The 72089-nt window shown below is 37.6% G+C and overlaps 4 protein-coding genes across 8 annotated transcripts; 3 read left to right on the top strand and 1 right to left on the bottom strand.

Annotated features, from left to right (window-relative positions):
- The first annotated feature begins 20488 nt into the window (after nt 1-20488).
- Nucleotides 20489-37378, top strand: aga (aspartylglucosaminidase). The gene is made up of 9 exons (XM_079839509.1): nt 20489-20692; nt 20781-20934; nt 29745-29857; nt 30342-30454; nt 34886-34997; nt 35316-35391; nt 35589-35696; nt 35823-35956; nt 36047-37378. Exons 1-9 carry the CDS (start codon nt 20560-20562, stop codon nt 36145-36147), a joined length of 1044 nt encoding a protein of 347 aa, XP_079695635.1. The 5' UTR covers nt 20489-20559; the 3' UTR covers nt 36148-37378.
- neil3 (nei-like DNA glycosylase 3) lies at nt 36360-45085 on the bottom strand. 2 transcript variants are annotated; one of them, XM_079839508.1, is made up of 10 exons: nt 44840-45048; nt 44636-44748; nt 43838-43969; nt 43322-43535; nt 43127-43201; nt 42854-43020; nt 39741-39910; nt 39259-39649; nt 36820-36979; nt 36360-36694 (listed from the first exon to the last, which is right to left on the bottom strand). In XM_079839508.1, the coding sequence occupies exons 1-10, from the start codon at nt 44942-44944 to the stop codon at nt 36512-36514; spliced, it is 1710 nt and encodes a 569-aa protein (XP_079695634.1). In that variant the 5' UTR covers nt 44945-45048; the 3' UTR covers nt 36360-36511. The 2 variants fall into 2 exon arrangements, with proteins under 2 accessions (XP_079695634.1, XP_079695633.1); XM_079839507.1 differs by having other exon boundaries at nt 36364-36694; nt 36820-36982; nt 44840-45085.
- A 926-nt stretch (nt 45086-46011) lies between these two features.
- On the top strand, nt 46012-55884 carry asb5a (ankyrin repeat and SOCS box containing 5a; the record flags this gene model as incomplete). 4 transcript variants are annotated; one of them, XM_079838628.1, is made up of 8 exons in its annotated part: nt 46684-47089; nt 47272-47353; nt 47568-47647; nt 47900-48007; nt 48296-48449; nt 48592-48726; nt 50905-51096; nt 51205-55884. In XM_079838628.1, the coding sequence occupies 7 exons, from the start codon at nt 47290-47292 to the stop codon at nt 51330-51332; spliced, it is 861 nt and encodes a 286-aa protein (XP_079694754.1). In that variant the 3' UTR covers nt 51333-55884. The 4 variants fall into 4 exon arrangements, with proteins under 4 accessions (XP_079694751.1, XP_079694752.1, XP_079694754.1 ...); XM_079838625.1 differs by lacking the exons at nt 46684-47089; nt 47272-47353 and adding an exon at nt 46012-46225; XM_079838626.1 differs by lacking the exons at nt 46684-47089; nt 47272-47353 and adding an exon at nt 46027-46225 and having other exon boundaries at nt 53318-55884.
- On the top strand, nt 55595-63633 carry spata4 (spermatogenesis associated 4; the record flags this gene model as incomplete). Its single annotated transcript, XM_079838629.1, has 6 exons — nt 55595-55695; nt 56011-56140; nt 56287-56405; nt 56737-56957; nt 57395-57541; nt 62654-63633. The coding sequence occupies 5 exons, from the start codon at nt 55595-55597 to the stop codon at nt 57505-57507; spliced, it is 684 nt and encodes a 227-aa protein (XP_079694755.1). The 3' UTR covers nt 57508-57541; nt 62654-63633.
- Between the last annotated feature and the right edge of the window lie 8456 nt (nt 63634-72089).

Genomic DNA, 72089 nt, shown 5'->3' with positions numbered 1-72089 from the left:
ATGTTTTTAGTACTACTAGCCTACCTTAAATATGGAGGCCTCACTCACTGAGCCTTCGGATTTCAACAAAAATATCTTAACTTGTGTTCCGAAGATGAACGGAGGTCTTACGGGTGTGGGACGGCATGAAGGTGAGTAATAAATGACATTATTTTCATTTTTTGGTGAACTAACCCTTTAAGTCTCTCATCCATTTCAACCATCTAGATAACATCAGCTCAGTGACATGAGCAAGCATCAAAAGATTTGGCAAAACACTATAAAAACATAATAGAAAACTAAATGGATGTTAGATCACTAGAACAATTCTCTCACACCATATTTATAAACATTTTAGCTAAAAAAATAATAGGACTATAACTGATGCTGTCACTGGGTTATTTACTCAAATAGATTTGAGTCATTTTGTCTCAACTTTAAACTTGAGAAGTTTTAAATGTTTACTTTTTTGTAAATGGTTTAACCAGAATTGTTTTCTAAATCAGTTTACCACAATGTTTGAATTGTCACAGTCAACGCAGTACATCTGACAAAATGTTAGGCCTACCTGTTGCTTTAAATGACCTTCAACCTAGTTAAACAAGCATTACTGGGACTTCCTTAGGCTATTAAATCGAAGCAGGCCATCAAACATTCTTTCATTCTCCACCTGAAAATAAGTGGCTATCAGAAACATGCTTTAGGGAAAATTGCATGAATAGTTTAATGCAGCTGTTCTATTGACATTCACAAATTTCTGAGCTGCAAAGACAGATACAACAATGAGAAAATAACACCAATCTTTCTTTACACTCTGGGGCTGTGACTGGGATATTTTAAAAATCACCAAGGCAGATGTTTCCTTTGATTTTGAGGGAATTGAAGGTCTCCATGCAAGACAACACAACAAAAGATATACAGCAATTGAACGTTTGGAATAATTTAGGAATATGACTGAATTGTTGTTGTGCTTTCAGACAGAAAAGGACGTCTTTCAGATCTTTAAATGCTTTGTGTAGATGTTTAAATTCAATCAACCCATCTCCAGCCTCTCTGCTAGGCCCTAAAAGTCTTTCTTTTTTCTTGCTTATGCAGCAGAGATGGATGCATGCTGGTAAACTAAATCATTCTGGTTGCTCAATTCTGGTAGCTCTTCGCCAGAGGCATTCATTCTGCATTAGAAGTAGTTGCCGGGAGGAATTAACCCAGATATACAGCTGAAAAGGGAGCTGCTACAGGGTTAGCTTCCTGTTCAAAACAGAAATCCCAGTCCTTGACTGGACAACTGACACAGACAAGACAGGGTGGCTATATATATGACACTGATGCAATAGCTTCAATCACTGACCTTTAGGTCCTCAAAGAGTCATGAATTGCCCCAGAAGGTTAGACGAACTTCACTGGATGAATTTAAAGCTGCTACAGGCAGACTGCAACAGTCTGCTCATACTGGACACCTGTGGGAAAATACAAGAGCACTGTTTCTCAGGAATATATTGTTGTTTTGTTTGTCTTTGCGCTATTATGTTTCTTAATGCTTCTTTTTATCCAGCACATTTTGGATTAAAAGTTTTCTTTCTCCTATTTTTTTCTGAAAGGTTTATAGCTTCTTAAAACGTCTGATGTTATCCACATCTCCCTGTGGTGAACACTGCTTCAGAATCATGGCATGATCTGAATAAGAATGAATACGAATTGTATCTCTCACATTTCAAATGAAACAGTTTGAGGATATAAAATAATGCATGTAAATTATACAGGATCATTTATTTAAAAAAAAAAAAACATATTTTGTCAGACCAAAGATTAATGTGATCCCCATGTAATACCCAAGTAACGTAATCTAATTTCAACTACTGTAGAGTCTCCTGTAAAATGTACAGGATTTAGTGGTGACAGCCATGGTGAATGTTGTATAAAGACACTGTATATTGATGTCAGAATGGCTTTAAATGCATGCTTTTTCCCTGTAAAGCATATTTAATCTCACATTATGCTAAATTTTAGTTGTTCAACATCCTGGAATTAGTCATGTTGACACATATTTGTGTCAGTTCAGGTTCAAGGCATTGCTTATAATGTTTTTGGCTTGAAAAATAATGATGTTGTGTGTTTGTTTTTAATATTCCAAAATATTCTGAATGTATCTTCCTATGATGAAATTGAATATGATTTCCATAACGTTTCTAAACAAATATAAAAGACGCCTTTGCAAAATGCAATAGTCAGCAATAGTCTCATTTTGTTGTTGTAAGACAGGAACAACATCACAAAATTATGTTTAAATTTAAAAATAAAATAAAATAAATCTTTATGACAGTGAGTCACAATCTGTTAAATCATTCATGACAGTAAGTTTTTCCTATTAGTTGACATTTGGTGAACTTAACCTTCCAAATTCCACTTTTAAGCATATATTTAATTGCTTACTGGCCTAAAAATAGACAAATACCTCCAATGCCTCAAGCTACCAGCATTTTTTTATAATTAACATTTTGTTGGCATACAGTATGATTGGCAATATTTTAAAAGTCCCATTTTAGATGCAAATAAATACACATTTTCCCTTGTGATGGCAGTTCAGTTCCCAAACCTTTGTTCATCAACCTTTGAGATCCTCTGATGACAGATCTGTCATTGCTGAATATTTATTCCTATGCCAAATATTGAAATTTGATTTTCCCCATTCATCAGGTGACTGCTGTGTTAGTTAGCGCCATCTCACCTGGAGTTTTACTCAGTGTGTGTTTTGACAAACACCCATCTTTTAAACCACTTCATGAAATTCAAACATATTTTCAAAGTCTGGCACGTTAATAAACACATTCTGCCATCTGTTTGACTTGTATAATAACCTGATTCCAATGCAGTTATCCAATGCACTTGCACTCTTGTGGCATTTTGGTCAGATTTCAGAGCCATCTTTGCCTCCATTAATGAATACTGTACATTTGTAATATTTTTGTTTTTACTCAAATACCTCTCATTAAGACCATAAGATGAAATCATATGTCCGAATTATTTCACCCTTTAAGACCAAAAAAAAAGTGAAAAACCAGTGTTGTTATTTATTTGATTTATTTGAATTAACTATTTCTGTTAATTTGAATAAAGCTAAACAAATATTATAAATTATAAATATTAGCCCGGTTTCACAGACAGGGTTTAGACTAAGCCAGGATTAGGTCTTGGTTCAATTATTATAGCATTTAAGTAGCTTTTATAAACATACCCTAGGAAAAAAAAAAAAAAACATTACTGGTGTGCATCTTGAGACAAAACAATGACATTGGCATATATTTTAAGATATGTCAGTGGAAGTTGCTTTGAGTTAAAGGGTTACTTCAGTGATTTAGCATTAAGCTTTGTATTTAAACTGAGTCATTTATGTAGTAGAAATGTGAAATTATTTTTGAATTTGGTGCCTTCTAGACTCAGAAAAGACAGAAAATTTATTTTTGTCTCATGTGGATGAAAGACAAAAACTCCCAGAATGCACTTGCTTCGCTGCCCTACGAGGGCACTCCGTACACCGTCGTTTTGATCTTCATAGTAACATAATAATTTTGTTCAGATAGAGAATAAGCACTACAATTAAAAACTGAACCTGTCTTTTCAATAAAGTGAGAGTGAGCCGAACGAAAGTCAGGGCACAGACACAGCAGTGTCAGATTTCATTCATCACGAAGAGCTGAGCTGAGGTAATGTTAAGCGCCAGTCTGACACGTTTTCTGATCGCATATGGAAGCTAAACTATCACAGGAATTCATTGAAAAGTTGAAACACTCACTTTGCTCCGTTATGAATGTCCGTGCGGCCGTCTGTGTCTTATTCTGTGCGTGAGATCTCTCCCCTATGGGCGGGTTGATAATATGCGGAACAGTTCCATCTAGTGTAGTCTTTAGCCTCTGGCCAAAAAAAATCCTCCCATGACGCAAAATGACGATATTTGCGTCATCGGAGGATTTTTTTTCCAGAAATAAAATGCATAATTCTCTCGTCTCAGGGGGATATGAGGGGGGAAAGTACCATAATTTGAATATACTACCGGGTTTCTACTGATACAAAGCCTAATGCTAAATCACTGAAGTTAGGCTACCCTTTAAAACAGCTTAAACATGCATTTTAATTTAGGACTAACTTAAGCCTTGTCTGTGAAACCAGGGGATTAAAGAACTAAAACTGAAATAAAATAAAGCTAAATAGAAAAAAATGACAAAAGCATACAACAAAATAAAAACGAAAACTGAAAACATAAAAATAAAAGCCAATTTAAAAAATGAATACTACATAAATAATACTAAAATAACACTGATAAGAACAAGATTAAAATAAATACAAATGGACTAACTAACTAGATAACACAGAAAATAGAAGAGCATAGGAGCATATAGATCTATCCTTTATTTCCATCAAGAGGTGCATTAATTTTTGGTCAAGATCAAGAGTCAAGAACTCTGTAAAGTCTCCTCCAGCACATCTCAAAGACTTTCAATGAATTAATGTGTGAAAATGATTCTTCAAGCTCCCCCAACCATTCTTTCACAATTTGAGCCTGATAAAACTTGACATTGTCATCCTGGAATATGGCCATAATGTGTCTTCCTACATGGTTGTTTAAGAAATGAAAAGTTACACAATCCATCAATTAGGGTTAGAAGAGATGTTGAAACATATAACATGCTAGAAATAGATAATCACTGCAATAATGATCCAATCATAGGCTTTTAAGCATTTGCCTATTTAAATACAAACCGATTTTTTTTTTCGACAGGCAGTGTATCGCATGCATCTTTAGCAGGGGCGCCGCTAAGGGGGGGAAGTTAGGACGATTCTAAGGGCCCACGCACTTTTAGGGCCCCCCGAGATTGGTTATATTAGTAGTAACAAATACTAATATAATAGAAATTATAAATGTATAATCTACCAAAGAGTTACAAATTAAACTAAATTATGGCTTATTTCTGCATTTCTGGCAAACTGCTCCACTCCTGAACCACTCACACTCACCGTTAAAACTATGTTCACTCAAATCCCTCTTGAAATGTATACTTTTAAACAAAACAATTCAAAATGAAAAGAAATAGTCTATCAATATGACGTGCATTTCTCTCTATAGGCACGTACACTGCTGAGATGGCGAGTCGTCAACTTCATCTCTGCAGCCAACACTGACACGAAAACACTAGTTTATTAATAAATAATTAAAACGTCTCCTTGCTATTTTTGACACATTCATAATTATTACTTTTGCCGGTTCTTTGTGGCAAGCTTTGTGTGTGCGCGCTTGAGTGCGGAATAGGCTAATATATTATGTAAACGCTCATTATGGTTTAGAATTCTCTCCAGTATATACTTTTATGTAATTAAATTAATAAAAGTGCTTAGTCGACTAATGGCTTAAATGAACAACTACTAGTCCAGTAGAAAAAACTTTAGTCGGGGACAGCCCTATACTTATTTCACACATTTTTGACACAGCATATCACAATTAAAGGGGTTGAGCGAGCTGAGCTTAATCAGTATTATTAAATTGCAGACAAAGTTTTTGGATAGCTAGGTTGACTTGTATGGTTGGCGCAGTAGGGGGCCCAACCTTATATTCTTTCATAGGACCCAAAACTGCTAGCAGCGCCCCTGGTCTTTAGGATGTAATGTAGATCAATGGCTGTGTCATTCTTTATGGCATAGTGGTCCAATAAGTGTGTTGAATGCATTCTGCTGATGTGGGATGCTTTCTGCATGTGCATGTTGCTAAGTGTTCTCCATTCAGAAGTGGTCTCCAGTGTGTCAAGGGACATTCTCCTCACAAAGCTACATTTTCTTTTGATTGAGTGTCCAAACTCCTAACATATTAGATGTTAACCGTGTTTATAATGCTCTAGGACATTGCTCATTTTCTTTATTATAAGACAGGTCTTTTTACTCGTTTGTTTGGTGCACTGGTAACCCCACAGACATTACATTATTACCATAAAGAAATTGATGTTTGGCTCTGTAATACATTCCTAGAGATTCTGCTTATGTCACTTTAAGTTAGTAGTACTAGATCTGTCTCTGCTTTCTGTGCATTTAATAACCCTTTCTATTGGCCTTTCAAAGCTGTCCTTCTCTAAGCTCCAGCACTCCTCTGTTGCATACAGACTCTTTTATAAGGCATTATTGTATGAGGGCAAATCCATGAATAAAATATGGTATAAAACTGTATATTCCTTCTATGAATAATGTAACAGCAAATTCAATATCTTTGCATTCTTTCCCTGGTTAGAGCAACACTTTGTCAAGACCTGTACTGTATGTACTACTGCTGTCATGTTTCGCATATAAGAGGGCAGGCCACATAAGTGTGCCCCTTTTCATCCTATTTTTGTGCTTGTTTCTGTGCTAAGGTTCCTGCAGGATTTACTACTATGCGTTATTTAACCAGGTGACTAAATCCCATGTGATGAACAATCTGGGACTCACTATCTGCAGAGTTTTTTAATAGCCAGTCTTTAGTTACTATTACAGCTTTGCTAGGTACTGTAGCTGGTAGAGTGCAAGTGGTTCCAGAAGAAAGTTTTCCATAATTTTTTCATAGTCTTTCTTAAAGTTATAAGCCACGAAGCAAACCAATCAGCTACAAGGTGAATCACAATATTAAAGACTTTGATTTGAACTATAAAAGTATTTGAAAATGAGACCCCCAAAAAAGGTACAACAAGACTTCACAGCTTTCACGAGGAAAGGACTACAACCCCATGAAGCACTGTGAATTATATAATATAAATAAAAATGATGAAAAAAAAATATATATATATATATATATATACACTCACCTGGATTATTAGGAACACCTGTTCAATTTCTCATTAATGCAATTATCTAATCAACCAATCACATGGCAGTTGCTTCAATGCATTTAGGGGTGTGGTCCTGGTCAAGACCATCTCCTGAACTCCAAACTGAATGTCAGAATGGGAAAGAAAGGTGATTTAAGCAATTTTGAGTGTGGCATGGTTGTTGGTGCAGACGGGCCGGTCTGAGTATTTCACAATCTGCTCAGTTACTGGGATTTTCACGCACAACCATTTCTAGGGTTTACAAAGAATGGTGTGAAAAGGGAAAAACATCCAGTATGCGGCAGTCCTGTGAGCAAAAATGCCTTGTTGATGCTAGAGGTCAGAGGAGAATGGGCCGACTGATTCAAGCTGATAGAAGAGCAACTTTGACTGAAATAACCACTCGTTACAACCGAGGTATGCAGCAAAGCATTTGTGAAGCCACAACATGCACAACCTTGAGGCGGATGGGCTACAACAGCAGAAGATCCCACCGGGTATCACTCATCTCCACTACAAATAGGAAAAAGAGGCTACAATTTGCACGAGCTCACCAAAATTGAACAGTTGAAGACTTGAAAAATGTTGCCTGGTCTGATGAGTCTCAATTTCTGTTGAGGCATTCAGATGGTAGAGTCAGAATTTGGCGTAAACAGAATGAGAACATGGATGCATCATGCCTTGTTACCACTGTGCAGGCTGGTGGTGGTGGTGTAATGGTGTGGGGGATGTTTTCTTGGCACACTTTAGGCCCCTTAGTGCCAATTGGGCATTGTTTAAATGCCACAGCCTACCGTAGCATTGTTTCTGACCATGTCCATCCCTTTATGACCACCATGTACCCATCCTCTGATGGCTACTTCCAGCAGGATAATGCACCATGTCACAAAGCTAGAATCATTTCAAATTGGTATCTTGAACATGACAATGAGTTCACTGTACAAAAATGGCCCCCACAGTCACCAGATCTCAACCCAATAGAGCATCTTTGGGATGTGGTGGAACGGGAACTTCATGCCCTGGATGTGCATCCCACAAATCTCCATCAACTGCAAGATGCTATCCTATCAATATGGGCCAACATTTCTAAAGAATGCTTTCAGCACCTTGTTGAATCAATGCCACGTAGAATTAAGGCAGTTCTGAAGGCGAAAGTGGGTCAAACACAGTATTAGTATGGTGTTCCCAATAATCCTTTAGGTGAGTATATATATATATATACATATATATATATATATATATATATATATATATATATATATATATATATATATATATATATATATATATATATATATATATATATATATATATACACACTCACCTAAAGGATTATTAGTTTAAGATATAAATAGGATTATTAAGGATTATATATATATATATATATATATGCATACACACGATGTAAGTTGTTGCATCTTGTTGCATGCATATTACTAGTATATTGGATGTTTATTAGTACTTATAAAGCACATATTAATGCCTTATTCTGCCTGACCATATTCTACATTCCTTAATCCTACCCAATACCTAAAATGAAATGCTACAAAAACTACCTTACTAACTATTAATAAGCAGTTTATTCAGCCAAAAGTCGTAGTTAATAGTGAGAATTGGACCCTAAGTGTGATCCAAACTTTTCAATTCAATTCAATTCAAATTTATTTGTATAGCGCTTTTCACAATACACATTGTTTCAAAGCAGCTTCACAGAAAGTGCATTTCATAAATGTACATTGAAAAATGTTAGAAAGAGAATGTTAAAGAAAAATGTTAGGATAAGTTAATCAATCATGTATTATTTTAGGCCATAACAACGCTGGCGTTGAGTCGTCTCTTCACAGGCGTCGAGTCGTCACTTCACAGGCGTCGAGTCGTCTCATCACAGGGGCATCTGAAGTCTCCATGAGAGGCTGGATACAAACTGGAGCTGACGAACTAGTTACCTCGGGACTAGTGTCCCGAGATAACAACAGAAAAGCAGATGGGAAATAATTAGCATAGCTGCTGTTCAGAATATTAATACTGCTGGTGCGATTTAACTGTAGTATAAAACGTATTTATAATGTGAATGCTTGGCTAAAGAGATGCGTCTTTAATCTAGTTTTAAACTGGGACAGCGAGTCTGAACCTCGAACAATATCAGGAAGACTATTCCAGAGTTTAGGAGCTAAATGTGAAAATGCCCTCCCTCCTTTAGTGGACTTAGATATCCTAGGAATGACCAGAAGCCTCGAGTTTAGTGATCTTAAAGAGCGCGATGGATTGTAGGGCGATAAAAGATCCGTTAAATACACTGGAGCTAAACCATTTAGGGCTTTATAGGTCAGTAGCAATACTTTGTAATTGATACGGAACTTAATAGGTAACTAGTGTAGAGATGATAAAATTGGTGTTATATGATCATATTTTCTTGACCTAGTAAGAACTCTAGCAGCTGCGTTTTGGACTAACTGTAGCTTGTTTATTGATGATGCAGGACAACCAGCTAATAAAGCATTACAGTAATCTAGTCTCGAGGTCATGAATGCATGAACTAACTTTTCTGCATCAGAAATAGATAGCATGTTACGTAGCTTAGCAATGTTTCTAAGGTGGAAAAATGCCGTTCTTGTAACATATGAAATATGATTTTCGAAAGACAAGTTGCGGTCTAATATAACACCCAGGTCTTTTACTGTAGTGGATAAAGCGACAGGACATCCTTCCAAGTTAAAGTTGTATTGTGAGAGGTTTTGTGGGCAGTTTTTTGGACCAAGATTCAAGATTCAAGAGTTTTATTTGTCACATACACAGTTATATACACAATATACAACTGGCAGTGAAATGTAAACAGGTCCGCTCCATGGACAGTGCAAATAACAGTTACAAGAAATTAAAATAGAAATAGAATAAAATTAGAATAAAAAGTATTAACATAAGTAGAATTATAAATAAATCAAGTAAAAGATAAAAATAGGAAATAAGATAAAATAAAAATATAAAAAATATGTGGATATGATAAGTGAGATAAACTGTAGACTTAAAAATAAGTGGTTAACATAAAATATATATATATGTATATATGACCAATAAGTAATACCTCCGTTTTATCTGAATTCAGTAGCAGAAAATTACACGTCATCCAGTGTTTAATATCATCAACACACGCTGTCAGTTTAGATAATTTAGCGTTTTCATCTGGTCGTGATGAAATATATAATTGAGTGTCATCAGCATAACAGTGGAAATTAATTCCATGTTTTCTTATAATATTACCAAGTGGCAGCATATATATAGAGAATAGCAGAGGGCCTAGCACGGATCCTTGCGGCACTCCATAGTCTACTGATGTTATCTTTGATTTTTCCCCATTTAGACAGACAAAATGGTAGCGGTCTGATAAATACGATCTAAACCAGTTTAATGCCTGTCCCTGAACACCAGTGTAATTTTGAAGTCGATCTAATAGTATTTTATGATCTATAGTATCGAACGCAGCACTAAGATCGAGTAGAACTAGTATTGAGATACAGCCTTGGTCAGAAGCTAGAAGTAAATTATTTGTGATTTTAACGAGCGCAGTTTCTGTGCTATGATGCGGCCTGAATCCTGATTGAAATTTTTCATAGATATCATTTTCTTGCAAGAAAGAGCACAATTGAGTGGACACAACTTTTTCTAGTATTTTAGACATGAATGGAAGATTTGAAATTGGTCTGTAATTTGCTAGGTTATTATGATCTAATTGTGGCTTCTTAATGAGAGGTTTTATGACTGCCAACTTGAATATTCTTGGAACATGACCTAAAGATAAAGACGAGTTAATAATATTGAGAAGAGGCTCTTCCACTACAGGTAACAACTCTTTCAGTAGTTTAGTGGGTATTGGATCTAATAAACATGTTGTTGGTTTAGATGCAATGATAAGTTTATTTAGCTCTTCCAGTCCTATGGTTGAAAAGCGGTGTAGTAGTTCTTGAGGGGCGATAATTGCGGTTGAATCATAAGACATCATTAATGATTGTACATTTACAATTTTGTTTCTGATGCTTTCTATTTTGTCAGCGAAGAAGTTCATAAAATCATTACTACTAAACTGTAACGTAATATTTTGTTCAGGCAATGCTTGTTTATTTGTTAGTCTAGCCACAGTGTTAAATAAAAACCTTGGATTATTTTGGTTATTTTCTATTAGTTTGTGGAGATGCTCAGCCCTGGCTGCTTTTAGGGCCTTTTTATAACGTGACGTACTATCTTTCCACGCGATTCTAAAGACCTCTAAATTAGTTTGTTTCCATTTACGCTCTAAGTTACGAGTTTCTCTCTTGATAACATGTGTAGCACTTTTGTACCATGGTGCTTTAGTTTTCTCTCTAACCTTTTTTAATCTAATTGGTGCTACAATTTCTAGTGTACAAGAGAAAATGGTGCTCATACTGCTAGTCATTTCCTCTAGTTCATCTGTTTGTTTGGGTTCACTTAGCAGCTGAGACAGATCAGGTAAGCTATTTGAGAATCTATCTATAGTGGTTGGAAGGATTGTTCTGCCTGGTCGATAACGTGGCGCAACATGACAGATTTCAGCAGTACGCAGTATGCAAGTTACCATGTAATGGTCAGTAACATCATCACTTTGCGGTATAATATCTATATCGGTTGGGTTGGTTCCATGTGATATAATTAAATCTAGTGTGTGATTAAGACGATGAGTGGGACCAGTGACGTTTTGCTTGACCCCAAAGGAATTTAATAGATTTGTAAACGCAGCCATTTGTGTTATCTACGTGTATGTTAAAATCTCCAACAATTAATGCTTTATCGACGTTGACCAATAGATCTGAGAGAAAGTCTGCAAACTCTTTTAGGAAATCAGCATAGGGCCCTGGAGGTCTATATACAGTAGCCAGGGCTAGAGATAATACGGATTTCTTTCTTACATCTAAGAGCGTAACATTTAGCACTAGTACTTCAAACGAATTAAACCTGTGACCTGTTTTCTGGGTAACATTTAGAATATCTCTATAGATTGTTGCAACACCCCCGCCACGACCAATCAGACGGGGCTCATGCTTATAACATCCTGGTGGAGTAGACTCATTAAGACCGAAATAATCATTTGGCTTAAGCCAGGTTTCAGTAAGGCAAAGTACATCGAAACTATTATCTGTGACCATTTCATTTACAATAACCGCCTTAGGTGTGAGCGATCTAATGTTTAGAAGACCTAGTTTTAGAAATTGTTTTTGTTCACTAATATTGCGATTTTCTGGTTTAATCACAATTAGATTTTTCCTAGATCCTACAGTAGATTTAATGTTTGACCTCACTAAACGAGGAATAGACACAGTTTCTATATAATGTTCTACATTGGTACTTATGTCAATTAAGTTAGGACAAAATTGGTTTTGTTCACTAATATTGCGATTTTCTGGTTTAATCACAATTAGATTTTTCCTAGATCCTACAGTAGATTTAATGTTTGACCTCACTAAACGAGGAATAGACACAGTTTCTATATAATGTTCTACATTGGTACTTATGTCAATTAAGTTAGGACAGCAAATACTGTGATTTGGACTTTGGGTCCCTAGCTCAGTATCCAGGGCACTTATCAGGGAGTCAGCCCATTGACTTGTGTCCTGATCAGTGCCCTTACTACTGAGCAAGGGAGCTGATTGAGACGCACCCTAGATGTCTCGTCCGCGTTGCTGGCCAATGGAGGTCGACGTCCGCACCTGGCGGCCATCTTGTCATAGTCAGCTCGCTCACTCGTAACATTGTGTTTTAATGGTGCATGGACTTTTTAAATAACCATAACTTGCAAAATTTTCTACCGATTTTCAAACTGTTTGGTTTGTTATAAACGTCAGAGATGTAGTTATGACATTGCATACTTATGAATAATTATTCATAATTTGTTCAAGCATCCATTATTAAAACGTTAATAACCATTTTTACAAATTTGTAAAAAACCATTTGTAAATCCGTCAAGATTTCAGCGAGATAATAGTATTTGTGTTCGTGCAGATCACTCACTTTACATCAGGTACCACAGAGCCCGCCAGAAAGCTTGCCTGTGACAAGATGGCCGTCGGTGATGACGTTAGAGACTCCGCCGTAAGACATCTAGCCTTTATTATGTATATCTATGGTTTAGGGTGCCATTTGGGAAAGGGCTTGAGATGGCCTTCGGCGACATTTGATGACATGGCAGCAGAGATATGCAGCCTTTGCAGGATGCAGCCGTAGATAAATCCGCCATGTTATGTAGTTTTCTAACACTTTGTACTCGTGTTTGTTGTTCTGAACCGGATATTAACCTTTATAGCACGGTATAGATATGTATACGTATATATATAATATGGTGTATGGATCCACACTTCAAAAATCTACTGGAAATAGTAGACCATCCGGGGACTTTTGACATACTCTTTTCAACACTATGCTTTGGGACATACTTATTCTAATCTCACATACTATTTAGGATGGATAGTATGGACATTGGGACGCAGGGTCAGTCGACCTTCGCAGCTTTTGAAGATGTGGCCTTTGAAGTCAGAGTCCTTCGAAATGTGTGTATGTGTGTGTGTGTGTGTGTGTGTGTGTGTGTGAATGGGTGTGTTTATTTCAGTCTTGATGTTTTAGAGTGTCACACCTTCACTGCTGTGAGCTTTTGCATGCATTATGACTGAATTATTGAATGGATTTCACATATTCTCAAAACTTTGCTTTGTGTACAGAGACAGTGGTTCATAGGTGTATGTGTGTGCATCTGTGTGTTTGTGTGTGCATCTGATCTGTGTGTGAGTGGGTGTGTCTATATCACACTCTTGATGTTTTAGAGTGTCATCCCTTTACTGCTGTGCACTTTTTTTCAGCATTGTGGCCGATTTGCAGATTGTACACAGAAAAATTCTCAGAATTTTTATGTTTTGTCGGTTTCCCATTAATTTCCTATGGTCGTCATTTTTGTTTGAAGACCACAAGTGTGACTATTTTTTTACGACCACTTAGCAGATACTTAGCACTTAGCAGTTCACATATCAAATGCCATTAAAGTCACCAAGTTTTGTATCATTCAATGAAGCTGTGATTTTTTTTTAATTCAAAAGTTACCGAAGATCAGAGGGTAAGAGAACGCAGTCAGATAAAGGCTTATTAAGAAAGGTTTCTGTCAAAAACATGTGTTGTATTAAAAGGATAGCTATGAAAAAAAAAGCCACTGTTGAGCTGGTGTCTCTGGAGTCTCAAGAACCTCTCCATGCAAGCTGGCAGTTGTGCGTAAAGTTGCAATTCAGCCACTTCTAACCTCTAATGTACAAATACACTAATTTTAAAAAAGTTTTATTCACGGATTAATGCTGTATTACAATGGATGGTCTAGATGGATGGATTTCTAGATGGTTGGTGAGTGGCCACTTTCAGAAAAAAATCGGCAGCTGGCAGCAGGAAGTACCTGCCAATGGAAGCCTGAAGACAGTTGCTGGCAGCCAGACAACCTGCCAAAGTAGGTGGCGGCTGCCGCTTCTCAATCTCCAATAACTAGCATCCAAAGAGTGACAGCAACCAATCAGATGATGACCGGGTGACAGCAGCGTGTAAACAGTGTTGATGTCAGCAGAGCTCAAATGAGTAAATTGATAGACATTATGATCGCAATAAACAAAACTAGATGTTCGATAATTCTGGGTATAGGTTTGTTAATAACTTTAATATCAGCGAACGCTACCTACTGTAGTTAATTGTTTAAAGAGCCACGTCTTGTGTACAGTATTTTACATTTATAATTAGCATCACACTCTAAAACCGGATAAGTTGAGTTTACTTAAAAAATTTGAGGAAAGTGGTTGCCCTAAAAAATGTATTGATAAAAAATTGATAAACTTGAGTTAAATTTATTTAAAGATATTAGTCGTTCTAATAACTATTTTAAGTTGAATAGACTAAATACTTTAATTTTAAGTAATACTGCTGTTTAATTACTTCACTTATCTTTTTAATTGCATTAAGTTGTTCTTACTTAAACCGTTTAAGTTTTGTCAACTTAATTCTATCTGGGATCTGAGGAAGTGTACTCCCAGAGTGCATTGTGGCATGAATAAATTAATTGCTTCGTTTGACTATTTTTGCCTTTATTTTACTATTTGTCTTTTGTCAGTATAACCCCAATAATGACAGCAAGTAAAATAGTAAAGGTCGTATTAATAATAAAAATAAAAAAAACTAATAAAAAAAATCCTTGTTATTGTTGTGTTTTGCATGCTGAATGTTGAAGTGTGTGTGTGACACACTCGAGGATGGTCAAATGATATAGTGACAAACATAGAGGGATTATATCAACTCAATTAAAAGGTTATGCCATAAATATTAGCAAAACAAATGTTAAAAGGTCATTATTTGACATGAAAAATAGTTATGTTCTATATCATTAATGGACAAATATTACATATATATATATATATATATATATATATACATATATACATATATATATATATACATATATACATATATTACTTCCCTTGTTTTGAAATCAATTTCTTGTTGCATTGCTGCATTAATAGGAAGTTAATTACTTTAATATGAATATGAAAGTTCCAAGTGTCCAACCAAAGGGAACACTAATCACAATTATGGTGAGAAGAAGTGGAGGAAATGAGTGATAAGTCTAGAAAAAATTGCCCCGCCTCAAAAACACTTTGCCCGTCCGCCCGTCCACCCGCTTGTTTTTTTGCTTTGGCAAAATGGTACTCAAACCAGTCAAGTAATGTTTACTTGAGTTTTCTAAGTAACAAAGGCATAGCATGCAAATAGTTCAGATTACTTACTTGTTTTAAGTAAGGTCAACAAATTATTGGACATTAAGTAAAGTTTACTAAAAAAGTCTTAGTAAGAACAACTGTTGGATTTTACAGTGCATCGGCCCCAGTATATTGTCTATCAAATTAATCAAAAATTAATTTATCAAAGCAGAAGAGTCGAGACTATAGTTAACTGTATAATGTGTATAATTGTGTGTATAATATGTACATTATTCATTGTATATATATTTGTATAATGTGTATTGTTTTCTGCAAAGTATGTCTAATTGTATTCTGCACTGCTCTCAGACTTTCACTCACCACGGCACGGTGTGCTGTTGCTGATGTGACAATACATTTGTGACTTGATTTGAAAACACCCATCCAGGTTTTTGCAGTGATTGGTGCCAGTTGCTGGAGGAGTGATTTTTATTTATTCTGTCTTGATAGTTCACTCTTACATTTTTGTAAAACATAGTTTACATTTTGTGAATAGCTAAGCATTTCTGAATGACATCATTCATCTATTTGTGGGATGTGTTTTATACTTATCTTCACACTGTAAGTTGTTGTTGTTTTTCTAACAACAACTACCAAATACAAAGGAACAACCTACATCAACAAAAACACAAAAATTATATTATTGTATTATAGTTTTTTTAATTACTACAGTGTAAAACTGAACTTGAAATGTATATATTATACACACACACACACACACACACACACACACACACACACACACACACACACACACACACACACACACACACACACACACACACACACACACACACACACACACACACACACACACACACACACACACACACACACACACACACACACACACACACACACATATATATATGTGTATATGTGTATATGTGTATATATACACATATACACATATACCATATATATTCCATTGGCCACCTGTCGCTTGTGGCCAATGGAAGCAAGACAGATATATATATATATATATATATATATATATATATATATATATATATATATATATATATATATATATATATATATATATATATATATATATATATATATATATATATATCTGTCTTGCTTCCATTGGCCACAAGCGACAGGTACCGCCTACATCTGGTTGTAAACGGCAGAACCCCTTTCTGATTTGGGCTGGGATATTGTGAAACGAGATGGAAGTCTCTGAGGGTGTCAAAATGACTTCTGCAAAATATGTGGATTTTATAACACCATTTTCTGCTATGGTATTAAAGGTCAAAGCATTTGTCATATGCACAGTAAGGAAACAAATTTCCCTGTACAATGAAATTCTTTCTTTGCTGTCCACAGTGAATGCCAAGACAAATGCAAATGTAACAAATAAAAATAAATAAAAACACAGACACCCACACAAACATAATAAATAAAAATACTGTAGAAGTAAGAATTAGATTGTGTAATATAAAATATTAAAAAATATTAAAATATTGTACATCTATACATGTAAATGTGCATTATTGACTATGTGCAAAACATTAATACAATAACTGGCTATCTGTTTAAGAGTCTGATAGCTGAGGGGTAGAAAGAGTTCCTCAATCTAGAAGTCCTGCATTTCACACTTCTATCTCTGCGATGATGGCCTGCAGAGAAGGCAGTGGAGTCCTGATGATCTTCTCAGCAGTCTTCACAATTCTCTGCAGACGTTTGCGGTCCCTCACAGTGTTTCCATACCACACGGTGATGCAGCTGGTCAAGATGCTCTCCACAACACAGCTGTAGAAGTTGTTGAGGATCTTAGTCGACATGCCAAACGTCCTCAGGAAGTCCAGCCGCTGTTGTCCCTTCTTAACCAGCTGGGTGGTATTGAGTGTCCAGGTGAGGTCCTCACTGATGTGGACCCCCAGATATTTAAAACTACTCACCCTTTCAACTTAAAGGAGCTGTATGTAGGACTGTGGCCAAAACTTGTACTGCAATCACTTTCAAATTACTGTTGAGCGGTGTATCCCCTCTCCCCCTCCCCTGACTCGAGGCTGCCAGATAGGCTGCAGGATCCAGCAGGAACGTAGGCTGCTACGAGCTTTCAATGGCAAGTGACAAGGTTTTTTTTCTTTCTGTTAATTATGTTTATGCTTCAAGAGCGATGTTTTGTGAAGTAATTATGAATCGCAAAAATGTACTAATGGCGATCAGCCAAATATAATCGTAAATATGAACGCTCGTATGTGACAGTACATTCCCACATGAAAAAATACTATAGTAAAATTACAGCAAAGCTAAATAACATTAGCAATTGTCATACAGGTCAACTTGTAGCATGTTTTGTCCACTATATATGCGAAGAACGAATGAGGAATAATTTTTACTGAGGTAACGTTAGGCTACTGTCTCAAATACATTTTCACATTGCCATAATAGGAGTGCTAATGTTGTTTTCCTCAGCGTCCCAGCATAATGACAGAGAAACGGGCTCTGATAATGCATTACTAATGTTAGCAATTACGACTCGCCGTTTTTATTTACCAAACAATTCCTTAACGTTACCTTTTCAATTCAATGACCCACCTCCTCCATCTGCGCTAACCTAACGTTACTTTGCACAAACATGCATAACTTTGTTCAACTGTCATGAATATTTGAAATGTCCATTTACATTAAGTACAAGTTAGCCAAACATAGATGAACCCTACCTGTCCGGGAGAAAATTAGCAACGTTGGCATCAGTCTTCAAACTATTCTCCGTTTTCAGCCGTCTCCCTCTTTCAAAGGCATCTCTTATACAAATCCTTGTTTTATTTCGGACACTGTCACAACGTTTTTCTGATTCATAACGAGGTCGTTTAGGTTTCGTAAAGTTAGACATTGTTTATCTAAAAAGTTTGTAGCTGCAGCTTTGGTAACTAGAGCAGAGCTGGCAACCCGAATGCAGAAACACTACGGACTTCGTGATTGGTAGACAGTTGGAGGGTGGCGCTTCAGGCCAAAACACAACATGTCAACATCAACATCAGTTGAGGGCTGCAACTTCACTTTTAAAATGACAATATCTTGGCCGGACAACCGTTGTCAGTGATATAAGTATTTGAAATTAACATGATTTCTTAATGTCTTGTGACATATCAGGGCCATTTTATGATGAATTGAAATACATTTCTTACATACAGTTCCTTTAAAGCTCTCGGATAAGCAGTGGCTGATGAGTTCTCCTCTTTTCCCTCATATCCACTATCATCTCCTTTGTCTTGTCCGTGTTGAGGAAGGTTGTTGTCCTCACACCATGTTACAAGACTGGCCACCTCCCTCCTGTAGGCTGCTTCATCCCCGCCAGTGATGCGTCCTATCACTACGGTGTCGTCAGCGAACTTTAGGATGGTGTTGTCCTTGTGGGAGGCGACACAGTCATGTGTGAACAGTGTGTAGAGGATGGGACTAAGAACACACCTCTGTGGGGTGCCAATGTTTGTTATGCTGAGGTCCTGCGGTCTGCCAGTCAGAAAGTCTAGGAGCCAGTCACAGAGTGTGGGATGTAGTCCAATTACAAACAGTTTGTGGGTGAGTTTATGAGGGATGCAAAGCAGAGCTATAATCGATAAATAGCATCCTAAAAGGATAGTGCCTTCTGGGGAAAAAAAGGATTTTCATTCAGGACAACACACCATCCCATGCTGCAAAAAGCACAACAGCAATAAAACTGTTTGAAAATGTATTTCTACACCAACTGTAAACGTTTCTTTTTGGAAGGTTTTTCATTTCAAAAGCATTTCTAAATTCAGTTCATAATTCCAACAAACGAAAATCCAAGCCAAAATAACGAAGTGGTCAAAAAACTGTAACGACCATGCAAATTCAAACATTTCTCCCTTCATCCCCTCGCACATACGCAGGGACAGGATACAACCCGACAGGTGAACAGTAATTAACTAAATGTTCATCATTACTCCCACACACAATAACTTTAATCGCTGCTTGGATAATTAGTCCATGGCCCCAAAAAGTTTCAGAAATTTTGGTTTAGATGAGGCTATCTGTGATGAATTGTACAATAAATCACAACAATCTCGTGCTATGGGCACTGCCATTGATACAGGCGGCGGAATATATTTCACGCTGTTTGCTTCTGATTTTCGAACATTGAAGTTTGATAAAGGCACATATGCTCGTACATACTTTTTCTATACATTCTCTAATGTGGATACAATTTGTACACATCAACGTCATTATTAGGAGAAAATATGTAATTTTAACGATAAAAATATGTAGTTTTAGCGACATCACATCGAGTTGATGTGAAAAAAATATGTGGCAGCAACAAAGTAGACCTGACAAACTATTTAACAAACCTGTGTGAGATTGATAGCAGTTATCTAAAAAGATATGGAGAAATAAAACAAACAAACACTTTCTTTGAAAAACTAAAATCTGAATGTTTAAATGTACTGAAATCCTGCTGATATGTTACTTGCATAATAATTTGGAACACTTTTGAAGGCAGCACATTTGTATTCTTCCCTGCCTTTGCTATCCCACAATCCTATGTGTTCCATTCTGTGACTGTTGAGCTAGAAAATAAAGATGGCGTCCGAAAGTTGCGTTTGCTGGTCAGTTTGTGTGTAAATGTACGGTTTTTTTACCAACATTTTCATTTTTCTAGTGAGAAATTACTAATGCAGTAATTAAATATTTTTTTAGTTCTCACCAAAGCTCTCTCTATTTTGCTGTAGATCATTAAACGGTTACACTGCCTAAGAAGTCTGTCCTAAATTATTTTTGTGAGGTGCCTTCATGCATATACGCTGCCTTAAAAGCCATTGTCTGATAAGGCTATAGGAGCTAACGAGTCAGCTGCCTTGGTTTTCGGACGCAGCCATTGTACACTGCGCGGTCCCTTTAAATATTCATTAACATAACTGTGTCACGTGACAAAACACGGATGTGAATTGTTGCATGACAGATCTCGTGATCAGGATGCTCTTTCTTATACAGTGAACGAAATGTATTATATGTCTATAGAGTATTTTAATATGGTCCAAATAGTATTCGCCATCATTTGTTTGGTTCCTCTAAATCAAGCTGCTCTCCCCTTAGTGATCAACACTTGGCATTTTAAGAATGCAGCTAGCGCAGGTGAGACATTAACCATGACTGCGCCATATATGAGCTCCGAGGAATGTGTCTAGACTTTAATCTTCTATGGTGGTTTCTCTCTCTGTAGCCTGGAGCACGCTTCAGAAGGGTGGCTCGGTTCTGGACGCGGTGGAGAGGGGCTGCGCGCAGTGTGAGTTCGAGCAGTGTGATGGCAGCGTAGGGTTCGGCGGGAGCCCGGATGAGCGCGGAGAGACCACCCTGGACGCGATGATCATGAATGGGTAGGGTAGGCATATACTTACTGTATGTCAGTAGGCTATGCTTAACTAGGCATTTACCCACAAAAATAAAAAATAATATTATACAACAAATAAAAATCATATAATAAAAAACTATTAAATTATAATAATTTTATGGATGTACCATGTCAAAAGTACAGTTGTACTGCCTTAAACCTAAAACAGACAAGCATGTAAAATGATAATTAAAAAATCATTTTCATCTCACTTTTTTATAATCTGGACTTGTTTTGTTTTTTTATTCAAATATCTAAAAACCAGTAGAACAATGTTTCATTGACTTGGGTACTTACATTATCCCAAGTGTTACAAAGAATGTTTAAATCCAGAGAAATAAGCAATTTTAACGAGGACACGGCTGTGCGTATGTGCGTTGCCTATCAATGACATCATACCTGCGTTACCTTCGATTCTGTTGTTCCACAATTTTTTTATTCAAAATACATAGATTGAGAAAGGGCACTGTGTATAGGGGGCCCTGAGGGCCTATAAGGATCTTCGCTAAGGGCCCCGGCCCTGGGACAAGATTTCTACTGGCGCCCCCACAACCCACCCCTCACCCCGGAATGCAAAAATGCAGTGACCAGTACAGGGAGCCCAGTTTACCTTGAGACACCATTCATTGTCAATTAGGGCTTGGTATTGACACAAATTTCACAATTCGATTCGATTTCGATTCACAAGCTTTCGATTCTTTTCGGTTCAATTCAATATGGATTATTTTGGATATGTATCAGGTATAATACATGGACAATTTTCTCAAGGAAAACAAATCTCTGAACTAATGTTGTAAACTATGGGAGTCAGTTGATACTACATTAGCCTACTAATATTGAAGGTAAAAATTAACAGATTTGTATACAAACACTTAAATGACACTAAGTTTTTTTTTAAATATAATAATAAAGTTATAATATTAACTTTACAATTACATTATCATAATTCTACTCCAATTAGTTTTTTTTAATATAAACATTTAAAGGGTGGCTGTCATAAAAACTTGCCAGATTTATTAAATATTGAGGAACATTGACAATGAATATCCTATGTAATGTGGTGCATATAATTAGCTAAATGCTCCTCTCTAGAGTTAATTTTTCTTGCTGACTAACGAGTTTATGGACACTGGATATGTTTTTTCTGAGGTAATGACTTTACGTGACATTGTTTACTTGTAAGCCGTTCTACTTGCATCTTTCTGCGGTTGAAACACTGATTGAGCGATTCTATGTGACATTATACAGATTTCGGTAAGTTGTCCTGTGTCCTTTAACACACTTTCAGAAGCTCATTCGTGTTTATTTCACGCTGTTACTGGTATTAAGGCGGAAGAGAAGATCCGTTCATCTGCTGGTTCCTTTGAGCTGAGCTGCGGCAGAGCGATCTCATGCCACAGTGCCAAAACGGTTTTATGGTTTTGAATTACGTAAAAAAGTAGACTAATCGATTCTTGGGATTTAAGAATCGATATTGTTTTGTAAAAGTGAGAATCGATTAAAATCGAGAAATCAATATTTTTTTCCCAGTCCTATTGTCAATAGTGTGGATTTTTTTTTAATACCCTAATCTGGTATCGAATGAATTTCAGGGGACACATACTTTTCAAAAATGCGGTAAATAACAGAATGATCAACATATGACTTCATTTTCTATTTCAACATCTTACGACAATGTTCACAGTTAATATAAGCAGGCGCATAGCATTTTTTGCAGACAAAAGTACGATTAAAGTCGGCGTGAAATGGAAGTTGAGATCGTCTTTTTCTCCTTATTGTGACGTATATCCGAGTGAAACGGCTTCTGAAATTAGAAAAAAAATTAGGGGGAGGGGTTTAATATGCAAATGACATTTCTGAGCATGACTTAAAGAGAATGACACATTTAATATTTAAAAAATTATTTTATTTACAACACGGAAACGCCTGGAACTCAAGGAAGTGTTGTGACGCATGACACAAAAAATAAAAGACTGACAGTAGGGGTGTAACGGTACACAAAACTGACGGTTCGGTACGTACCTCAGTTTTGAAATCACGGTTCGGTACAGCAGTTTTACAAAATTGCTTATTATTTATTTTTTATATTTAACAGTGGTTTACTGAAGAAGAAAAAAAGTGTCTGTCCTTGAATGAATTTAATTAATATCTAAAAGTTTATTGAAGATATTTCTGTAAACTATATAGGGAGCCCTTACTTGCACATTAATATTAAAGGTTAACAAAATAGAGCCCAAACTATTAGCCTAAATTCAGTTGCAATTTATTTTTAGGTATTATAATCAACACTCAAATAACACATTGTAGCCTATGCAAACATGTAAACTTCACATAAGACAGTTTTTGCATTAACTTCTAAATCTAATTATAAAATAGTTATTTTCTCCAATTCGTTGTTGAAATATAATAATTTATACACAGTGTCTGTCATTTTCATGACAGGTTTATTTAACATGCATGAAATAATCAAGACATCACAAACAGGTTAAGTAGAATATAATGAATATATAGGCTAATATAGAGCGTAGTGAAAGAGTTCATCTCTCTAGTGAATAAAATTCTGTGGACACTGAATGACTCCTGAGGTAAATGTGATGCTAACATTACATGACATTGTTTAGGTTTACAATACTGACGTCTTTCCGCTGTTGAAACACTGATTTAGCGATTACACCACATATATCCATGACAGTAAGTTGTAATGTATCCTCAACACACCTTCAGATGGTCATTCATGTTTATTCTTTAGTAAGAGATGATCGATCGCCTTCACAGATAATCGCGTTCACGCGCTATGCGCGTCGCACGGCCGCTTGAACTGTGATCAGTGACCAGTCACGCCACATAGAGCATCAAAACGGCATTTATCGTTTGAATTTCGTGATTAAATGGACTGAATACTTTATGTTCCTGTGGGAAATCTGATTGAAGTGTGTTCCGCGCTTAAAACAAGCCGACTGTGAACTAGGGTGACCACCCGTCCCGCTTTGCGTTGTACCGCACAGCATTTTCACCCCTTGTCCCGCACGTCGCATATTGAGAAAATGTCCCGCATTTTCATCAGTCTGTTGGTTTTTAATTATCATAAGAAGACATGCATGCGTTCTTTTGCCTTTTTAAGAAAGCATTTCATTTATTCTTTTTGCGGCATCGTTTTTCACCTAGACATTTTTAACAGCGCTTCGTCAGAAGTATCCCGCCTTTCACAAATACAACAACAGCCGTTTTTAAAATCCTATCCAATGGTTGAAAAGAAAGGAGTAAACACAGTCACTAGTTGGTTCTGACGGCTGTCAGTCAAAATGTGGAGCGGATTTGTTCCATGTAGAAAACGAATGGATAATTCGGTAAATTGGTTATATTCTTAATATATAATATAATATAATATAATATATAAGACTGTCAATGAACTAATTTCATGTTGCTTTATATTTTATTTGTTCATTATTGGACTTGGTCAGATCTGATCAGGGCCGGCCCTGACCAATTTGCTGCCCTAGGCAAGATTTTACTTGGTGCCCCTTGTATCAAGGTTTAGCACTACACATTATCAAATTGTGGAAACACTCGTACTGTTTTATTTTTGTAATGCATTGATGTTTTATTTTTATTGTTGTTGTTGTTTTATATGATGTCCAGTCCATTCTACCCCATCATTATGTTCATGATATTATTATTGTTTTTTATTTGTTAAAGGCTGATGATAGTAAAACTGTACAAATATTACACCTATGCCACATTTCAGCCTAAACACAAATAGCAAGAGTAATTGCATCTAACATTCATGCACAAACTATTCATTGAGAACTAGCAAAAGTGTTTGTTTTCCAGTAGATGGCAGCAATCTTCCACTAAACTATGAGCATTCATGCTTTCACCAGGAATTCAACTGAGAAATTTTGATATTTAATGTGAATTTTACATAAAATGTTGCCATTTTAAATAAACCTGTATATAAATATCATTACTAATTTTGGCAAATACATTTTAAAATTGCTATACACCCCCTTAAAACTGCACAACTGCAGAGTAAAAACATTAGGCTATTAAAAAAAGTGATATTACATGCGTTTAATATTTTTATATTATTTATTTTTTACAAAATCACACTGGCTGTGACCTCTGGAGAACCCAGAACAGCTGCTTGCATAAAGTTTAAGGTAAAAATAACTGGAATTAATTAGCAAACATTAGTATTTTACTACTATGCAATTAAATAAACTGTTCATTAACTGTTCAACTAATTTGCCTACATCCCTTTACTTCTGTCTTTACACAGCAAAAAATGCTCTTCTTATTTAGAATCTTTTTCTTGTTTCCAGTCCAAATATCTAAAAATTCTTAAATCAAGGTGCATAAAAATGTCTTGAGTTTTTGCTTAAAACAAGCAAAATTATCTGCCAATGGGGTGAGAAAAATAATCTTATTTCTGTTTGGGACAGAAACAAGATTTCAATCAGAAACAAGATTATTTTTCCACTCCATTGACAGATAATTTTGCTTGTTTTAAGCAAAAACTCACTTCATTTAGATTTTATTTTCAAGAAAACAAGAAATTTAGAAACTATCTTCTGTCATTTAGCTTATCTAGTAAATGCACCTTCAACCTTGATTTAGGAATTTTAGATATTTAGACTAGAAACAAGACACAAATACTACGTAAGAAGAGTGTATCCCTTATCTTCCCTGCATCAGAGGGCTTCTGTCTTTTTTTTAGACACTTCAATTCGGCCATCCGTCATAAATAATCAGGCAACTTACACCGTGTCAACACCTGGCGCGAACGGCCAAGCACCCTAAAAAATGAAAGCAACCATGTCTGCATTGGATGCGGCGAGAGGCGACGCGACACAACAAATTCCCCTAACAATAAACTGATCGCGCGTTGTATTTCTGACGCACTTCAAGTAGATCGGCGGGGGGGGGTTGATGAGGCGGACCGGGAAGATGCGGGGACTAGTTACGTTTTTTTGCGCTTTATTTGGTAATATTTCAAATTAATATTAATAAAATAGTATCAGTAAAACATTTTGGCGCCCCTATAGATGAGTGGCGCCCCTAGCATTTGCCTATTCCGCCTATGCCACGGGCCGGCCCTGGATCTGATGCCTGCTGCCTTTGGGCTCAGTGATGTTGAATTTAAATGACATGTACAATGTTACATTGATGTAATGGTGTTTTCTGGAAGGGACTAAAGAACAAAGTATTTTTATCATCTGAAAGGCAGAATACATATGTTTTTATTAAGTTAGATAGACATTGTGTAACAGTTTCAGGTTATGTTTTAGTGTCGGTAACATGTCCCACATTGTCCCACGCAAACTTAGTAATTGTCCCACATTTGGTTTGTTTGATGGTGGTCACCCTACTGTGAACTGTTAAAGATTGCACCCGGAAACCGTTCGGTAACGTTACACGCGTGCACAGAACCTACCCCGCCCTTGCGCCATAGCACATGACCGGGAGAGAAGAGAAGTAATTTCATGGGGGAGGGAAAGTTAACGTATTTGATTAAAGATTATAAGGCTAAATTATTTTTTAAAAAATAATGAAGTGCACAGATAAATCAGTTATAGTAAACACTACAATATTAAATATAAAAATACGAATTGTAAAATTTAATTTCATGCCGCCTTTAATATATGCCAACTTTCTACAAATCATAATGTCCAGCATTATGGGCAGACATGTTAGCTTTAAATCAAACTGACAAAATGAACACAGAAAATGTTAACAAAGTCACATGATCCACATACTCCAAACAGACTCAACTATACTGACAACAGTACTGGATGAAAAATTATTTTTTTCGTGCCTCCTACAAGAGACTAAAGTCTATGTATCCTGTGGTGAACATTGCCTGTTTAAGGGTTAATGTATAACAAAATATAGACTAAAAACAAGTTGCGATAGTCCCCTGAAATGGCTTTTCGAATTAGGAAAAATGTAGGGCGGGCCTTGATTTTGTCTAACGGGAATTGATCGGATCATTGTATCTTTGTGATTTGATATGGCTGTAATCTCATGTGAGTGTCAGTTTTTTTTTTTTTTTTATTGCAAGAAAAGAAACAGCACTGCATTGAAATACAATAATATAAAATGAAAAGTAAAGGGAAAGGAAGAAGAAAAGAGAAATAAATACAGACAAATAACAATGGCACCTCAACCAATAAGAAAGAAGTGATCATAATTCTTAAGAAACGTGTTGTTCTTATTGTTATCAGTAAGTTTAAGAGATTTTACAAATAAGTGAAATTTTAGAAAGACATCAAATTAGATAAAGTCTAGAAATGTATTTTTGTGAATAAAAAATGTACAATGCAACACAAAGAAATTAACAACAAGATCAATAGCATGGTCACTGCCAGAAAAAATATATCTTTCAACGAAAAGTTTAAATCACATTTTATAAAAGGAGAAGGATAACAACTCAAGTTATCCCAAAGAGGTATGGCCTGATTGCAATGGTAGAATAAATTAAGCAAAGTTTCTTCCTCAACTTTGAAAGAGTGTTTAACACACACCCAGAGCAGTGGGCAGCCATTTTTTTTTGCTGTGGCGCCCGGGGAAAATCAACAAAAGCAATCTGGGAGTTGGTTGCATAGGTATTATGTAGAATCTTAATATGTAAAGTGAGTGTCAGGTTATTCCACCCAACTGCTGAAAAAAAACATCATCAGAGAAGAGAAGAGAGCTGCCTCCGAAATGGCATACTTCCTTAGTATAGTAGGTGAAAAAAAGTATCTAACAATATAAGTATGTACTCCTCAAAGAGTGCAAAAAAGTACCTGCCCTACTACTTTTGGCGAGATTCTGAAGTGTGCATACGATGGACACTGTCCCATGAGGGATTTGTGAATTACAGTGAAGCGTCGCAACTAACGCTGGTAGGTCACGTGAAAATGACAGCATGGTGAATGTAGTACGTCCAGATTACATTCATTCTACACACATTTATACTATACAACATACTTTTTGAGCAGTCGAGAAGAAATTAATTTTTCAAAATAATACCTACTCAATTATGCAATTTCACAGCTGAGATGTCATTGCAAGAACGAGGGGAAGTAACTGATTAAAGATTCGGAGATCACGTGAATGAAAAATATTGATCTCTACAGATAAATCATTTATAATAAATACTGAAATATTCCATAATAAAATAAGAATTGTTTATATATATATATATATATATATATATATATATATATATATATATATATATATATATATATATATATATATATATATATATATATATATATATATATATATATATATATATATATATATATATATATATATATATATATATATATATATATACAGAGGTGGACAAAGTACACAACTCCATTACTTGAGTAAAAGTAATACTGGTTAAATATTACTCAATTACAAGTGAAAGTTGTAAAGATAGATTTTTACTTAAGTAAAAGTACAGAAGTACTTGCTTTTAAAAGTACTTAAGTATCAAAAGTAAAAGTAAACGCATTATTTTATTATTGTTGCATTGTTGTATGAATGCACGCTGTTCCATCATGGTGGTTTAAGCCAGTCATGCTCCATCCGACATGCTAGCATACCTTGCACTCATTTAAATACTTGTTTAAAAGTTACAAAGCTCTTATCAAAGTCAAAATCATACTAGAAAAGAAAGGCTTCTACATTGTGTAATTGTTGATAGGATTATGTAAAAAACATTTCTGAAAGGACTTCAGTTAACATTATTAGCCTAACTACGTTTTTGCATGCTAACTAACATCATTGTCGAACGTTACCTATGCGTTAGCGCTGGATCCACAAGGCTATGGCAACTTGGCGGGTAAATCTATAAAAATCATTTGACCAATCATACTTCATACCAATGTTAATTTTGACAGCAAATTTTGATTTAGTTTTAGTCAGTCTTTTGACTATAACATTTTAGGCATCTTAATTGTTTTAGTTTTAGTCTATAATAAGATTTTAGTAGAATTAGTAGAACTAAAATTCAGTACTTGTGGTCTGGCGTCTGAGAGGCAGCTTTCTGTGCACTTTTGTGTCGTCGCACTTTTTCAGACTTATCCACGTCTGCTCTTCTGAATTTTAACTTTTAAGTATGACCATGGTTGCGCACACTGAGTCTGGGAACTGCCGTCTTCTATTTTGCCATCAATTGATTAGTGTTAAAAAAATACTTGGAAATCATTTAACTTCATGTGATCCTACAAGAGTGATTACTGATAGGCTGCCTGCACAAAAAAACAACAACTAATCATCCACTGACTTTCAAAGCGGCTACGACTTTCTACTTCGAGGTCTTTAACAATTTACATTTTTTTTAATGTAACGGAAAAACATTAGATATTTCACATTCATTTTAACCAATCAAAAAATCGATTGAGAATCAGGAACCTTTCTGATTCCGGCGGGTGGTTATACAAACATTTCTACCGTTATATTGAGCATTACAACATAACAACCTGACACAAAAGCTTGTGCTTTCTGTTTTTTGCTTAATGATAAATTGCATTTTAAGTAACGACAAAATCATCAGGTATATTAGCGAGAGAGTGACTTGCACGCTAACACCTGCAATTAATTTAGTTTGCAGTTATTGTAAAATATGCAAATGAATTGATACAGTAAATTGATTACATCAAAAACAATAGCATCTATAAATACAATTATTTTTGAATGCAAAACATGAATGAAGGCACTGTAAAAAGTGTCCAAGAATCTTTTAATGTGGACAAAAAAAAGGGTCACATTATTAACATTTATTCTGTTTTTGTTTGCTATATGTCTCATGTTCAGAGACACAATGGAAGTGGGGGCAGTGGCAGACCTACGCAGGGTCAAAAATGCTGTGGGTGTCGCCCGAGCCGTGATGGAATACACAGAGCACACCTTCATAGTGGGCGAGTCCGGTAGGAATTGTCACTCCATTCATGTGGCTGCAATTCAGTGGTAAAGTAAAGGGTTTAGCTGTGGAAAAAATGTGATCACAGATGGGGCGATTTGTGTATTAAAAAGCTCTCTTTAACTTTCTTTCTCTAAATTATGTGTAGACACTGGAGGCCTGTTTAGATTTTATATCAGCTTAAAGTATACATCCCTTTACACTTTGTAATTCCATCTATAATGTGGTGCCATTCTATTAATTCCATCTGCTCTCTTAATTAAAAGGAATTATAGAATACTAAAACAGCTTTCTTTCTGAATGCATGACTGCATAACATCCACATTACAATAAAAAAGGCTGAGTAAGCCTCCCCTGCTCCATCTTTGCTCTTTCCGGTATCTAATGTTTATTTCAAATCAGCTCTACTATGTTATTCAGTTTGTTCAAATCTCCCCTGCTATATGAAGTTTGGTAGAACTGAAAATAAACTTTTTTCTGTCTTCATGTAGCCACAATCTTTGCACAAAACATGGGCTTCAGGTCTGAGGACTTGTCAGCTAACCAATCAATAGCTATTTTCTCCAAGTGGTTGCAGCAGAATTGTCAACCCAACTATAGAAAGGTAAGTCCCTAAAACCAGGAACCTCGGTGTAATCATCACTGCAGGGTTTACCTTTTATGTTCTGAAGCACCTTTGGCAACTTCAAACATGGGTTTAGAAGATGATCTGTGGCTGATAAACCGTTTCGAAATACTTCAAAATGCACCAAACACCTTTGAAAGATTTTTATATATATATATATATATATATATATATATATATATATATATATATATATATATATATATATATATATATATATATATATATATATATATATTCAGTTCAGGGAACTGGGACGGCCATGGCAAAAGCTTCATTTTGTGCTCAGTGACACATTTGTGTGTTGATTTTTGGAACATTGGACCGATGGAAGATCCATCCACGGCCCATTCTAAGAATTCTAGCAGAACCGGTCAGGTTTAGATTGTTTTATTTTCTAGAATCCATGTCATGTCTCTGAGCAAGAGGTCCTGGAGCTCCAGCAAAAAATAGGCCCACAACCTTAAAGATCCAGCAGTATATTCAAAGGGGACATATGCCCCTTTTTACAAAATGTAAAATCTCTGATGTCCCCAGAGTGTGTTTGTGAAGTTTTATCTCAAATACCCTGTTTTATAGCCTGTTAAAATTGCCACTTTTTTGGGGCGAGCAAAAACACAGTTTTTGTGTATGTCCCTTTAAATGCAAATGAGCTGGTGTTCCTTGGCTGGCTTTCTAGAAGAGGGCGGAGCTTCAATAGCTTATGCAGTAACAGAACATGTCAGAAACACTCCTTACAACTAATAGTAAACAAATATATACAGACCTTTGTCAGTGAGTGAGTGAAGTGACGTGTGGCCAAGTATGGTGACCCATACTTGGATGGGTTAAATGCAGAGAACAAATTCCAAGTGCACACACACAGTAGTGAACACACACACACACACACACACACACCGTGAATACACACCCAGAGCAATGGGCAGCCATATTGCTGCAGCGCCTGGGGAGCAGTTGGGGGTTTGGTGCCTTGCTCAAGGGTCTCTCCTCAGTGGTGGTATTGAGGGTAGAGGAGAGCGCTGGTCATTCACTCCCACCACCGACAATTCCTGCTGGACATGAGATTCGAACCTGCAATCTGTTGCAAGTTCGACTCTCTAACCATTAGGCCACGACTGCCCCTACAAAATTTTTTTTTCATTCATACACTTAATAAATAGTATACCCATTCATACGCTTAATAAACTTGTTACCTATATATCCGTAAATCAACTCCAATAAACTGTAATAAAGTGAGCGCTCTCCCTTTAATTACTGCCGTGACCAGTGTCGCGCCGGAGAAGGGGAGAGAAATCTGAGCGGCTCTTTTTTTCACATGCTTGCAGAAAAATACTTACCAAAACAAAGTTACTGAGTTATTTTTCTTGAAACCCTGAGAAAATGTTTTCGTAGGGGCAGTCGTGGCCTAATGGTTAGAGAGTCGAACTTGCAACATGATATTGCGGGTTCGAATCTCATGTCCGGCAGGAATTGTCGGTGGTGGGAGTGAATGACCAGCGCTCTCCTTCACCCTCAATAACATGACTGAGGAGAGACCCTTGAGCAAGGCATCGAACCCCCAACTGCTCCCCAGGATTCCAAACAACTTGGGGTCAGAAAGCCTACAAAAATGATCAAACAGCACCACAAGTTTCAACTAATATCTGCAATTCTCCATCTGTGATCCTTGGAGAGTCTTTGGCCTCTCAAACTCTCCTCCTCACCGTGCATTAGGCCGATATAGACACAGGCAGATTTGTAACATCTTTAGTGGATCTTAATTATTGCCCTGATGGTGGAAATGGGAATCTTCAATTCTTTAGCTATTTTCTTAAAGCCACTTTCTATTTTGTGAAGCTCAACAATCTTTTGCTGCACATCAGAACTATATTCTTTGGTTTTGTGATGAAAAATGAAGGGAATTGGGCTTTAGTGTTTCCTCATATTTATACTCCTGGGGGCGTATTACAGAAACATCTTAACTTTAGAATCCCATCTTATCTGTTTGGTAACCATGGCAATTTCAGTTAGGACCGCATTTAGAACAAAAGCTATTACAGAATGACATTTCTTAAGTGCATAATCTTATCTTAACTATGGATAGGAAACAGGATGCTTCTGTAATACCCAACTCGACAAAAAATCCTAAAAGCTGTCTTAACTTTAGGAGAACCCCACTGGTGTCCTAACTTCAAACCTTTGTGAAATCCAACGGTAAAAATCAGTCTTTTTCGAGAAAAAAAAAGCCTTTTTCGAGAGCGTTACATTTATAAATATATAAGATGAAGAGCAGCGATAATTGATGGTGGAGATACCTTTGGAGGACCCAGAGGATGTGCTGTGCTTTGATAAAATGCTGATAAATAATTACAGACTCCCACGACACATGATTTTGCAGTTAGTTGACGAATTGCGACCCACATTACAGAGGCCAACGAGCCGTCACCAAGGAGGTAATCCAACCCCCGGAAAGCGTACCTTCCATAGGGGCAGCCATTGCTAACCAAGCCATCACCTGCTGTTAGCATCCCATTGACTACCATTCATTTTGGCCTCACTTTGACAGCGAATATCTTTACAACTGAGGCGTTTAAAGACTCCATTTGTCCATTGTTTATTTCTAAACAAACACGACAATGTATAAAATGCTCCATTACCTTGTATCTTTCACTATCGCCCCGTAGAAGCCGTTTTTGTAAAAAATAGGCTAACGATTGAAGCAATCTTTTACTGTCTATGAGGCAATCGGGGGGGCGTGGAGGCATAAACGCCGATAGAGATGTCGCAAATCCTGCTTCATTCATCAAAAGTTGCTCCTGCTCACTCTCTCTGTCTCTACAAGATTCGGTGATTCAGATTTCACTTTGCACAACTACTAGAAGACTTACAACTGTCAGACAGGTTGCTCACGTCACATCACATCGTCAAGCTCATTCTGAGGCTGCGCAGTACGCTTAGCCATCAGGAAGTGAGTGCTTCTTACTGACTTCAATTTTCTCTATTGAAGTCTATGGGGTCGCTGTGTCCATTTCTTTTACTGTCTATGGCCGTCACGGAGCATTACCTGTCATTCTTCATTGGCATAAAGTTTTGTTTGACGCTGGACGTTCGCAAATTTAAATACCATCTCTAAACTTACATATGGCATTGATCCCTACACATTTCTAACTTCAATAGCATTTGAACGGAATATGTCAAATGTGTGCATCATAACTGACACCTAGATGAACACTTTACAGTTGGTTTTGATACTGTAAGTCATTCCGTTCAAATGCTATTGAAGTTAGAAATGTGTATACCAATGTCGGATGTAACTTTAGAGAAGGTCCCTAAATTTGCGCATATCGAACGTCTAATAATGTCAAACCAACTTTATGCCAGTTCATTCTTCAAGTGGCTTACGCCTTATCCTTTTAATTTTCATTTCATTTTCTGCCGCACTGGAATTAAAAGCACGCCGTTGTTTTTCCATTTTGATTTTAGGATTACCTCTGAAGCAGTTTGCGCGTTGTTGGTTGCTTGGTAACAGACCTGACAGTTGATTACCGAACTCGATGGAGCGGGTTAAGATTTCCTAACTACAGATAAGATGAGATTTTGTAAGATAGGATAAGAATCCTAAATCAAGTTAAGATTTGCTTCTGTAATACGAAACTGTGAAAAATCCTAAATTAACTTATCATATCTTAAATTAAGACCTAAGATAGAAAGTTTCTGTAATACACCCCCTGTGGAACAAGACAATCTTAAATTAAGACCTAAGATAGAAAGTTTCTGTAATACACCCCCTGTGGAACAAGACAATTTCATGTTCCTAGTCACCCTGGTGTGCTAAAAATGTAAATATCAATATGAATATACTTCAGAGATATTTTTTACAGCCATCTTTGATTATATTTACCAGGGGTTCCAATAATTCTGACCACAACTGTAACGTTTCAGTCAGTGTTATGGTTATAACTTATGGTTATAACCAGAATTCGTTGTGCTTTATGAGACTTGCTTTACATGTTTACCTCAGTTCATGCCGACTTTGCTAAGAAGTTTTGGAAGGATATCAGTGTAATCACTGACAAGAAAATCTGCACCGTGAAACAAAGCAATGAATAATGCATAGTGAGATTTATGAAGAATACAGTGGTTGATTCCAACACTCTGCTTTTGGCACAATCAAAGCCCTGTGGAAATATGCGAAACAATGCTCTGAATACATTTTTGTGTTTTCATACTCAGATTAAACTGTAAGGGTTGTTGGCTATATTAATCAGATTTTCAAAAGTCAGAATTTCCCCAGAAAACTTTAAGGTGGATAAAGCAAATCAGGAAGTAACAAGAAAAGTCACAAAAAAGTCATAAAAAACAGCTTTGTTCTGTGTCCCAGATCAAAGCACAAGCATTATCTGTTGTTTATTTTGTCTGTTTATTTTACAGAATGTTTTTCCAGATCCTTCCAACTCATGTGGGCCATACAAGCCCAAAGCCAAGCCGTGGAGGCCAAAGCAACAGAAGGGCAATTTTGACCCCAGTTCTCATGACACAATTGGTAATATTCCTCTCAAGGTTATACGTGTTCATTTATTGCATAGCATAGCTAGATAGATAGATGTGTATTTATTGCAAAGCCTAGATAGAGATAGATGGACGATCAGTCTTTAGACAAAGAAATCTGTTTTTCTTAATGTAGACTTGGACATGGGTCCACAGAGTATCAAGCTCATTAGTTTTAATTTGCATAATGAACAGGAAGCATGATAAATGGGCTGAATGCCTTGAGGACATATTTGAAAACCACTGCTTGATTCAATTCATTGATGCATATGATCTTAGATGATGTTACATTCTTACCGGTAATTTTCATTAGGAATGCTTGTGATTGGTAAGAACGGACAGGTGGCTGCTGCAACGTCCACCAATGGAGCAACACATAAGATACCAGGGTGAGTATGACAGCTTGTCAGTGTCTCAGGTGTCCTGTTGAAGTCAGAAAGCATTAGTGTTTAAAATGAGAAGAAAAACAGAACCTCAAGAAACTTCGCTGTGATTTTAGCTTGGCTGTTGTTCAGTCGAGACAGAAATGGGTTTCCAGTCCCCTGTCAATAGAGCTTTAGTAAAGTACATGCATGCTGATCTGTAGTCGTGTAGGTGATTCACCAGTGGCTGGAGCCGGGGCTTATGCCGACAGCACAGCGGGGGGAGCGGCTGCCACAGGGGATGGAGACATCATGATGCGTTTTCTTCCGAGGTAATCACCATTCTTGAGAGATCATTTTATTCGTATCAACAGAAAAGAAAAAAACTGTATTGATTAAATAAATGTTATTCTATAGAAACCTTTTAATAAAATGCTTTTGTTTGTTTTTTGGCAAAGTTTTCTAGCTGTTGATTTGATGAGAAATGGAATCGAACCCACAATTGCCTGTAGGATGGCCATCTCCAGAATCAAGAAGTACTACCCCGATTTCTTTGGAGCACTTATTTGTGCCAATACTACTGGTGGATATGGTAAATGATAATCTCTAATGTTTGTTTCTTATTCAGAATGAGTATAAAAAGTGTTATAAGAATAATAATCCTTATTTGTTTTATCCAAAGGTGCTGCTTGTAACAAGCGTACTGGGTTCAGCCAGTTCCCCTTCATGGTGGTTAACCCACAGACAAACCAATCTCAGTTGCAGACGGTTGATTGCTTTTAATTGCCAGCATTTTGTTATATGTTTACATGCTCCTTAAAGTTTTTTGATTGTTATATGCCTTATGATCAATGTTCACATAGTCCAACTTAAAACAACAACTTCTCATGTATTTTTAAAAAAATCTGTTCTAAGATCTGTGAAATAAATTAAGCTCTGGGATGTTTTTTAACTTGCACTACTACTTGTTTCCACAGAAATCAGGAAAATATGTTCATTGGAAATGCTTTATTTCAAAAAGAGTTTTTATTAAAGATTTACTATGACAAAGCATACACTTATGTTTCATCTCAACATGAAAAACAAGCATTGCTTCAAAAGCATTTGAATACATTTAAATAAAAGATGTCCAACTCATGTTGTGGATTCAGCAGCCAGGCAGAATTGAGATGCCAGGGCCGTTCTCAGCCCACTGGAAGAAGTTACATTGCTTGCCCATTTTAACTGGGCATGTGTAGAAGTTGCGGCCATTATTCGGTCCCAGTTTTAGAACGGTTTTCATAAGAGTCCGTTTGCCATGATGACACGTGGGAAAATGCAGGTCTGCCCACTGTTGCAAAAATCACAGTTGAAATATTAAAAGTGTAAACCACCAATTTTAGTTTTAAACAGATTTGAAAATTAAAATAGATTTTAGTTTACATAGGTTTCAAAATGTTAAATTTTCTGTCTTACCTCAAAGAAGTTACACTGAGTCCCTCGAGGTGAGGAGCAGGTGTAGAACTGCCTGCCTTTGTTTTCTCCTTCCTTATTGACCACCCTCAGGGTGCATGGTCGGTGATGACTATTGCAGCAGGGCGTTGTGGGTAGAGATGCGTCATTACTCTGCGTGCCCCTGCTTGGTTGTGCGAGATATGTTCTTTTATTCAAAATCAGATGTATTATTTATTATTTTACATTGTGCCATCCAACATAAAGAAATTGTTCACCCAAAAATACTGTCATAATAATACTCACCCTCAAACCTGTACGATATTTTTCTTTGTATAGAACACAAAAGATATTTTGAAGATTTGTCCTTGCAATGGACCCCATTGACTTACAATGTATGAAAGAAAAAAATTGAAATATCTTATATGTTCCACATAATAAACAAAGTCATACAGGTTTGAAATGACATGAGGGTGAATACATGATGACAGTTGAATTATCAAATTTATTCATACTAGTATATATTCTTGCATCGTGTTGTAAATCATACTTATTTGGTTATATTAAAGGGTTAGTTCACCCAAAAATGAAAATTCTGTCATTAATTACTCACCCTCAGTTTGTTCCAAAACCGTAAGACCTTTGTAGGGCTGTAATCAACCAAAGAAAATCTTGGTCGACTGAAGTCCTGAAATGACTAAAGACTAAAAGACTAAAAATTACGTTAGGGAAAAAAAAAACTTTAAATTAATTATTTGTGCACTGTGCGCAGTACTTGGTAGCCTTGTTGTCTGCCTAAATGAATTATAAATAAACAAAAAATAGTAGGCTATTTGCAATATATGAAATCGTTTTTGACCTAATTATTTTGCACTGAAATTAGTCTGACGGCTCTGACAGCGTTGCATCACATGCACCTGCGCAATATCATAGTACTATATTTTCGGAAATCATAGCTAGTCTAGTGATCATATCAACTAGTGATATCATCACAATAACTTTTGAGGAATCTGCAGCATAATTTAGACAATTGTTTTAGTCATATGTATTATATAAACTGACTGACACTATTTCAGCCACTCTGTGCAGCTCGAACATAGGAGCTCAGCTTCGCGGCTGAGACACGATAGACTATTAGCTTTTACTCTTAAACACAAAAGGCACGTCCACTTTAATAAAAAAAGGAATATTTATTAAACAAGCCAGATCAAGAGCAGGAACGAAATAAAGTGCATATCTGAAAAATAAAGCAAAGGCTCAAAACTAATACAAAGCACAGCGCATCGCGCATTAGGCTCCAAATAAGAAATAAAATAATTAAGTCCCCAAATCCAATAAATAATACTAGAAATAAATTTGCAGTTTGCACAATAATAAAAGGGACGGGGCAACCTAACGCAGACAAGTTAGCTTACCGTTTTTAGGTTATATGACATGTTTGTCATCGAGCTGTGATATGCAAACTGTTGCTTGCAGAATTTGCATTCAACTTTTTTCCTATTTTCAATTTTTTTTAAATGCAGCCACAATGCTGACGTCTTTGTTGACATGGTAGAAGAGGACTGACTAGGAAAACGCTCTCACAATTAAATAATTAATATAACAGCAAAGTAGCCTACTTCAATCTGTCTCTCTTCTCTAGTGGGTTGGGCTTATCCAAAAGAAGTGAAAACAAGGGGGGTGTTCTGAAGACAGACTGTTACCTGTGAAACAGGGGTGCTCTGAAAACACCCCCATTAGCAATTAGTGCTTTCCACCTGATGAAATGAACGCGGCAAAAAAAAAATCGACCAATCAGATTTTTGGTCGAGCCAGAACGTATGGACTATAAATCGACTGGGAGATTACAGCCCTAGACCTTGGTTCATCTTCGAACACAAATTAAGATATTTTTTATGAAATCTGAGGGCTCCCTCCATAGACAGCAATGTAATTAAGACTTTCAAGATCCAGAAAGGTAGGAAAGACCTCGTTAAAATAGTCCATGTGACTTATGCGTTTTGACGTATGCGTGTGATGCTGACGCCGGAGCTAGACAATGGTGAGCCGCCTTTCTGCTGTATAACTCGATATTCGAACTCTGCACTGTTTACCCTTCATCAGCAGCGTATGAGACTGAATTCATTCAAAATTGTTGAATAAAGTTATTTTTCTTAGTTTTTTGCACACAAAAAGTATTCTCGTCGGTTCATAAAATGAAGGTTGAACCACTGGAGTCACATGGACTATTTTAACGATGTCTTTCCTACCTTTCTGGGCCTTGAAAGTGGTAATTAAATTGCTGTCTATGGAGGGGTCAGAGAGCTCTCGGATTTCATCAAAAATATCTTAATTTGTGTTCCAAAGATGAACTAAGGTCTTACAGGTTTGGAACGGCTTAGTAATTAATGACTATTGAATAAAAATAACAGTAATTCACTAATACATCTTGTCATAGATGAAACACTAACTGCACTCACTCACCTTGAGGAGCAGATACGCTGCATGCTTCCTCCAAAAAGCTCTCCATTCGTGGTTTTCAATCTCTTGTTAGGCTGACTGTGGTCTGCTAGAGATTCTCTCTTATAGGGCTCATTGCCTTTGAATTGCATCCCACTCACGCCATTACTGGGACTACTCCGCTTCCAGTTGTCGTGTGTGCTCAGACCTGCCATTGTCTCTGGTGTGTGTGCCTGGTTAATGGCAGGACTTGTAGGAGAGTCAGGTTTTTCACTGAGGTTGGTTAGGACTAGAGTGGTGGTCCCAAATGCAGTCCTACGATTCATCTTTATTTCCTGCAGGGGTTTGCTAAAACTGTTGCAGGGGTAGCGGATCAGGTCTCGATTCAAAGGTGAATGTTCTAGCTTTTTGGGCTCTAAAAGGTACTCAGAAAAGAGAGCGAGAGCTAGTTAGATATGAAACATGTTTGAAAATGTTTACTTTAAATATGCAAGTTTGAAACTTACCCTCCGGTCTAGGGCTCATACAAGCATCACAATACTTGTTGATTGGCCTGTTGATTAGAGTGCAAAGGGAACACGCCCACTCTTCCTCCTCTCGTTTCGCCACATCATCATTGTTGCTCATTCCTCCCTGATAAGCCCATCCAATCAGACTGTTGCGAGTTGGGAGTTTACTGTCAAAGTAAAGAGTCAGCAGCTGGATTCTCGTGTGTATATGAATAGGTAGCTATTAGGTAGGGTTGGGTACCGTTCACATTTTAACCGGTATCGGTACCGGTACCTGAAATTCGGTAACGATACCTTTTTCTGTACTTTTGGGACGTTTACATAAATAACTGTAAAGAACCTGTAAGTCATTTATAAAAGTGTTATTGACATTATGCCAGAGCTGCCCTGGTCGCTGTCTGCCATTGTCTGTGATGTTTGATTACTGTAATATTTACTAGTAAATAGTAGGCTACCAGGTACTTAATTTAATTCATAAAAACAACAATATTTTTTCTTTTTAATTTCATTTCTATGAAAATATTTCCCACAAATTATGTGTTATGTATTTTCTGGTAATCAAATGAAGACATAAGACATTAATTTATCTTTTAATTTAATTTAAAAAAGAATTGTCAAACAAAGTGCTGCACAATTGAGCTTTATATGAAGAAAATTTGTAATTTATTACTTTAAAAAAAAAGTTTGGATCATTTATTATTATTACTACATTAGTATTAGTATTATTATTACATTGAGACGTATCTAAATTCTACTGTACAACAGTAATTTATTTGTCAAGTTAGCCAAACTTTTATTTTGACGAGTTGCCGTGAATACCTTTGAGTTTCTGTGTGTTTATGATATGACGGTAGTTTTTCTCAAGTAAAATGCCCATAAAGTGACTCTCAGTGGCTCTGGAGATGACGTTTGTGCGTTCATGTCCTCACATGAGAGGCAGAGATGGAAACATGCGACCTTCATGCGCGATTCTGAGTGAGAGTGTGTGTGAGGTAAACCCAAAGACTGTAAACCGCATGTCTACACATTCATTCGCACAGAGACATGCATGATTTGTATTTATATGGTCTTTTTGCGGTTTAATATTCACAGACACCAGTCTATATCACCAGATGTGTTCTCAGGTACCGAAATTTGGTACAGATTGATTGAATGTGAATCGGTACTCGGTAGTTCAATACCCAACCCTACTATTAGGGGGTGTAACAATATATTGTGTCGCTATATATTATGTCACTATGTATTGCAATAAAAAAATGAAACTATGGCCCTGTCCCAAATGGCACACTTCATGTGCACTTTTGGTCTTGTGAACTTACAATGGCTGCTGCGTGCACGTGTTCGTTAAGTCCATGAGACCGCAGGGTGTCCCATTTGTCATTTTAGGTCGATTTTGCGGTCGATATGCGCCCTTGATGCGCACTTCTACTGCAGTGGTGCGGGTTACGCGGCAGACTTCTTTCCGGCAGTCAAAGCGGCATTACGTCGTGAAAGTGCAGACTCAGAGGAAGACCGTGAGGGTTTAGGGTGCAATTTGGGACAGGGCCTGCGTGTATTATGGATAGTTCACTTAAAAAGAAAGTTTAGACATTTTTAATTTATATGGTAATGGAGCATCAAATATGGTAAACCCAGAAGGTCACACATTTGAGCTTCAACGTTTATTACTTATAAATACATTAAAAATAATAATAATTACTTAACGAAATACATATTTAAAGGAGTCCTATTATGCTTTTCCACTTTTTCAACTTTAGTTAGTGTGTAATGTTGCTGTTTGAGCTTAAAGATCTGCAAGGTTACAAAGTCCACTCTAAAGGAAGATAATAGTATTTAACAGAATCCACTTTAAAGGGTAACTAAACCCCTGCTCAGAGCTTAACTCCACCCACTGGCAATTTTCAAAAAATGCTGGAAAAGTGGGCAGAGCCCAGCGGACACAGAGGGGACGAACCGAGGGCGGGGCTGAGCGGAGGGCGTGCACCTGAGACCCGCAGGGACGGGTTGATTGACAGCTGTCAGACTCGCGAGTCGCAAAGATGGAGAATGAATGGAGTGACGCCAGCTTTGCAACAGAGCGGTCATTTCTCCTACCTTCACCTGAAGTGGAGGAGGGTGGATTGTCTGTAGACATAAACCCGGAGCCTTATCAATGCGAGCCGCTGCTCAAACTGCGTTAACTCCCGATGCCAACGATGCTAGTGAAGCAGCCGCGCAAGAGAACCGACCTAATCTATCTGCGTCCGCGGCAACCACTTGCGTGTCAGGGTTTGAAAGCGCGTCTCATGTATGAAAATTATCTGTACACATGACGGGCGGCAATAAAATCGCAAGAAAAGCCTGACGTGTACTGACAACTTCATTATTTAACCGTATTTTCTTCAATACAATGTTAAAGCATGTGTCAAGTGAGTTTCATTCATAATGTTTCCACTTCATGTAATATGACAGTTCATAGTGGAGTGAAGCCGTTCTCATCATGTGATTGGGGGAAACATTTCTGAGGGCGTGGTGAGCTCGTGCCAGGGGCGCGGATAGTGAACCGTTGGAGGTACCATCCTACGTCACAATGTACCACAACGTCCAATAGGAAAATTCAACTGCAGTAGCCACCGTTCAACCTTAAGAGGGCAGCACTTTGGCGGTTTTACACCATATTTTATAGAATTAAAACACTTTATACTCAAATGTCAAAACACTCGAATCAATGAACAGCATTAATAAAGCCCCAGTATTACAGATCATTAACTAAAAAAAGTTGGTTTAGGGTTTAGTTACCCTTTAAGAGCTACAACGACAACTATCTGTGTGCTGCACATTTTATGGAGAACAGTTTGTGCTACTTTTGTAAGCTCTTGCTTTTGTAAGCCGGTTCACTGCTCCTTAGGAAAATGAACAATGGTTTTGTGAATTTTGAATTTTAATGAACAGTGATTTTGGTTATCTGTTTACTATATGTGTTAGAAGTATACTTTAAAAATAAAATTTTAAACAACATTTTGGCTGTTTTGTTCAAAGTATTGCAAGATCAGTATATCATGTATCGAACCGAATCATGACATGAGCGTATTGTTACACCCCTAGTAGCTATGAGAGGATGTGCGGCTAACCTGATGTTCACTTCACTTGGATCACCTGTTTGACAGCGCTGACAGTAATATGTCATTCTACCGTTGTCTCCCAGTCGGCAGACGGTGACAGTTCCACTGCACTGGCCACAGTTTGGACGTTTATACACCTTGTAATGCTTGTAAAGTGGGGATCCATTCTTTCTACACTGTTTTGGAAAGAACAGAAATAAAAACTGAACGCAGATCTGACAGAAAACATAAAATGCTAATTCATTGTCCAGATTCAGAATAATAATAGAGAGAAAAAAATACCTTATAAAATAGGAGTGTGAAATCTCGTGTCATCTTCACAAGATGATGAACTTGTTCACTTGTCAACTGCTTGACCTTTCAAAGAGCAGAAGAAATGATAAAAAAAAATATTTAAAAGGCATCAATTCATTCAGCTGGAACATCCAACAGAGATATTGACAGTTTTGTGTCTGTGCTGCACAAAGCGAATTGTACCTTGACAGCAGGGTTAAGGCCACTATCGAAGAGTGCTTCGTTTTTAATTATGTTTCCTACACCAGGTAGGACGGCCTGATCCAGCAGAACATCGCAGAGCATTCTCGCACTCTCCCTCTTTACAGCTTCCACCGCCCGAGAGAAACTAAACTTTGGTGAACAGATATCGAGAGCCTCCATGGCTTTTACCTTCTGCTCACAGTCATCAGAGAGTCTAAGGGAAGCAAACAGAATTACTATTCCCTGAGGAGTCAGAATCTTTGAAGGCTCTGTGTAAAAATGAAAAGAGTTCAGGCTGTCTGGATCCCACCGAGCTATGATGGTCTCGAATTTAATTCAGCATAGCCAGCGTTTCTACGGCAGGGAAATTGCCCGTTTAAAACCTGCACCTCCATGATGTACATTAGGATAAAGTTATTGACACAGAAGGCGTCAAGAATGTAATATTTAAATGTAATACTTATCCCGTAACACAAATGTTATAACCATAATTTGAGCAATTGGAAGAAGTTTTACCTGATTTCTACAGTTGTGTCCAAAAAACAGACGGCATCATTGGTAAGTTGAATAACCAGCACTGGGGGTTTTCCTTTCAAGTCTTTCTCCAGGGGATTTATCCTCAAAGAACCATTCATGCCGAAGTGCAGTCTAAACCAAAACACATATAAAGTCAACTTAAAAGGATTTCTTTATTATAAAAAAATAATTTCTATGACCTTACCAGTCATTTGTGATTACTGGATAAGGATGTTCAGTTATAATGTATTAAATATCCGTGGGGGATTTTCATTTGCATGTGAAGTACACCTTTTAGATTTAAACACTGCTTTGAGCCCCATGTGAAAGAGATTAGCTAGTATTAACATTGGCCACACTATCAATCTCACAGACACTTACCCTCAAAAGACAGACTGATGCCAATCACGCTAGCCTACTAGAAAGCAAACTCAGCAAAGAAAATCTAAGCAATTAAATATTTTAGAGCACAACATGACTAGGAAAATGTATATATTATATACTATAGACTATATATACACGATAGATATTTATGACTTCTTCATGACTATCCCTGACTATCATGACTTTATAAAAAAATCAGTCTGCAAAGTATTATAATGATAAATCAGAACATCATTTCATGTCTTAAGTGCTTTTCAAATCTAAACAGGGCTCTGGGAAGCAAGCCAGAAAATTTCAATCTGCCTTCAGCGGGAAAGAAACTTTAATTTGGTCCATGACCTCTAACAAATCATTACATAACATAATAAATTAAAACACAAAGCATAAATGAATTAATTTGAGTTTACTACAAACCTCAGAGCTCTGGAGCCAAAATACATGAATAGCTCTTTCCCCAGTGTCTCCACCCCTGTGAACTCACAGCCCATAAAGCTTTGGAAAGAGCTCCTGGTACTACTGACATCAGACTGAAATACAAAGAAAACAAGAAGTAAACATTAATCTGTATGTCATATACACAGTACTGCTACATCATCAGCTGCACTGTCATGCACTTACTGATTTATTGCTTTCATTTCCTCGTATGTCTAAAACTTTCTGTCCCTTTTGAACTCTTGCACGAATCTTCTCTCCATTTAAAGTGCATCCCGGACCCTCGACCATTGCGAACTGTATTTATCAGTCTGTACATAAGCAAACAACGAACAAAGCTGATCGAATATCAAAGAGATCGCTAACGTTGTTGTCCCAGCAAACAAGTGAGCAGAAGAAAGAACCCGCCAGATAATTCGAATCTGCGCATGCGTCGATGCGTCAGCAATACAGGCGTCACGACGTAAAAACGTTTCGAAAACTATTAACGTCGATAAACCTTACCCAGAATGTAAGTGATCTGTCTAAGAATCTATCAATTTATTCATTTTTTTTACATGGCCGTATAATATGCATATATTAGAATACATAACGTTATACTTACTAGGGAAATATTGGACTATTCCATAAAATTTTCTTCCATTGATGTTTTTACTGAATAAACTGACTGCAGTGCCTCATCACAATTTATTCAGTGAGAAATATGCTCAGTCAATTGTACTGGCACAGGTACAGTATAATAAAACCAGATACAGAATGTGGCTATGCAAATGTAATTATCCTGACCATGTGTTACACAATTTAAGAAGACATAATCATATTGTCGCATACGCTGTGGTGAAAATGGCCGAGATTCACTGGGAGACATTATATTTTTTAACCAGTGGGAAAATCCCACTATATGCTATTACGTGGATAAAAGATGGACATCCTCTAACGTTACATTTCAAACTAGAACACCCCCACCCCTTGAAACATTGATAATAAGACATTATTCTTGAGCACCAAATCAGCATATTAGAACAAAAGTGTATTAATATTTAACAATAGTACTATTTTACTGTATTTGTGATCAAATAAATACAGCATTGATGAACATAGGAGACTTATTTTTTAAAAACAAAAATACACATGTAGGCCTATTAGTCATACTGTAATTTTATGTGCTACGTATTGTGGATTCTATGGGCTGACTTTAGTGTTGTGAAAAAACTGAATTTCCATTTTTGCAGAACTTTTCCTTTGAAACGTGATCTCCAAATCTTACTTGAGCTGCAGTAAGGTCCCAAGTGCATGGGGGGTGCTGTTGGGGTGGTATACAGCAGTGCACTCTGCTTATCCTGCCACAAAATATTCTTAAAACACTAACAGCCATGACTGAGACCACTGAGGAACACAGGCCATTCGCAGCACAGCTGTCCAATGTTTACCTCACCATCCTGGCCCTCTTCTGCTTCAAACTTTTCGTTAGAATTACTCTTAATATACTCACACACTTTTACATCATCAAAGGCAACCGCAAGGAGGCTGCCCGGATTTCAGCCGAGTTCTATGATAATGGTCAAGGGCATGGTAAGTAGAGCGCACGCTTACATCACTGCTCACCACTTGTGTGGATTTCAGTTCCTATTGCCAGCAATTTGCCCTTTATGATGGCCTGCTTACTATGAGGATATATATGGAGCATGGGGGATATTATTATTGCACAATGGTTTTCCTGCAGTGTAGATGTATTTATTCATAATAATTATAATTGCATGTGATAAGGAACACAACAGGGAGTACCATTTTACATTATGGTTAACACTTCAGTTCAAGAAGTATCATTTCTGCATTCCAAAGCACACTCTTAAGATTCATTTTTATTTGCTTTGCATCATAGCAGACTACGATCACATGACCAACAGATCCTAAACATGCAACATCAAGCACGTTGAAGTTCACAAAGTGCATGCAACCAAAGCCCAGGAATGGCTGCCAGGCTGCTGTTTACAGTGTTGTATAAATAGAATTGAGGCCATGCACCCCCTCTCCTTTGACTAGACGAGAAATGCAGTCATCTTCAGTCTATCATGCATTTGTGCAGCCAGATTCTTGTCTGCTAAATTTTGAGTAGTGCAGCCGGGGCCGTATAAACAGCAGTGAGGGCTTTTGGTGTAAACAAGTTGTCTCACAGAGCATCTCAGAAAACTGCTTCTCCAAGTTTAAGATCAGGAAGAGAGGAACAGAGAAGGGGGATAGTCACAGGGGGATTGCTATAGTCTGGCATTTACTAAGCACCTTAAGTAGGGCAACAGAGATAAAAAAACACCAGACAGCCACAGTGACTCTTTTACAGCATTTTTTGAAGAAAATGATATAAGGAGAAAACATTTTCCTGAAGGGACACGAGCGCTGTCAAAGTGGAAGTCTTGCTGAGCTGGTTAACCAGCCAAGGTTGGTGCTTTGATATGTTTCGTGTGTACGTGGACCGAATTACAATATCCTGAGTGCAAAAGTGAGCTGTGTTCTTGAATTAATTGTTCTTGAATGTGAGACTAAAAGAAGGAACTTCGAAAGATACAGATTTTTGAGATGGTCAACAGAGAGTTGGTCCTATTTGTGGTTTGAACCCGAAGGATAGTATTGAGTGAGTGATGAAGGGAGGTGATGATGATGACGTGTGGAATGCATCAGCAGTTATACTGGATATTGACTCAGGTGTGTACTAGCATATCTGCTTTTGTGTATGTGTGTGCAGTGAAAATCTAGGAAAATCCCACTTACATCTGAAAATAAACAGAAAGCAATGTTTTAAATCTAAATAACATTATATTAACATGAAATGTTTATACATAATAATACACACACATACAGTATACAGTATATAATTCCTGTATTTCCTGTTTGGCAAATAACTGTTTTCATTCTCCAGGGTCTTGGGCAGACCGTTCCCCTCTTCATGATGCTGCCAGCCAAGGACGACTGCTGGCCCTGAAGACCCTCATTGCTCAGGTCATTTCTCATTTAAATGACCTTTAGTTCAACTTTTAGATAAGAAATATGTACTTGTATTAATGTGTGTAGTATTTATACCATGTAGTCACATGCACTCTACCGGATTAGTAATGCAATACACATTTGGTTGTAGAGGTGAATGCTGCAATCCATAATGCACCTTAGTGAAAGGGCATTGCTGCCCCCATCTGGAATAAAAGAACCCTGCACATTCAAATGCAATATTCATTTCTCTTAATCTGTCCTCAGGGCCACAGCGTGAATGTGCTGACAATAGACCACATTAGCCCTCTTCATGAGGCGTGCATGGGGAGCCATGTTGCCTGTGCCAGAACCCTGATAGATGCCGGAGCCAACGTTAGTCTCTTCAGGGCTGCTTGGTAACACTTTCATTTCAGAGGTCTTGATTAGCAAAGGCCTAGGCTTCTTTTAGGGAGTTTAGCATATTTGCTGTGTTTGTTTATTTTGTTTAAATGATTATGTATATTTTATTTGATCAATTCAATTTTGGATTCTATAGAAATACAGTAGCTTTTTATTATATTATATATGTTATTTTAACAATTTTACCACAAACAATTTGGCAATATCTTAAATATTATAATAATACTAATATCTTAATTTTTTTTATGTTTGTGTGTTCAGGTAAATGTGACAACTATAGATGGTGTGACTCCATTGTTTCATGCCTGCTCAGCTGGCAGTTTGGCATGTCTAGAGCTGCTCTTGCAGTGTGACGCTAGACCACAGGCCCTGGCTATATACCAGCCTTCACCCATCCATGAGGCAGTCAGCAGGGGTGGGTATAAGATTGACACTAGAGCACCATATTGCTACTCAAATCAAAATTAGGGCTAATTAGGGTACTCAAAGTAGCTGACTTCCTAATAGACTCTTGTAGTTTTTAATATGACATGGTTTTATATGGTCTCATTCAAAAGGTTACAGCAAGTGTGTGGAGGCGCTGGTTGCATGGGGTGTGGATGTGGATTATGAAATCCCTCACATGGGCACCCCTCTCTACAGTGCTTGTCGGTGTAAGGAGTTCATATGTGTCCGCATACTGCTTGATGGAGGTAAACGTGTCAAAATTCACACTACTGACTAGCTGTGCAGACAAGTAAAAAGCAGTTTTATGACAACCTGACAATGTGTAATTCATTTTTCAACTTCAATTTTTCAACCAGTCAGTAATTACAGTTAATGTTCATGAGCCTTAAAGGTGCAGTGTGTACTATTTATGAGGATCTATTGACAGAAATGCAATATAATATGCATAAGTATGTTTTCAGTGGTGTATAAAGACCTTACTTAGTGAACTGTTATGTTTTTAGTACCTTAGAATGAGCCATTTCGATCTATATATACCGGGGTTCCCCTTACAGTGAAGTCACCATTTTGCACTGTCATACAGTTTCTACAGTAGCCCTAAACGGACAAACTGCTCTACAGAGCTGCTCTCTGCTGCAACGACATCTTTGTCCTGTGTTGGCCACTGTAGCTTCTCTTTGTGCTTTGAAAGGGAGGGGTGTGCGGTGGACGGTTGCAACCTCACCGCTAAAAGTTACACAGTGCACCTTTAAGTACATAAAAATAGATTCATTTTGAGATGGACATTGCTGAAAGTAACAGTAAAGTGGAGTTCAGTGAGCAAGTCAGATTGCTTGATTAAGTAACCACTCAGTGTCAGGCTGGTTTAAACCAGTTAATGCGAGTGAAAACAGTTCAAAAAGAATCTGCTCTAAAGAGTCGTTTGTTTTGAATCTTTTTATTTCATCACAGAATGTAAGCTCACATTCGAAATTTATTTCAAACAAAGAAAGATCACCAATGAAATGTTGAAAAACATAATAGATTATAAATAATGATGACAATGTTAAAAAATAATGTGTATACTTATGAGATAAAACTAAAAACTAAATAAGAGGGTTTTTCGTTTATGTTTAAAAAATCTATATTTTCTGCGCCTCTTACTGCCTCTAGGAACATAATGAATACAGCGTTATTAAATGTGGTAACACTTTATTTGTGTCCTTGTTACACGTTACATGTATTTACTATAGTAATAACTGTAAGTTATGTATAATTACATGCACCTAACCCTACAACAAACCTATAGTAAGTACACTTAGTTAATTAAAGGGATAGTTCACCCAAAAATGAAAATTAGCCCATAATTGACCCACCCTCAAGTCATCCTTGGTGTATATGACATTCTTCTTTCAGAGGAATAAAATCGGAGTTAAATTACAAAATTCCAGGCTAATCCAAGCATTAGAATTGGATTAACAGTTGCTCTGTTTTTGAAGTCCATAAAAAGTGCATCTGTCCGTCAAATAACGTGCTCCACGCGGCTCTGGGGTGTTAATTAAAGCCTTCTGAAGCGAATCGATGCGTTTGTGTAAGAAAAATATCCATATTTAAAACTTTATCAAGTAAACTTTCAGCTGACCGCCTTCTGTGGAAAAGTGTTGAATGTTGAAAGTGAAACTCAAGATGCGTACCTGACGCCATGACGAGCCTACCTGGTCGCGTTAGTCTTTCGATCGGCAGGGGAACTTTCAACAATTTTTTCATAAATTGAACACGGAAAGCGGTCGGCTGAAAGTTTACTTGATAAAGTTTTAAATATGGATATTTTTCTTACACAAACGCATCGATTCGCTTCAGAAGGCCTTTATTAACACCCCAGAGCCGCGTGGAGCACGTTATTTGATGGGCAGATGCACTTTTTATGGACTTCAAAAACAGAGCAACTGTTAATCAAATTCTAATGTTTGGATTAGCCTGGAATTTTGTAATTTAACTCTTTTTTATTTTTAAGATTTTATTTGTCTGAAAGAAGAATGTCATATACACCTAGGATGACTTGAGGGTGGGTAAATGATGGGCTAATTTTCATTTTTGGGTGAACTATCACTTTAATATTACTCAGTACTTACATGCATAATTACACTGCAACAAGGACATCTTAAAATAAAGTGTAACTAACCAATCAAATAATTTTACAATTAAATTTGAAAACTAACAGGTAGGGGTTAATGTGATTTCTTCATTGCAGAATGTAAAACTGATATGACTGTGATAGAAATGATACACGAAAATGTATAGGCCTATATGGGTTAACACATTTCTTCCTGTTTATTGTTTTAACTGATATATTGCCTGCTACTAGTTCACACTAAAAGTCAGGCTTAATATTCGGAAAATAACCCTTACTGTACTAATATTTTACTGCATTTTCACCATCACAGGTGCAGATGTGCAGAGAGGCACACATATGGAGACTCCTCTTCATGCAGCAGCCCAGAAAGACTGTGTAAGCATAGTGAAGCTCCTGTTGGAATTTGGGGCAGATGTAAATGCACGCAGCCTGGATTATAAACGGCCCGTAGAGGTTGCTCCTCCAGGGAGCCTTACAGAAGGCTTCTTATTGATTTATGAAGGTGAGTTAAATGTGCAGCAGCATTGTAGGCTCAAAAGTCACTGATGTTTTGTTTTGACTTTTGCATGTTTTACCGCATCAGCTCTTATCAGCTGTGCTCCTTTTGCAGCAACACCCCGTTCTCTACGTCAGCTGTGCCGTCAGCAAATCAGGGAGAGTTTAGGACGTTCCAGACTACATCTTCTACCACATTTGCCCCTCCCAAAAGCTATGAAGAACTTTTTACAATATAGATGATGTCATTATGTTTACCGGCAGTCCATCTTAGTATTGTCATGTAGTTAGACTTTGTATAAATAATCATTTTAAGTCGTTTTTCCATTTAATAATAATCTATGTGGCCTGATTTGAAAAGAATAGGCCTGTGATGTCCTTGATATATAATTACTTAAAGGTCCCATGGCATGAAATTTTCATTTTATGAGGTATTTCAACATTAATATGAGTTCCCCTAGCCTGAATATTGTCCCCAAGTGGATAGAAATGTTGATGGGTGTAAACCGAGTTCTGGCTGTCTTTCTCTGCCTTTGAGAAAATGACAGGCCAGACGAGCCAATCCTGAAGTCTCCTGGTTTGACGTCCAAGCAGGAACGGTTACCTCCCTTTCCTCCGCCCAGAGAATCTGGCACGCCCATGCAAACGCTAGAGAGATCATTGCTTGTGAACAAGTGAATGCTGGCAGTTTCTCAGTGTTTGGATGTACAAATGGAAACAGAAGTCTTTTTTCAGTTCCTTCTGATCTGTGATCATTGATTTCTTATGTGTAGCTAATTATTTATTATTCATGCACACACTGCGGCTTCTCTCTCTCCCGACAGAACGGTGTTTTCTATCTCGTGAGTCAGTGTTTTTGTACGTCCTTTTGTCGCGTCTATCTGTTCTTAAATGTGCATACAGTCGGGAGTTTCTGCTCAACATCAGCAGAGCCACATCTTTAGAGATAAACCTCACACACGTCGAAGCTCGGCCTTCAACATCCCCGACCCCCAGTACTGCATCTGGCCCACAGCGGAGGCACCATAGGCGGCGTGAGATTAAGCAGAAGGGGGGTAAGCGTGAGGGTATCCGGCTAGGCTAGCCAGCTTTCCCCACAATAAACTGGATTATATTCGATTACTGTTGTTGTGTCTTTGTTTGCGCTGTGTAACGTTACTCAATGCGCGTCACTGAAGCTTTTCATATGATTGGAAAATATCTAGAAATAATGCTTTAATCAACACTTACTAACTCGTTCATCTCGCTGTAATGGTACATTGCGTGTGTTACAAAGTTGGTAGAATAATGATGAAGACGGACTCGGCGTGACTGGGACTCGTGTTTATTCAGAACTCTCAGATACAAACACAATAAACTCGCGCTGACAGACAGCGCTCTCACAACTCAGTAGTTAGGCTACTATAAATAACTTTGTTAGCAATCGCCCCGTCTCCGTGATGTCCGGTTCGCGAACGAATCATTCTTTTGAATCGGTTCTTTTAGTGAACCGAACCAGTTCACCAAATCGGACTGAATCGTTCTAAACGGTTGGCGTCTCGAGTCAGCGCTGATCCATAATTTACTAGAGTTACTAACTTTCTGACATGAGTGACAGCCCCTCCGACTAGAAATAAACGAATAACCTGAAGTATATTCTAGTAGCTACAACAGTTCACTGAACTGAGACGTGCTGAGAGAACTGATGAGAAGTGAACTCAGGTCCATCCGTCTCTCTGGCAGCAGCTCGTGCGTCGTAGACCTCGTTAAACCACGCCCCCTCCGCTCATTTAAAATGCAAAGATGTCAGCCAATCACAACAGTGGGCGTTTTTACTGAAGTCTCACAGCAGACACGCCTCTTGAAACAGGACATTCAGCCACAGGGCAAACAGCAGTATAGAAAAAGTGCCTTTTATTTCTAAATTATGACATTTTATGATGTAAAAATCATACCAACAATATAAGTACACCTCAGGAAACACTATAAAATAATAGAAAAATGCCATGCCATGGGACCTTTAAATAACGGTACCCCATCTTGTTTATCTCACTTTAATATTCAAACAAAATACCTCAGCAACTCTTTCCACTTAAAACTATCTGATTCCAATGACTCAGTGTCCCTTTAAAGTCACCATGAAATCAAAATTGGCAGCATGAATTCATGTGCACTTGTAATCTTGAATCAAAATAACTTCCCCTCCCTCTCATAACGGCATCTCTTTTGTGTGTTTACTGGCACAACAGTTGGACAACTTGGGTGCATCTCAATCAGCTCCCTAGCTCGTGAATCAGTATATCGTGTTCACAAATTCAGGCACTGGTAAGAACAGTAAAGGACACTGACTCACTACACATTGGGACACTGATGACTCTATTTCCAACGATGTGACAACGTCCTCATTGTACAACATCACTACTGGTAATTATGAACAACAGAATATCATTCTGACATTATTTTTTTATGTTATTTAAAGTACGTCATGATAAATATTTTGCTTGTTATTGCCTGTGCAACATTTCAGCCGTAAATAAATTATAAATGTTAGCTAGATTATGTTCAGTACCTGTCTAGCGGATGTATGTTTATGCTGACATATAATTAAATAATGGTTTGTATTTTAAAAACATCTGTCACGTTTCATTATGTGTAGCTAGTGAGCAGTCTCACGTTATTTATGTTTTGCACTTTAGAACATATGTTAGTGAGCACAGATGCTCTCTGGTTTTCACGTTGCATTGTGGGACTTTTAGGGAGAGATCAGCTGCATTCGAAATCGCATACGTTCTTGATTAGGTACTTATTTTGAATAAGTAATTACTTCACGATACTAAAAAAGTATGTTCTCTTTATAGTTTGAATATATGTAGAATGAATGTAATCCGGACGTACTACATTCGCCATGTTGTCATTATCATCATGTGATACCAGCGTCAGTTGCGTCGCTTCACTGCCATTTACGAATCCTCTCCTGTGGCCTCGTGGGATAGTAAAGTGTCTATCATGCACTTCAATTCACTTCAGAATCTCATCGGAAGAATTAGGTCATCCGGGTCCTTTTTGCCTACTCGTGAGTACTGTGAATTCGTACATACTTCTTTTGTCACACACTATTTTTCGCCCACTATATTGTAGGAAAGTATGCGATTTCAGATGCAGCCAACAACCGATTCCCTGATCAGTGCCCTGACTACTGAACTAGGGAGCAGATTGAGATGCACCACTTTTAACTCAAAATGAGATTGCAGTAATCAGTAAAAAATTATTATCATAAAATACAAATAATAACCTCCTAAGACCCAGGAAAACTTTTGAATTTAGTATTTTTTCATGTCATTACATTGTTTAGAGCATAAGATTTTTAAATGATCTTTTATTCATATGTTATGCTATGTCCTCGTATGTGGACACCGGGACTCAGTTGTTTAAAAAATAAAATTTACATGTATAGGCAAAAACAATGTCATTTTTTTTTTCATTCACCAATCAATTTTCAGGTTTCAGGATTTTTTTTTTTTTTACCAAACTTGATTCTCAACTATGTTATGAAAGATATAACGGAATAAATTGATATACCATTTTACTTCATGCAACATGTGGCCATACATGGGTTTTTCCATTCTATGCAATGTATACACTGTCTCTAATTTGCATATTAATGTGTTCTTGAAGCAAAATGTAATGAAAAAAAAATAATAATGGGAGTAGTAGTTGGCAACATTTTTAATATTTTATAGGAACTTTGATATTTAATTTATTTCCCTGTTCACTTGTGTCTCCCAAAATGCCTGATAAACGTGTGAAATCAATGCCCTGTTTTGTAACAGAAAGTCATATTTTGATTAGAAACCCTAATATATGTTTCTGAGATGTTGATTTATAACAAAATATTTGAAAATAAGGCAGATTTAAATGATAATTACAAAATATGATCATATTTCCATATGAGTGCTAAATTTGATCTTTCAGTCATTTTTAAAGACCAAGGAGTTGTCCTGGTGAAACCTCAAAACAAATGGTATCTCTGAAAAGCCTGAATGTGCTCTTTACAGGACATCTAGACTTAAAACTGTGACATGTAAGGTGTCAGAGAAATTCACTAAAATATAATGGCATTGTACGAGGACAGTGGCACCCAGGAGGTTAAGCCACAGCCATTCTTTGGTGCCGAACAAATTAAACCTGTGCAAAGAATCATGGGAGTAAAGTGTCCATCCGTTCAAAATTCTTCATTACAAAGCCCCTTTTGAACACTTTGGTTTGAAACGACCCATCAATATGGCTGCAATGATCGTATGACTGTCTCCTAAGTGCCCTTCAGAGATGGATTTATCACGTTTAGAAATTGGGACACAGCCCAATGCTCTACTACAGTTTATGATCTACCAGCAGGTGGCAGCACTTCAACTTCAGCGCGTGCGCTTGTTTCCATGCAACTGTAAACAATGAAACCGAGGTCGGTGTTCTCTTCCTCAAACAAATGTAAGGCTGCTCAACGTTTCTGTCGTTACCCATACTTAGAAATGGCCTATTCACAGTCGCCTAAGAAGGCTGGTATACCACGAGAAGTTTTGAAATGGCTGCAAAGTCTTGACTTAACGTTTTTTCCAAAAAACGTGCGCAGGTGAGTAGAAAAGATAACAGCATCTCTGCAGTCCCACAAGCCATTTAGTGGATCACAATATATCTTGTTTAAAATCTTAAATATGGTATATCGCTAGTAAATTTACAATTCTAGTCAAGAAGCCAAGTTCTATTTAGCTGTTTAGTCAACTCCCTGCTATTTTGAGTAAAATGTTAGTATAACACTTGGTTTTATAAAAAAAAAAAAAAATTGGATCAAAAATAAGATTTCAAAAACCAAAAATAAACAAAATTGTTTTTCCATTAAGGATTAAATGTGCTATACACGTGCCTTGCTCTCTTTTTTTGACCAAAGAGATTTTTCCAATGGATACCTTGTGGCGGAAATATTTTCCTGGTATTTCCCAGGGGATTTTCCTATGCACTCCTATGACAATGGGACTTCCTTGCCTGCCAAACAATCAAACTGGTCCCAGATTGAGAAAGTGAGTCTGATACCCTGCAGAAATGATCACCAAGTGACATTAAAACAATTGTTCATTTAATTTAGTTAAATATGTATATTGTGCTTTGGCCTTTTCTTTTTAAAATGTACCAGTTTAATAAAGATGTGGTTTTGGTTGTTTGAAAGTTTCTTGTGAAGCAAAACATCAGTGTGATGAAGGAGATCATAGATGGTACAATCCACTGTAAACCTGGAGCTGCAGAGCTTCTTGTGCAGGAGATGTACACCATTCTGACCAACAGAAGGTGAGCTTTCCCATTTACTTTCTTTGTGCATTTTCATTTCCCATCAGAAAATGTAAACCAAATGTTAGCCAAATAGCATTTTTGTCAAAACTCATATTTAGTTTTTCTCCATTCTGGTATATAAAGCTCACTTCTCATGATACAATCAATTTCCGATGGATAAAATTCAAAATTCAGTTTGAATGAAAGAGAGGAGCTTGATAATGTAGACACTTAATGAGTAATATAACTATGCAAATTGGTTTCATAATGAGTCCCATATGCTTCAAAGGCTAAAGACTAATTCATGTCACACATTGTCTTCGTTTGGCTTGTTTTATGCTTCCTGTAGGACCCAAACCATCCAGAAGGTGGAGCAAGGCTTCACAGACAAGGCTTATCAAGACCAGCTGCCCATGGTGGCTCGTTCCACAGCCTCAGTGGCCATAAAGAGCAACTTGAGTCTCAGTGAGGTTATAGCTGAACCAAACATCATCACCAACCAGTGCAAGGTCCTTGCAATCATACACAGGCACATAGAACAGAGAAAAGAGGAGAGAACCCAAGACCCAAGTGAGTAACACTCATTGAATAATTTCTGTTTGCCTTAAAGGAACACGCCACTTTAGCTTATTCACCGTATCATAAAAACGCTTCATTTTCCATCTGTCTTAGTACACGATGTAACTATACACCACAACATGTAAATAGGAAGATGTTGGCGATATTTTGTCACTTATTGAGCAGTAGGCTAGCTGGAGCCGTTTACCTCCAGTCTTTGTGCTAAGCTAGGCTAGCAGTGGGTGCGTCACACAGCGTTATAGCACGCACGGAGACGAGAATGGTATGTATGGACTTATCTAACTCTGGGGGATACGGTGAATAAGCTAAAGTCCCAAAAAGTTGGCGTGTTCCTTTAAGATGTGTGTCATGTGGAAGGATGTGTTATTGTAGAGTCATATTTTCAGTAAAAAGTACATTGATCTCTCCCCCCTTGTTCTTCTTGATAGAACGATTCAATATTAAGCCCACTCTTGGAGAACAGGCTGTCAGATTGCCTCCAGTGTTAGCCCACCAGAGAGAGCCAAACCTGCAGATGAACACCAGTCAAGCAGCTTGTTAAGTGTCTGGCCCTACATTCCCACCAAAAGACATACGTAAGCCAGCAGTCTATAAATACTCAATTTAAAAGTTTTGTTTTTTCACAGAGTCACAAGCAGTGTTACGGTGCATTCACATTCACACGGGGCGTCAGCGTTGACGCTTGAAGGTGGGCGTGGCTGAAGCTTGGCACTGATGCGACTGTCATAGGGACAACAGCAAATCACATTACTTGCCGCGTCTGGTCTATGGTTGCATGAACGCAATTGGCTAGCGTCTGCTCTAGGGTATTTGCATAGGGCGATCTGATTGGATGACGCCTGCGTTGGCGCTTGAAAAGTTCAGAAATCTTCAACTTCTGCCGCTTGCAACGCAAGTGAAGCGACGTGACGGAACCAAGCGGCAACCTTTCAACAGTTTCTCTTGAAGCCATTAAACTGCATCTTGAATTACTTAAACTGCAATTTATCGACTGGCTGCTAGAGACAGGCTCCAGAAGGGAGCAGAATATCATTGAGCTCCATGTTAAAATACCCAACTTTACAGCAAAAAATAACATGTTTACAGCCTGGTACAAATTGTGGTTTTGGTCTATACGGCTAATTTTGCCCTTCATGATAACTGAGGAGGGTGAATTTTTTTATAACTCATTCGTTTACGTTATATAAAGCCTTAAAGTTCTGCATAATTAAGGGCATGGCCACTTTGACTGACAGGTTGATAGCCATTTATCTGCTGTCTGTTAGTCATCGGGTCACCTCAGCTCCGCTCACATCCCGCCTTTTTGCCCATTTTCTGTTATCTGGGAGTGACGCGCTGCCAAAATGGCAACGGCCAGCTCGACCCTACTTTACGCTTCAAAACTGCTCTTCAGAATCCTATTGGTGACGTCACGGACACTATGTCCATATTTTTGTACAGTATATGGATGGAACCCACAATTCAGTTCAGCAACGCATGACATCACCCATTCAAAGTACATGAGAAGCGTTAACGCTGACGCCCCGTGTGAATGCAGCGCGAGGTAATCTATTCGAAAATTGTAGCTAGCAGTTAGTGAATATCTAGAGATTAGCTAAAATAAGGAGTTCTACCCTTTAGAGTACTAGTAAAGTAGCTAGTTATACTATAAGCTACAAGGCAAGATAAGAGCGTTTTGCTTACCCATTTGATTAATTGAAAAGAAACGACTCCAAAAGGTCATTGATTTACACATAGGTCATTAGTTATGATTTAAAACAGGCAGTTTTAAAATACAGGACTTGATTGCTGAAATACTGTGTGAGAAAATGTGATGTTATAGAGAGTGTCAATGTTATGACACTAAAATAGCTTCTCTGTTGAACAGTTAAGGCCAGATTTACTAAACAGAGCAAATTAGTGTTAGAACGCAATTCACAAACACAGATGGGAGTGGAAAGTTCTGCGCGTGATCTACTGGCGACACTCAAATTAAAGAACACAGATGCAGCCGTTGTTTGCGTAATAACCAACGCAATCAACCAAGAACTGCGCAAATTAGTGTCTGGTTTAAGATTTTGGGATGGTAAATAATGGCGCAAATACCAGTAAATTGACAAGCGCAGGTCATAGTAAATCGTGTTGCGTGATTCATTTAAAGGTGTCATGAACTGGCTTTTTTAAAAAAAAATTATACTGTTATCTGGGGTCAACTTATGACGTTCACGTGGTTTTTACATTCAAAAACATCTAAATGAATAAGTAAGGCTATTTTCTGCCTTGGTTTTGAGGCTCTCTGAAAAACGCTCGGTTTTGATGGGCGTGCCGCACTGAAGAGTTGGAAGTTAAAGGTCCCATGGCATGGCATTTTTCTATTATTTTATAGTGTTTCCTGAGGTGTACTTATATTGTTAGTATGATTTTTACATCATAAAATGTCATAATTTAGAAATAAAAGGCATTTTTTCTATACTGCTGTTTGCCCTGTGGCTGACTGCCCTGCTTCAAGAGGCGTGTCTGCTGTGAGACTTCAGGAAAAACGCCCACTGTTGTGATTGGCTGACATCTTTGCATTTTAAATGAGCGGAGGGGGCGTGGTTTAATGAGGCACGAGCAGGCACGAGTCTGCCAGAGACAGATGGACCTGTGTTCACTTCACATCAGTTCTCTCAGCATGTCTCAGTTCAGGGTGAACTGTTGTAGTTACTAGAATATACTTCAGGTTATTAGTTTATTTCTAGGCAGAGGGACTGTCACTCATGTCAGAAAGTTAGTAAATTATGGATCAGCGCTGACTCGAGACGCGAACCGTTTAGAACGATTCAGTCCGATTTGGTGAACTGGTTCGGTTCACTAAAAAGAACCGATTCAAAAGAATGATTCGTTCGCGAACAGGACATCACGGAGACGGAGCGATTGCTAACAAAGTTATTTATAGTAACTACTGAGTTATGAGAGCGTTGTCTGTCAGCGCGAGTTTATTGTGTTTGTATCTGAGAGTTCTGAATAAACACGAGTCCCAGTCACACCGAGTCCTCTTCATCATTATTCTACCAACTTTGTAACACATGCAATGTACCATTACAGCGAGATGAACGAGTTAGTAAGTTTGATTAAAGCATTATTTCTAGATATGTTCCAATCATATGAATAGCGTCAGTGATGCGCATTGAGTAACTTACACAGCGCAAACAAAGACACAACAGCAGTAATCGAATGTAATCCAGTTTATTGTGGGGAAAGCTGGCTAGCCTAGCCCAGATACCCTCACGCTTACCCCCCTTCTGCTTAATCTCACGCCGCGTTTGGTGCCTCCGCTGTGGGCCAGATGCAGTACTGGGGGTCGGGGATGTTGAAGGCCGAGCTTCGGCGTGTGTGAGGTTTATCTCTAAAGATGTGACTGCTGATGTTAAACAGAAAAGACTGTATGCACATTTTAGAACAGATAGACGCGACGAGGACGTACAAAACACTGACTCACAAGATAGAAAACACGAAAACACCGTTCTGTCAGGAGAGAGAGAAGCCGCAGCGTGTGCACGAATAATAAATAATTAGCTACACATCAGAAATCAATGATCACAGATCAGAAGGAACTGAAGAAAGACTTCTGTTTTCATTTGTACATCCAAACACTGAGAAACTGCCAGTTCACTCGTTCACAAGTAACGTTAATGATCTCTCGAGTGTTTGCATGGGTGTGCCAGATTCTCTGGGCGGAGGAAAGGGAGGAAACCGTTCCTGCTTGGACGTCAAACCAGGAGGCTTCAGGATTGGCTAGTCTGGCCTGTCATTTTCTCAAAGGCAGAGAGAGACAGCCAGAACTCGGGTTTACACCGATCAACATTTCTATCCACTTGGGGACAATATTCAGGCTAGGGGAACTCATATTAATGTTGAAATACCTCATAAAATGAAAATTTCATGCCATGGGACCTTTAACACCCACGGCTAGGATTGCATAAGATTTGCATATTTAATGAGCTTCAGCTCCCCTCAGTACATGTGGGGATTGTTTTGAAAGCGTCTGGGGAAACGCTCACAGGACTCACGAAATGCCTTTATCAAACAAACACAATGATTCATCTCTCATCCACCCGCGATTGATTGGAACAATATTTTTGTATTACTTGGCTCGCCCGATCGATGAATAACTGCGACCCGTACACACACACACACACACGCGCGCGCGCAAGAAAGGAATGTTATTTCACTATTTAAGATAGCCTGTTGGCAGGCCGGTGATACGTTTTGGTAGCCCGTCTGAAAAACACATAGGGACGTTGGCCTTTGCGAGCACTGGCGTTACAAGTCCGAATCTGATCACGAATGAATCAATTACACCTTCTCCAGCCTGTGCCAGCGTGCTAAGGTACGTAATCAACAGATATCAAACGATCTGTAACAATGCAATACTAACACATATAAAAAACATGTTTTACTCACAAAAGTGTGTTGCACCGTTCCTGTCGGATATAGAAGGCACAGCATTGTGTTTTAATCTCAATATGTCTGCAAATCTAGTCTCGACCTATATTTTGTTTACAATCGATTCTGCAGTGAAATGAAGCGAACAAACGCGCAATGTCTCACGCATGTGTGAGCTGGAACTGGCATGTTTATTGCTCGGCAGTGCGACCCGTTTAGCTCCACGAGTCGGTGGGCGGGCTTGAGGCGGTGCTTCTGCATTCTATGACGTGAGTGATCGACATATTCTGAGATCTCTCGTTTTCTGAGCCTGGTGTCAATAAAAGCTTTTCTTTGACTAACAAGGAAGTTTTCAGCTCTGAAACTTACAGGATATTCTTATAACACTATTAACTTTTATATATCAAAGGCTCAAGGGAAAGTTGATTTCTCAATTCATCACCCCTTTAAATACTCTCCTCCCATACATTTTGCACCTGAAAGGGAAACTCCTGCAAATGCATATGCAATAAGGCCAGCCGCAAAAATAACCCTGTCCACGCCTTTTCAATGCAAATTTTTCACTGCGTGTCTTTAGTAAATCCTGACAGTAGTTTTTTAACACAAAAAGGGTTTGCGCTGACGCAAGCTGTTAATAAATCTGGCCCATAGTCTCTAATGCTTTAAAATATTTCTATGGAGGAATGTCATTATACTAATGTATAAATAATTGATTACTGCTAGCAGCACTACTGCCCAACAGTGTTTCTATTGTTAACTAAAACATGAAAAATTATTTTAATGAACTGAAATAACTATTAGATAAAAACGTAAAAATTAGAAATGTTGTTACTAACTGAAATAAAATGTACTAAAACCAAAAATTGGTTACACTTTAATTTAAGGTGATGTAGTTACAGTACTTATTCCATATTTTGAGTTATATTAATTAAGTATGTGTACTTAGAGTTATGGTTAGGGTTTGGTTTAGGGTTAGTTACTTGTAATTATGCATCATTTACTGTTATTACTATAGTAAGTACATGCAGTAACTTGTAACTGTCACCTTAAATTAAAGTGTTACTGAAAAATGAAGTGAAATTTTTTTTTTACATGATAAATACACATAAAAAATCACTAAAATGAGAACTGAAAATATAAAGATACAAGCTAATTAATAAATACAGTATATAATAATAATAATAATATACACTTGTGACCAGCATTGGGCAGCAGTGTTATTTTAGTAGTATCAACTTTTAACTATATTGTATTTAGGGAATGTTTGTGTTTATGTGCAGGTTCAGTGGCATCTGGATTCAGAAGCAAATGCTTCGCAGATATTGGAGGCAAATTATGAGGCTGATTGAGGTAGATGTCCAACGAAGCTCTTCAAAGCACATTCAAAATGAGGACCTACAAATTTGAGCACACAATTAATTCTCATAATAAAAACATGCATACACATCAGTGTGTAGGCTGCTTTTGTTGTCAATGTTTGGACAGAAAACATCTATAAAAAAATCCATGTTTGCCATGTTTTGGTTTTATTGGCTTGTTCAGATTGGCATTGGATTTGAATTTTCTACATTGGAATAGCTTCACTATACGGGTCAACAAATCCATCTCTGTTGTGATTTACTCATAAATATTCAAAGTGCTTCAAAGTTTTCATATTTTTCAGAAGAACTAATGTTCATTAAGTTGTTAAAGGAATAGTTCAAACAATTATTATTATTTTTTTCAATTTCATTGATTCATAAACAACAACAAAAAATTCTCTAGAAGGCAAAAGTAGTACATATAAAAATATATAATTCATATATCAGAATATCTGAGATTGTTAACCCCAGTTGCTCCAAAAGGACCATAAAAGTCGGCATAAATTGTCAGTTATATACAGATGAGATAAGAGAAACACTTTCATCCATAGATCTTATTCATGCTTTTGCTAATTCAGACCTAATATATCATGATATTTGAACAATTTTCTTTCCTCCTCCTCATGTCAGGTTTCTATGGTTATTCTCTGTGAGTAGGCAGTGACAGTGAGTAACAGGAAACAATAATATAGCACATAAGTGGTATGAACTTTTTTGGTACATTTATGTTTTTTGTCTTTGGCACTTTGGAGAGTTGGGTCTTCTCTTTCTGTATGAAAAAGCAGTTTGGCCATATCTTTAGTGTTCCATGGAAGTTGTATAGGAATGTATAGGTTTGGAGTGTCATTTGAGCACACTGTCTGGAGCTAGTCTCATACAATTAAACAAGCATGAGGTTTGATTGTCTCTTTAAAAAAAGCATCAATTCAACGTTTATCAGTTAACCCCAGCAGCTCTCAGGCCTGTTGTTGCATCTCTGTTATCTCTGTATTGAGAGGGCTCTGTTTTCTTTGAAAGACACGGCATGTTCTCTTCCCCGCTTCACCCAAGGCCCACTGAAAATTAGACATTCATTTAGCAAACTCACTGTGAGACAGGCAGGTTTTCGGCAAGTTGCCCGGGTGCCTGTTTACCCCCTCTGTTTCTCTCCCCCTTGTACACACACAAACACAGTGTCACACAGTCTCTTTCACTCTCACACGGTCACTGCCACTGTCAAACATAAAGAGTGTATCTGTTGTGTTACCATGCATCTTTCAGACCCCATTCATAGCATAAGGTTGCCATGGATATCTAAAGCGAGCCTACTACTTTTCATGAATGTGCCCAGAAAATAACTTTTTAGACCACCTCGTCTCTCTCACGCCCCCTCTGATTTTCTCACCCTCCTTCCTATTACATGCTCATGCTGTTTTCTGTCTGATATGGACATTTAAAAAAGCAAATAATAATGGAATAAAATGCCATGAGGTGTCAATGGAATGACCCTGAATGCAGTCATTTAACCCTTGTGCATCCTTGTGGATATTTTTTGTCTTTTTCAGTTTAGTTTTTTTGATCATTTTGCCTGTGTTAAACTACATACATTTTGGCACAGGTGTATATTATTATTGGAATTTTACTATTTCACCCCCATTTCCTTTAAAAAAAATAAATTTTGCACTAGGTACACAAATTAGTTCCACTTAGCATCGTTTGGACAAAAAATTCCCAATTGGAATTTTTAATCCCAGTGCCATTTAACTATAAAATTATGCTATCTTTGTTAATAGGCTCTCCTTTTCTTGGCAAGGTTTCAAAATTTAACTTTTTACAATTTTTTTACCAGATGGTGCCATTTTTTTCAGGTTTGGCCTATAAAGCAAATGCTCACTTTATTCCTGTTTTCTGCTTCTGCATATTATAAAGACTATTGGATCAATTATGCAGCTATAACTCAGTGGGTGTGTTGGTATGGATGTCAGTGTGTGGCTTGTAAGTTTGTGTGTAAATTGTGTGTGTGTGTGTGTGTGTGCTTGTAATATTTGGGAGAGAAAAACTCAACTGTACTGCAAATCACAAATCCAAACATGGTGTGTATCAGTGGAGCTTTGCTGGCATCTAATTGGGGAAAATGTGGCACTGTGCCCAGACAAAATCTTATTGAAAGCTCATTTTTTGATATATCAACCTCAAATTTGGAACACAACTTTTTATATATTTATGGCTTTGATTTTCTAGCAGTTTTAGAGTTCAACATGTTTCATAAAAAATATATTTGATATAAAATATTATTCATAAATCATTTTCAGAAACTTAAACGTCTCTAACTTTTAAGTTTGTACTCCCGTATGACAGTTTTTGACATGAACATTTTTGTCCTCTATGGACCTATATGTAACTTTTTTAAATTGATGCAAAAGGGATAATCATAAACATAGAGATGTTATTGAAATCTATTTAATGGTGACCAATAACAGGAAATAAAAGTAGGAAAAAACATTAATCTATTAAATTATTATATGTTTTTCGGAAGTCTTAAAGTGAAGACAAAAGGTTTAAAATTTTGTTGAAATATTCATTTAGGAGAATAACCCAGCCCAAGACACACTAACATTTGCATGTGCATTACATTCATACTCTGTATATTAAATAGCTCTTTTAAATGCTTTATTCTGATTTACATTACAGCTTCCAGCTTTTTTTTTTTTTATAAACTGACAAGGCAACTTTCATTGTGCCATCATGTGACTCAATAGAGTGGTGAACTACACCACAGATTTTAATGTCACCATCAAGTGTCTGACAACTTTTCAGTCTTTGTTTTAAAGGTCCACTGTGTAATATTTAGGATGATCTATTGATATAAATGCAATAAAATATACATAACTATGTTTTCAGTGGTGTATAAAACCCTTACATAATGAACCGTCATGTGTTTAAATTCCTTAGAATGAGCCATTTCTATCTACATACACCGCAGGTCCCCTTACAGTGAAGTCGCCATTTTGCGCCACCATGTTTTTTTTTACAGTAGCCCTTGTTAGGGAACAACAGTTTAAGACTCAAGACCAGTTGAAGAATGAAGACCAAGACTCAGGAGTGCGATTAATTAAAGGTTGAAGGTTGGAGTTGGTTGAGCTCCAGCTCTGACCAGAAAGTTTCCCAAAAAATACTGATAACATTTGCTTACTCTCAGTAGAGGTACAGACAATATTCACCATTATTCTCTAGTGATGGAAGATGCAAAGAAAAATAAAAGCTTATAAATATAAAATTAATACAATTTAATAGTAAATAAATATAAATAAAAGCATATCATTCTATAACTAGTGTTACAGTAAAAAGGAATGAAACAATCAAATCATTTAAATCATATTGATATATAGGATATTTATATTGATTAAGGCTTTGGTTATACATTTAATTGGGATATATTTATATTGAAGCGGCAGTGGATTTCAGAATCCACCCCTTTCACCCTAAAGCCTAAACGGACAAACTGCTCTACAGAGCGCTAGCTACTCTCTGATGTCTCAGACGATGACATCTTTGTCCCGAGTGGGCCCCCGTAGGTTCTCTATGTACTTCGAATGGGAGGGGTGTGCGGTGGACAGTTGCAATTCGCAACTTAACAGCTAGATGCCGCTAAAATTTACACAGTGCACCTTTAAAGCAAACCTTATAGTTCGAGTTATAATCATTTCAAGACTAGTGTATAGATGAGTTTACCTGTTCAGCTGATGACTTTAAAGGGATAGTTCACCCTGAAATGAAAATATTTTACTCACCCTGCTGTTGTTCCAATGCCTTATGTCCTTCTGTCTTTTTCGAACCTCAAAAGCAGAAATTAAAAAAATGTATAAAAAAAAATTGCTCCTCCATATAATGGCAGTGAATAGCGACCAGGATAAAACATAAAGGATAAAGACGAGAGTCGCGTTTGTTTCTATTTAGCCTGATTTCTCAAAATGGTGTGTGTGTGTGTGCTTATTCTGGGTACCATGACAACATTGAGAGTTAAGGGGAACGCACACCGGACGCGAAGCTCAGCGCTGAACATTAAATTTAATTTTTATGACTGCATTCCGCTATTCCGTTCGCATTTTCTGCATCGCGGAAATCATAGACGACGAGCATTGAACCGTTTCATTTGAGAGAAACTAAACTATCATCATAACATACACAGAAAAAGGTCCAAGGCAACCCGTCAAAATAAAAGTTTGGACAGTATGCATGTCTTAATGTGACAATTTTAACAGTAGGCCTAACCTGTTGTGTAGCACTTTGAATGTACAAAAATGAAAGTGTTTAAAAAAAAATTTTTTTTAATAGCTACATAAAACAAATAAATATATATTTTGTGAAACTTTTAATAAATTGCTGTTAAATTATTCAAGTTTCAATTAATTAGACATGCTTTTTGGTTAATAAAATTGTATATAGCCATCCAGAAAAAATTTAAACAGAAAAAAAAGGATTTTTTTTAATGGAATTTGGAAAAAAATAAAACAGATTTCATTGGGCCCTACAAATGAAAATATCATGCATCTGAAGTTATAATTAAATACAGAGCAACAGTGCGTATAATATATTTATCATTTTAAATGGCGTTCACTCAAGGACCTGAGTAGATGACACATGCGCAGTTACTTTCCACACAGGTACACACATTTTTGGTTGAAAATTCTCGTGTGTAATAATTTCTTTCAGTTTGATAATATAAAAAATATTTTAAAGTTTAGAATTAGACAGCCTTGTGTTGTGTAAACAATTGCAGTGCAGTGAAAATTACCACAAATGACCACCTAGTGTCCAACCTACTCTAATACTGTTATAACCCGTTTACACGTGAACAAGGGATCTACAGCATGACGAAAGCAATTATTTATAACATGTACAATGTTATAAAATAAAATAAAAATTGGCCACAACTATGGGACACGGTCAGCAATCATCACAACATAGGGCCCCATTCCTGTATTTTGCTTGGGGCCCCCAAATCACTAAATCCGCCCCTGCGTCTGGTGTGCGACTCCCTTTATAGTAAGCATGAGAACCGGTGCCTGCTGACGGCTCGCACTCATCACAGGAACGCGCAAAGAGTAACAGCCGAGCTCAGTATTTTGACTGAATACGATTTCTTTCTCTGAAAACTGTATAGTATGCCTCCTGAACACTTTCCATATATTGCGCACGTCTCACTGTCTCATTACGTGATACTTTTGTTTCATTTTTGTAATGTTTTAGCCTGGTCACTATTCACTGCCATTATAGGAAGGAGCGCGTGCAGGACTTTTAAAAAAATGTCTGCTTTTGAGGTCTGAAAAAGATAGAAGGACATAGGGCATTAGAACAACAGCAGGGTGAGTAAAAGATGGCTTTATTTTCATTTCACTTTTGAAAGCTGATGGCTGAGAAAGGCTTCAGATAGGCCTCCAGATAGGATAGTACATTTACACTCCCAAGACCCATAAAAGGCACTTAAAACGTCGTTACAAAGTCCATCTCACCACAGTGACTCTACAATAATTTTACGATGCGACGACAATAGTTTTTGTGCGAAAAAAAAAATCAAAATAACACCTTTATCCAACTTGTTCTTGTCTTCCGTGTGTGCCTCCACGACGCATGCGCGAGAATATGACGCAGATCTGGCGTTCGGACACATGACCCAGAAGCGATTTGTTTACAAGCAGAGGAAGACGCGCGTATCCAAGCTGTTGAATTCTACATTGATCGTGCTTTAGGTCTCGGGCGTAGTTCTCAAATGGGACTAAAGTGTGCATTTCATGGATTCCCGAACCCCGGCACTACGTCATATTCTCGCGCATGCGTCGTGGAGGCACACACGGAAGACAAGAACAAGTTGGATAAAGGTGTTATTTAGATTTTTTTTTGCGCACAAAAACTATTGTCGTCGCATCGTAAAATTATTGTAGAGCCACTGTGGTGAGATAGACTTTGTAACGACGTTTTAAGTGCCTTTTATGGGTCTTGGGAGTGTAAATGTACTGAATGCCAATGGAGGCCTATTTGAAGCCTTTCTCAGCCATCAGCTTTCAACAAAAATATCTTCATTTGTGTTCCGAATATGAACGGAGGTCTTACGGGTGTCGAACGACATGAGGGTGAGTAATTAATGACAGAATTTTCATTTTTGGGTGAACTAACCCTTTTATGGCAGAATTTTTATTTTTGGGTGAACTAACCCTTTAACACTGGCGACAATGGACGGTTGCACCCAGCGCATGGTCTAAAAAGGTTGTCCCTATTCTCTTAATGAGTAGTGGGTGTGTTTTGGGCGTAACGTGCAAAAAAACAATCTCATCTCCCATTCCCTTTAAAAGCCAGTTACGCTCGCGCCATGGTGGATTCGTTATTTATATGGCGGAATTTGCGAGCGGAAAGACTAAACACTTCTCCAGAGAGGAATCCTTTTATTTTTAATATTTAAACATGTTTGTGTGTCGCTTCCTGTCCCTGTGTGTAATAAGCAGTGTACGTGCATTGTGCACCCGCCTATAGAGCGCATATTACTAACGCGCCCTATAAAGGTGCTGTCTGTAAGAATGAAAGCTAGTGGTTGAAATGGGTACTGCAGTCCAAATTCTAAATATTTTTTGCCCCGCCCCCTCCTCCACAGACTCCACACTCATGTGGGTTGCCAGTTTGAGGACAGGCAACAGGAAAGAGCACAATTGACAATGGAAGAAGAGGAGACCTACACACTGTAAGTTGAGGAGTTGATTTATCCGCGTTTTAATGTGCTTCCATTCATAGAGATTTTTAGATGGATGCCGAGGCTTTGTAGGTCATGTAGAATCTGCGATCTCTCACCCGGTTTGTTTGCTGGCTTCCATGGCAGTAATACACAGTTTTGCCTGGCAACCCTGGGGGCCCTATTTTAACGATCTGAAACGCAAGTGTCAAAGCGCAAAGCGCAAGTAACTTTGTGGGCGGGTCTCGGCGCTGTTTCTATTTTCCCGGAGGGATAAATGGCTCTTGCGCCCGGCGCAAATCTAAAATGGGTTGGTCTGAAGTAGCTTCATTATTCATAGGTGTGGTTTGGGCGTAACGTGAATAAACCAATCAGAGCGTCATCCAACATTCCCTGTAAAAGCAGGTGCGCAAGTTCCATTATGGATTGCTATTATTATGGCGTATTTACCAGGCGCACGCCAGGAGCGGTTCAAAGCCGAGGAGACTGATGTGCTTGTAAGAGCAGTGAAAGACAGAGAAGTTGTGTTGTATGGGGATGGGAGAAACCCACCCAAAATAGCGTCGGTTAAACAGGCGTGGGAGGAAATAGCCACAATTGTTTCATCAGCTGGCATCCCCAGGACGTCGCACCAGTGCCGCAAGCGCTACAATGACATCAGAAGACGGGGAAAGTCCAAGCTTGCCAGCATCAATCGGGCACGCCGTGTAACGGGAGGTGGATCTGCCTCTTCTTGACGGACAAACCAATTTGTTAGATGTCCTTATATACATATATGTCTTGCCAGAAGTTGCCACTATTGGGCAAACAGGTCTCCTTAATTATTAGACTACAATTAGCCTGAATAATTTGTAAGCTAGATTTATGCCTATTTTTTCACATCTTCGTGGCACACCACAATGATTTCCGTCATCTCATGTGTTAATATTTTTTAGTGTAACAATTTATGATTTGCAAAAATAACTGTTGCATCTGTGTAGATTACATGAGCAAAGTGTATGCGCGTTGTGCACGCTATACATTATGGTCAAGCATGCGCCCTTAAAATAGCATAATGAACAACGCGCAACGCGCCACTGACTTTAGACTAGGTTTTTTCTGGTCAGTGGCGCAATTGTTTAATGGAACAGCAAAATAGCACCAGGGATTGTTTGCGCCGGAACACGCCTCCTTTTTTGCGCTGAACCGCCCAGGTAGCGCAAGTTTATTCACTAGTTTAGCGACGTGCTTCTGTGGAGGGAAAAGCGCGCTTTGCGTGGGTGCAAAATAGGAATGACACATGCGTCGGTGTACAAAGTCAATTGCGCTGGGTGCAAGATAGGGCCCTGGGTGTCAAAATACTATTGGATAAACTGGCAACATGCGGTAGAGCTTTTCTCTGTAAAGAGATCACCTATATGAAAATTTGATCTACCATTTTCTGAGTTGTAAGATCCAGTCGATCACTGGGCGCTCAGCGCTCATTAACCCTGCCGAGAGCAGCCTTTCCTCGGCTAACGTTAGTCGTTTGTTGCTGGCTCTGATGTCTCTGTAGTGGTTAAACATGAGATATGATTCGTCTTGTGTAGATCTATTGGGCAATCTGGCAAATCGTTTTGGCAGAGGGCAAAGTGAAGTTTCATAACTTTATATTTTTAGGCTATTTAACTTTACCATTGTAGCCTACGCACAAATGGGTGCAAATGCTTTTGCTATTTAAACAACATGGCGCAGGACGTGAAAATGATAACTGCATCGGGCTGAAACTATAGCAAAAAACTCTTGCGTCGCGCTACATTGAGCCGGATGTATGATAGGGCCCTTAATGTCCCTGAATGCACCTTGTGATGGAAATAACATTACAACATTTTTTTCCATCAAGAGGTGCATCGATTTATTGTCTTTGCAAAGTCTACTCCAGCACATCTCAGACTTTCAATGAACTACTTTTTTGGCTGGGCAGTGAATTTTATATTGTAGAATAAAATGTGAGAATATCTTGAGCTTTTGTTCATCCAGACCTTATTTCAACCATTTGACCAAAAACCTATTCAAAAAACACACTGACTTCAGGACAATGGAACCGGAAGTGCTAAAATACTAACTCGTTTCTGGGTTTTGGCCAACAAATACGTCATCCCCGCACCACTCTATATGGCTACTTATTGTTATAAAAATGACCTCTGAGAACATCTGTAATAATTGTATAGTTCGCTAATCCTTTAAAGGATGGCTAGAATCTCAGGAGTCTCCAGTTAAAGAAAGAAAATCTAAACTCTGAACGGGAAGGAACTTAAAATAAATGTTTTAGAAAGAACTCTCTTATGCTCACCAAAGCTGCATTTATTTGATGGAAAATACAGTAATATCTTATATATATATATATATATGTCATTTTATTCCTGTGATGACAACGCTGAATTTTCAGCATCATTAGTCTTCAGTGTCACATGATCCTTCAGAAAACATTCTAATATGCTGATTTGCTGTTCAAAATCATTTCTGATTATATATGTTTACAAGTTTTATTGCTTAATATTTTTGTGGAATTTTTTCAGGATTCGTTGATGAACAGAGAGTTCAAAAGAACAGCAATTTTTTGGATTTCTTTTGTAGCAATATAAGTCTTTAATGTCACTTTTGATCAAATGAATGCATCCTTGCTGAATAGAAGTA

This window comes from Gobio gobio (genome assembly GCF_949357685.1).
Source record: "Gobio gobio genome assembly, chromosome: 16".
Lineage (NCBI taxonomy): Eukaryota > Metazoa > Chordata > Actinopteri > Cypriniformes > Gobionidae > Gobio > Gobio gobio.
This window is presented reverse-complemented; position numbering and strand designations above follow the sequence as displayed.

Bases quoted from the DNA above. Each gene is read 5' to 3' on its own strand.
- aga (XM_079839509.1), top strand. From the start codon at position 20,560: ATGTATTATATGTCTATAGAGTATTTTAATATGGTCCAAATAGTATTC. The intron at 30,455-34,885 runs GTAAGTCCCTAA...TTTATTTTACAG, and splicing joins GTCAACCCAACTATAGAAAG to AATGTTTTTCCAGATCCTTC. The intron at 35,957-36,046 runs GTAAATGATAAT...TTTTATCCAAAG, and splicing joins CAATACTACTGGTGGATATG to GTGCTGCTTGTAACAAGCGT.
- neil3 (XM_079839507.1), bottom strand. From the start codon at position 44,944: ATGGTCGAGGGTCCGGGATGCACTTTAAATGGAGAGAAGATTCGTGCA. The intron at 43,202-43,321 runs GTACAATTCGCT...GCTCTTTGAAAG, and splicing joins GCCTTAACCCTGCTGTCAAG to GTCAAGCAGTTGACAAGTGA. The intron at 39,911-42,853 runs GTTAGCCGCACA...TTACTTTGACAG, and splicing joins CCAAGTGAAGTGAACATCAG to TAAACTCCCAACTCGCAACA.